Genomic DNA, 72,089 nt, shown 5'->3' with positions numbered 1-72,089 from the left:
CCGTAGACGGTTCTGCTGTAGCCGTGAAATGGGTTACCGGAGCTCCGAAGTCGTCGGAGAGTCAGCCGGCTCCACCGGCTTTCTCCCTCACTCCCGATCTTGCTCGATTTTCCGCAGCGCCGCCGTACACCACCGTCATAGGTGCCGCCACCGCCGCCGCCGGTGGTCCTCTGCCGTTTCATCTCTCTCTCCCATCGCTCCTCTCTCTCTCTATCTCGCCTCTCTCTCTCTCCCCGTCTCTCTCTCTCTTCTGTGTTAAACCGCCGCACACCACCACCGGTTGGTGGTGGCCGGCCGGTGACCTCCGGTTGTCGGTAGTCATGAGGATCGGAGGGGGGTGTCTCGCCAGAAATGGAGATCGAGAGGGGAAAATGGAGGTGTTGGGGGTTTGCTGTGATGAACTCGAGAGAGGGGGGGGGGTATTTGAGTTGTGAGCTTGAGAGAGGAGATGAGGGAGTGGATTTCCTGCTTCTCCAATTTGTTTTGTGTGTTTTGGTTGCAGACAAACAAAAGGGAGGGTTCCTTATATAGAGATTTGAGGACCAAGGGTTCTTATGTGCATTTATCTTACATTCAGGTCGGAACTTTTATCCTTGGAGTCAAGATTTTATGTAGAGATTTTGTGTTCAAAATCTTTGAGGCAAATCTTTTGTATAGATTTGATGAGATTTTAGTAGATTGTGTAAATCTTCTATAGATTTTATAAATCTGTTATAGATTCTAATATATTATGTGTAGCTTTAGGCTTGGGCCCAAGGCCCACAAGCCCATCTCATGTGCAAGTGGCCCGTAATCCCTACGAGACCCGTTGTCAAAACCCGAACTCCGTTTTAACGTCAAGTGATAAAATTTTAGTATTAAAAATACATAAAATACGGTCGGTAATCGCGTAACATCCATATTTGTCGGCGTTGTCAGCATTTTGCACGGTATCACTCCGTTGTCATTTGGTGTTCCGCAGATTCCACGCGAATCTTCATACGCGTACTGTAGAGTCGGATAAGCGTTCCTAGGCACTCCAAAGGCCTAATTAAGTTAATTTGCGTCGTAAACACTATTTATTATTGCGTAATCACCTGTTAATCACATGATTAAGCGCGTAAATTACCGGTTGTCACAAGCTAAGGAACTTCTGATGAGGAATAAAGGTCCAGAATAATGAAGGGTTTTGGCATTATCTGTTCCAGGGGGAGATTGTTGGGATTGAACCCTACCAGAGGAACAGATAATGAAAGCCAAAACCAGATCACAACAGTGGATTCAGAATAAGCAGTTGTTTACACTTTGCTTTCCCCTTCACACTGGTAATCTAACAGCTGATGGATCTTAAGTACTGCTCACTATAACAACTGATGAACCAAACACTGATGAAACTCTAAAGACTGCTGAAGACAAACACTGTTGCTCTATCTACTGTCGTTTCCTAAGTACTGCTGAAGACACAAGCACTGCTCATTCAAGGACTGATCACCTTTGAAGAAAGCACTGATGCTCAACATCAGTGCTCAGGCTACAACAACGGAACGTGAAGCAGTAGTTGTCTCTTGTTTTGTATTGTACTTATAATCAGTTGTTAAACATCAGTAGTTTGTATAGAACAGTGTTTATAGGTTGTTAGGTTGTTAGATGTCACTATCATGGTGATGTCAGCTGAGATGCCTCAGTGGTTTGGTTTGCCTATAAATGGAGCAATACCCTGTACTGTTACATTTGATTGACTGAGTGGTTTCTTCTCCTCCAGTCTAATCCTTTCATCTTGTGCAACCAACCTTAGAGTATCAGGCTGAGGGAGAGTTTAGTATTGTAAGCATGCTTGTAATCTTTTGATTTTCATTGTAATCATTCGACTTAATGTGAAGCAATTGTTTATCATACTATTTTCTTCTTTGGATTGTGTTTACAAAGTTTGTATTCATTTCCGCTGCACTTTTCACTGTTTCATATTCTCTGAACGTTCAATTTATACAAACAAACACAATCATGAGAGCCTACGATCCTAATAGTGTTGCGTTTTCAAAATAGATTATGCGTTTTCAAAATAGATTTTGCGTTTTCAAAACTGCGTTTTGAAAAAGCATGTAGGTACATGCTTCTCCAAAGCTGCGTTTTGGAGGCAGATAATCACTTTTTCATCCAAACACTTTTTTAGATTATTTATGTTTTACAAACGCAATAATCAAATAATCATTTCAAAATTTAATCCCCAACACCCTCTATGACCATTGGAAATAATCATTCCAAAATGTAATCCCAAACACCCTCTGCGACCATTGGAAAATAGTTATGGTCTCCCTCACCTTTACTAAAAAAGTAACTATAAATTTAAACCTATAAATAACTCCAAACCTTTCTACTTTCAATAAAAATTGACACCCACATTTTACTATAAGATCTCTACAAACTCTCTTCAATTTCTTTTACAAAAATAGATATTTCATCAACATTTCTAAGGATGCTTGGTGACATTGATTTTCGAATAAGAGTTATAGAAAACAAATTAAGCTAACTATGACCTTGTGCCTGCCTTTTGCACGTACATAGTACTGTTATTAGTATATATTTTTATGATCCATACTATATCACAACATGTGTGATTTATGTACTTTCCCTTAACATTGCTATTATTGGTGAAATAATTAATTCACAAAGAATGAGTTGTTTATTTAACAAATCCTTAAACCCTTAATTTACCAAAAGTGTGAAAACTCATGTTTTGCGTTTATTGACTCTTCTCTAAATTCACTTTTTTGAACCGTCAAATATCTATATTTAAAATAAGAAATCAACCCCCGACAGTTACAATATCACATCACGGATATTAAACTCACACCACAAATCCTAATTAATATTGTCATACTTAGATCTACTTTTAATCCAAAAACAAATTCTCTTAGATTAGATTTGTCGGTCATGTGAAATAAATGTGATGATTATTGAAGATCTTCTCGTTCTTGCAACCAAAAGAACCGTTCCGATAATCTTCTTCTAATCCTTAGAAGCTTTCACTCCAACGCCGAACAAAGAATATGTTGAATTTGGAGCTCCCAATCTAGATATAGAATTTTAAGCTAATTGACCACCAAATGGATCTAGCTATCCAATAATCCCATAAAATACGATAAGTGGTCTCCTCCCTCAAACATATGGAGGGCAGTTTTGAATGCCCACATCCACGCCCTGACAAGCTAGGTTCAACTTAGATGGTATGCGGTTAATGGAGGCTTGAATCGGATTTAGCGGCATCAAGAAGCTAGAATCTCAATCTAGCAACCAACAAGATCTCGTGATCGACACCACTCCAACTGTTGGTTGACCTTCCACCCTATTAGTAGGGTCTCTAACCCAGTTCCAAGTCGATTGAACAGAAGTCTACAACCAGGGCCGGCTCAACCTTTTTGGGGACCTAAAGCGGATTTTAAATTCGGGGCCCTTTTTGAAAAAAAAAATGCATACGCTCTTAACACATGGGAAAATGATGCACGTTTTTTATACGATTAAGGAAATTATAATGAAATTATGACAAATTAGTTAGATTATACATTCGCGTAATAATACTTTCTAACTCATCGAGTAACCTACTTTCTTCCCAAATTGAAGGCGTTAACTTAATTTCCCAAATAGCGTTGAAGCAAATTTCTAAATATATAAAATTCAATGAATGTCGCCACCCCTTTCGCATTTCCAAAAACCTTAATGGGGATTTAGTCATTAGTTATAACCTTAACTAAATCAACTGATGCTTAACTATGACATGATAAATCTATTAAAATACCGTTTAGATGGAAAAAACTCAGGTACCATTGTTTAGGTGCTCTGGAGATGGTAACACTAACACAATTATAAATCCAAAACCATAGCAACAACACACTAACACAATTATAAATCCAAAAAGATAGCAACATCACATATGGAAAATTTTTACTTTTTAATTGATCATATGGAATAGAATTATTTTATATGTTTAATGAAAAGAAAAGAGAGAAATTAAGAATATCAACGAAAGGCTTTTCCACCCTTATATATATATAGTTAACGAGGGACGATGAATAGTAATTTTATTTTTAAAATAATATATAGATTTTTTTTATTATTTTTATTTAATATGTTATAATTGTTTTATTGTTATATTTACTTTTAATAACATATTTTATTTTATTTTTCCTTTTTAAAATCATATATTTCCTTTATCATTTTTTAATAATTCTTTTTTTTGGAACATATATTAATTTATAAAATAATTAGATATTTTTTAATAATTTACGTTTATAAGTTTTTTCTAAAACTTAAGTATGTAGTTGTGCTTGATTTTTCACTCGACATTCCGTTATAAGTTTTGTTAAAAACGAAGTTGTATTCAAAATAAAATGATTTTTTATATCATAAAAATAAAACAGTACATGTACAATGATAAACTAAACCGTTCTAATGGTTTGTCTTTTCTAAACATCAAGCTTATTTTCAAATCACGTTTGTTTTGCATTATCATTAGAACAGTTTCGCCGCAATGCGCGACGTCAAAAAAAAGCTAGTCTTATATAAATTCACGTAGTATATAAAAGATGTTAGGTGAGAAAAACTTGCACTTAAAATTACCACTTTAAGATATGAACGGTTAAATATAGAAATGGGATTAAGTGGAGGGGTTGGAATGCAAAAAAAAATTGGGTTAGATATGTAATTATTGTAGGGTAAACACCATTATAAAATCTACTCTCTTTGGTTATTCGTTTGTCAGACTACCACCGCAGCCGTCAGACATGGCTACTGCTTGTTCCTGCAACTTCAATAAATCTGGCCTCCCGATTTGGTTAAATCATCGGTGAGTTTGATCAGAAACTAGTTATGGTCTTATTTCAGTTTTTTGTTTTTGTTTTCATAACATAGAATCGGTATCATCATGTAGGGTGTTGAAGAACGATCGTTGACTGCTCATCGGATTTCGGAAGACCCAACTCGTTTCAGGTAGCTGTTAATCGTATAAATTCTGTATAATTCATTGAACTTTAACAAGCTATCCTTTAAAAGGTTTAACGCTCACCGTGTAAAATGAATATTGACCAATATAAAAGGTTTAACGCTCTTGTGTTGGGATTCAGTCGAATCTGAAAAATTTGGATATTTTTTTGGTAAAGTTAATCAGGATTCATATGTTCTCTATATTTTACATTGGTATTCTTTCTGTAGGTGTTTTAATAAAAGTTTTTTCAATTACACACAAATCTTCAAGTAGTTTAGTTCATATACATACAACTTGTTGTCCAAAGTTTATACTTATAAAATTTTGTAGGGGCTATCCCCTTGTCATCGAATTAAACACAAGCAACTTCTAAGAATCAAATCAGAAAACTTGAATCAAATTGGCAATGATTTTAATTAAGGGCTTAACAACTTAACATTCTATGTTGTTTCATTTTTAGGGCAATGGTCATAAGCCATCTCCGTGTGGAGAACCTGAAGGCTGATGATCGTAACCATAAAGATGATGGTTAGGGTCAGGTGGCACTACAAGAAAACATAGCATTAGGGGCGGCATCTTTAGGGTTAATTGCTGCATTTTTTGATAAATAGGTTTAGAGAGTAGTTGAAGTTAGAGGTACACAAATCGGGTTAGGGTTTGACCCCGAATCGGCTTCAAAATGCTTTGAAGTGAAGCTTAAAAAAGTCATGGGTTAATACAGGTTTAGGATGCTAAAACGGGCACCAACTTATTCTTTGAAGGACATGATGCACCTGTTAGTTCTATATGCCCGCATAGCAAAGATAACATTCAGGTATGTGATAGTGTATGCTCTTCTTCAACATCAAACTTGTTGAACTCAGTTTTATCTTTGAGTACTTAAATGGAGAATTCTTTTTTTTTTCTTTCTTTCTAATTTGAAGTGTTTGTCTTGATAGTATATATCTTTTCAACGGCTACCAATAGAAAGATCAAGGCGTGGTTACATGTTGATCAAGTTTCAAAAATTGATAATGAAACCCCTGGTTACATCTGGACGAAATGGCATACAATACTGATGGGTCATGTAACGCTTAGCATTTCTCTATAATCCATATTTAGACGAAATGGCATACAATACTGAAGCTTAAAAACGTCATGGGTTAATACAGGTTTAGAATGCTAAAACAGGCACTAACTTATTCATCTTTGAAGGACATGACGCACCTATTAGTTCTATATGCCGCATAGCAAAGATAACATTCAGGTATGTGATATTCTTCAACATCAAACTTGTTGAACTCAGTTTTATCGTTGAGTACTTAATTGGAAAATTCTTTTTCTTCTTTCTAATTTGAAGTGTTTGTCTTGATAGTATATATCTTTTCAACGGCTATCAATAGAAAGATCAAGGCATGGTTACATGTTGATCGAGTTTCAAAAATTGATTATGAAACCGATGGTTATGTCTGGACGAGGACCAAAGGGCATACAATACCGATGGGTCATGTAACGTTTCGCATTTCTGTATAATCCATATTTAGAAAATTGTATTCACATTTATATATATAGAAACTTGTATTTGTATTTCATTTCCAATCTTGTAATACGAGACTTCGATCATAATAAGAAAATCATATTTATATCAATCATACTTGTGTTATATGCAATCAATCGTTAAACAAGTGTTTATACGTAAAACTGAGACTTGTTATACATACATATACATACATACTATCAGTCATACACGCACAATACGTAACACATTCATGGAGTTTTTTTTCCCATATTAGTGTACTTACAAAAAGTATTTACCATTTTGGGTATTTTGAAAAGTATTTAGATAAATGGGTATTTTTCTAATTGGTTTGTCTCTCCTCTAATCTAATTGGTTAAAGCCTAAATTAATTATTCCTAAATAAAACATAGTGATTTTGTTTAATAAACTTATTTTTCTAAATTATTATACTTTTTAGCTATCAATGCGGTGGTGGTCTATTGGCAAAGACAAAACCTTTAAACACTTTGGGAGAGGGAGGTCTTGGGTTCAAGTCACATAGACAGTAGAGAATAAGAAATTTGCCATTCAAAAAAGAAAATTATATGTTTTAGCTTACGTTTTTTTAGTTAATATATGTATGTTTTCAATTTGTAATAAAAATACTTCAAGTTTGAAAGTAAAAATTTATGTGTTTAGCTGTTACTCTAAGAAAACAACAAACTTATTTAATTATTTACTTAATTAAGGAAACCTAAAAAAATTATGTATTTAACTTGTTATAAGTTTTTTATCATACGTTTTTGTAAATTGATGTTCAACGTAATTGTGCTTTTCAATTAATATATCTCGGTTTTTTAATTTTTAATTTGTAATAAAAATACCCTTAAGTTAAATATATGTAGTTTGGCTTTTATCTTAGTAATAAAAAAAACTAATTTAATCATTCACTCAATTTATTAAGAGAGTAATCTTGTTCTCTTTACTATTTTCTGTATTTTGTTCTCAATTGTTGTTCAACTCTGTTAATAAGTAATGACTAAATAAGTTTTTATTCTTACATAACATTCAGGTATGTGATAGTGTATGCTCTTCTTCAACATCAAACTTGTTGAACTCGGTTTTATCTTTGAGTACTTAATTGGAAAATTCTTTTTCTTCTTTCTAATTTGAATTGTTTGTCTTGATAGTATATGTCTTTTCAACGGCTATCAATAGAAAGATCAAGGCATGGTTACATGTTGATCCAGTTTCAGAAATTGATTACGAAACCCCTGGTACATCTGGACGAAATGGCATACAATACCGATGGGTCATGTAACGGTTAACATTTACGTATAATCCATATTAAGAAAGTTGTATTCACATTTATATTTATATTTATACAATACCAATGGGTCATGTAACGCTTAACATTTAGGCTTAACTTTCGATTATAAACCGAATTAGACTAGTATGCTACTGCTTTAAAGTTCCGTTATGATTGTATTATAATATAGTATAACCTATAAGGTTATATTACATGATCGGACTAGTAATCTGAGTTTATGCGCATGTTCTGTTATTATGCTGTACTTTGACTAAGTAAACATGTTTAGAATATTTTGATGTTTATAATATGGTCATAAACTGAGTTTACGCATATAAGCGTAAACTATGCTTTTAAAAGGACTAAAATGCCGTTTTACACCCAAAATGAGTTTTAAACATAATTTTAGCATAAAACTCGTTACCTACTTACCTACTGATATGATATTATAGTTAGGGTTATTTGGGATGCTAAGTTGATTGTAAACTGAGTTTAACTTCAAGTTCTCGTACAATGCCGATAAATGACCATAATGCCCTTATGGCACATAAAATCGGTTTTAAGCATAATATTCAAACCAAACCTTTTGCTTACTGATATGTTATGACAAATAAAATGTTTTCATTTTTCAAAGGTGGTCATAACATGAGGTTTCATGAACCATCACAAAAATCGTCATTTAACGACTTTAACGCCGTTTAGGCGCATAGTATGGTTTTAAACCATATTTATGAACCAAGACTCATTACCTAATGATTTTATAAACCATATTAAATATTTTTACAGTAGGTATAAGTCTTAAACTCAGAATCCCAAATAAATTTTCAAAACTATGTGTGAAATGACCGAAATGCCCCTACGGCGCATAGTTTGGTCTTCGAGCGTAAACCACACATATATTTGATATCCTACTGATATGATGTCATAACCTAACCATTTTTATAGAATTTTTATAACCATAACATCAGGTTACTTGCAAGCTCCTTTTATAAGTTGTAAAATTACCAAAATGTCCTTATGAGGCATAGTTTGATTTTAAAACCTTAACGGGCATACAAGTTGATATCCTACTGATATTATAACTTGTTTAAAGTGTATTGGCATATGGAATTTGTTCATGACTCATCCAGTTACCTGTTATCGCTTATACGCGTATGGATAGACTTACGTAACTAGTTTACATAAGTTTACCGAATAGGGTTTAACCTTATCGTTTTGATCTCAAAATCTAGAATGTACATTGTTTACCCATATTATACAAGTCCTAGTATTTGTTGGGTTTAAACCACATTCTATTCTGTATACGCTTAATCCAGCGAACATATTCTTAAGTATCGGGTCATATCTAAAGGAACTACCATTGGCCCGTATACATTCTAACAGATAATAAATCTATTCATTCCAGACTATAGTACCCCCCCCCCCCCCCAAGATAATCGGACTTGGGTCAATAATACTTAGATTTGCGGCTCTTTGCCAAATATAGTCTTATTGAATGGAAGCTAGCAAAAAGGTAAATACTCTTGACTTATTTTAGTGGAAACTTGGGATGACAAATCTGCCTCTTGGGGCGGTCATTACATAAGTAAGTCGCCTATGATTGCGCAAAAGTGTAAGAATATGGTTTAATCCGTTTACTTGATAATTGATGTAATTGGGGGTTAATGATACCATGTCCGGACAACCCAATGGGTAAATCAAGTATATAATCTTGTAACAAGAATAATCCCAAGATATATTTAAAGGATCACCTACGGGTGTTCCATATGTATAAACTCTTTTCGAAAAACTGTTTTCCAAAGAGTCAGTTAATTGTATATACCAGCTTTGGCTGACGTATTTTCAAAAGATTGAACAGCAGTTACCAAACCTTATTATAGGCTGGGAATACCGGTCACCTAGAATGAAGGATAAGGAATTTGCAACTCCTAATGCTTAAGGCCTATGATGTCTAAAGCTCTGTTTATTCAGATCCTGCCTGTGGGCTTGTATCGAATGCTTGTAATACTTTTATACATTCAAGCTTTATTTTAATAAAATTTTAATCCAATACTTCCGCTGCATATTATTATATTGTGATAACTGTTAACCAACCGTCACGATTGTACCCTTCCGGGCCCACCGGAAATCGGGTGTGACATAACAAGGTAGCAAGTGTATATGGAGTACCTTTATCTGCTCTAAACAGTGTGAACACTAGAAAGCTCCATACATTTTAGCTCCAACAGAAGGTAAGTGTGATGCCAGTTTGAGAGCTAAAGGACTTGATGGTGCCATGATTTCAGTTGGAGAGTATGGCAGAAATTTCTCCCCGAAGCTGCAGAAAAAAGGTTAAAGAAAATTTGAGCATAAAGATTATTTTACATAAATTCTTTAAAACTACTAATGTAATAACAACACATTGGGATGTCACTCGTCATAAGGCTGGTATAGAGACATAGTCGTCTATATCTGCAATGAACTTACCGTGTCGGGGGAGGAAGGGCTGAAGCACTATATGAGTTGATTAAAGCAACAAAAACGAGACCAGCTATGCATAACTGCAGACCACTTCTTCTCATATCTTTTGCCACCCCAAACTCTTTATAAATAATCAAAATACAAATATTTCCATAACTGCAACGATAATAAACAGTGATTCCATTTTACCTTTTTCATCAACAACTTTAACAAAAGAAAATAACATTTACTGATTTACATGTACCTTGGCAGTTCGGAAGAAAAATGAGAATGATAAAAGGACTGATGCTAAACAGTAAGAACATGTAGCTTCTGCAAATTGTGTGTTTAAAGTGTACAAAATGTGACAACTGGTACAAAACCAGTAATTTCCGTACAGTCTAATTATTATTAAATATCTACAATTATGTGCTTAAATGTCAACATAGTCTGATTTCATGCTATACATGTGAATTCTTGCACGTTTTATACTTCAAACATTGCTTTATACATTACTTTAGCGTTGCTTCAGAAAGACTAGTAAACTCACCGGTAAGACACACTGTGTCAGCAGTTTTGCAGAAAAAAATCAGACAATAGAATTGGGGCCTAGGAGTAGGTCCAACATCTAAAATACAATAAAACCCAAGTGTGGATACAAGGGTTAACATATAAACTTTCCGGAAGCTAAGCTATGCACTAAAAAGCACCCGAAATGCACTTTAAACGCAGAAATCAGCATAATTCACCTATAAATCAGCTATAATCAGCTTTTAAGCACATTAATATCGTATAGAATTTATGTTTTTATACCCAAAATAACTTACAAAGTGTCGGGAATTAAAACTGACACAAAAAGTGCTTCAAACTTAGTGAAACTGCGCAATTCAGCACTTTAACGAACCGAACAACCTGACAATAATTGGGACATCAAAATTTGACTAGAAATAATGTTTTTATGATATTAAACTAGTATTGATGCTAGAACACCTTAAAAATTATAAAAACACCCAAACACACTTAAACTTACTTAAGCCTTATCATTTGCACTTTAAACCATCAACTTCCAAATTTTTACATTTTACCCCCCATTCCACCAAATCCGGCCCTATGGGTCCCACATGAGGATTTTATTAGATTTTACTTGATTTTATTAGATTATATTAGATTTTGTGTAAGGAATATTCTAGTATTATACCCTAAAGGAGATTTGGAAGATCTTTATAAGTACTAAACAAATCATACTCTATCATTCATCTCCTTCTTCCTTGCTTCTCCTTCATACCCACGGCTCATCACACACACATAAACACATTCATTTTCAAGCTTCAATCATTCAATCCAAGGTGATCTAGAGGTGTATGGAGGCCATTTAGGAAGGTGTATGGTGCTAGAACTTGAAGGACCACCTTGTGGAGCTTTTAACCACTCACTCTCTTCCTTGTTCATCATCCTCATTTTTGTGCCACTTCCCTAGCCATTAGAGCTATTAGTAAGTTTCTTGATCACTAATTTATGTCATGTTTATGTTATGTACAAGTTTCACCATCTAAACAACTTAACTTCTAATATTTAAAATAAGAAGATCTAACATATTCATGAAGAAAATAAGTGATTGCATGAAATTTTAGTGTATGTAATGAAGTTGTTGATGTGGTATCTTGTGTTTATGATTAGATCAGGTATGTTAAAGCTAGGATCTACCAAGTTTAAGCATGGATCTTGAAGGATCCATGGTTAACTTGAAGGTTAACATATGAAGCATAATGTGAACTTGAAATATGAATTTTGTGCATAAACTTGTAATTTTGAGGGGATTAATTATGTGTAGAACTAATTTTTGAAACTAAAACTCATGGAAAGTTTGTTAAAAATATAACATAAAGGTTGTTTTTGAAAGATCTAAAAATATTAAGCATGGATCTTGAAAGATCCATGGTTAAACATGATGTTAAAAATAATGATCCTTCTAATAAACATAAAAGTGTTTTTAGAACATGATTTACAAACTTTAAAGACCATTAAACTCATGGATGAGTTGGTTAATAAAATAAAGTTTCACATATGTTTGTTTAAAATATTCAAGAACACTTATTTTTGAAAAGATCATAACATATTAAGTGTAGATCTAGAAGACTACACATTTTTTTTACAAGAATCAAGTTCACCATGATGTTTCGTATGGAAGAATTAGTGTTTGTTGTCGATAATTATTGTTGGAAAATTGTTTTGAAGTTGAAAAGAAAATAAACACATGTTTTGAAAACATGGGAAACCTCCATTTTTTAGGGGGAACAATTAGAAAAATATAAGTTTTGGTGAAACTTATTCCCTAAAAGTTCACCTAAAAATATTACCAAGGTTTTCCTAATTTTTTGTGTAAATTTCAAGTTAAGAAATGGTGATTTCTTCAAGTTAAAATCAATATTAAGAATGTATATTTTTGGGGAAAATATATATATTTAGTGATCACCAAATTTTGTGCTAAGTGTATATTGTGTGTATTATATCTAATAGTGTATTAAGGACTTGAAAATATACAAAATACTCCCAAGGAGTATGAATACAAAAATACACGTACAACTACATGAGAATACATAAGTATACAAGTATACAAAAATCGGGTGAATAACGAGAATGATTATATATATATATTTTATAGCATGACAATATATATATATATATATATATATATATATATATTTCTTACAAGTCTTAAAAATATATTATTTTTAAGAAATCTAATTCCGAAAAGAAATAGAAATCAAAGTATTGATTTTTGGTGAAAAATACACTAGTATTTACATAAAATACAAGTATACTTTCCTAAGAATACTTGTACCAAAATAATATTGAGGATATTATTTTTCGAAATACTTATATTTATTTTTGGGAAGATAATATAAGTAACATACATGAAAAGTTAAAAATATAAATTATTTTTAACATCTATTATCTTAAAAAGGGACTACATGAATGAATATATATTTGAGAAGTAAAATATATATTTACAAAAATACATTACATACATAAAGTGCAAAGGCATGACAAACGGGCGAGACCCGACAAACAAGGGCACGACCCTCACAAAGATTGAACATACAAAGAACATATACATAAACAAAAGATGGTGACTTGTACTTGTGTGATACAAGTCTAGTGACTAACATACATAGAATACGTATAGGTCACGACGTTACAAAACCAACCGGTGAAGTTTACGGCGCAGGATACGCAAAGTTGTGAGTTCATGTCCCCACTTTTAAACTTTTACTTGTTTTCTAAACTTGGGGAAAATACATATGTTATGGTATGTTGAACACTAAAACTAAGGAATGATACTTTTGATCATGTCACGAATAGGGTGCCATAAGCACTATTAATCAGTTACATACCAAGACCGCGGAACAAAAGGTTAGATCTAATGGGTTTCAGGCAACCTCACTCTTGGCCACTCTTTTACCAAGTAGTGCTTTTGTGTATCTAGTCGTGAATCGACAGTCGTGGAATCGACAACTAAAAATGCCTATGGTTTGGATGCTTCCTATGTCGTGTCACATGTTAATGGCCTTGCAAACCATTAGCGATCTCGATTTCCTTACATTTACAGAAGTACATATTTCAGTACCATTACATACCATGTTTTCTACAACGAATGCTTAAATGTTTATATAAAAACTTCATGAACTCACACCAACATTATGTTGACGATTTTCCAAAACTTACATGTATTTCAGGAAACAAGTTGGATCTTGGGCGCTGGTGTTATTTTCAAGACGTAAATTTCAAGTTTAGATGTCATGCACTTTTGTTTGTATCATAACTTGAGGGTTTTGGTTGAAACTTAAATGACTTGTGTTTTAATATTTCAAACCTTTGAATGGATGAACATGATTTTGATCATATAGTTGTTCATTATAATCGAATGCAATGAGAACCGATTAAGTCACACGCATACGCTTCTGCAAAAGTCAGGGTGTGACAGCTTGGTATCAGAGCTTCGGTTGTAGTGAACTAGGATTCCTTCTCGAGTCTAGACTACAATCATTAGGACTCTCTCACGAAAACATTTTTACGAAAGGTTTTTCATTGCATTTACAAAAAGGGCCAAGATCCATGAATCCAACGTTGTTCAAAGGAAAGAACAAACGAGAGTTATATGAGACATGTAGCAATTATCTGCTTGAGTATATTAAGTAACGTTATTATATATGCATATATGTGTACGGAATGATTATTGGCGAGATACCTTCGACTTCGAATCCTATTATTGCTCTTGACTTGCGCAATGAGATTATCGACCTTGCGTACACTGCGGAGCTTATGGTTGATTGCCAAATGAGGCCCGAACTTGATTCTGTAGAAAATGGTTGTTCTTCTCCCTTGAATGCGAAGGTGCCTGACTACGACAGTGACGGCGAGGCGGAGGAGGCAACCTTGGACAACGACCTTATCAGTAAGACGAAACCCCGATGGCTTTTACGAAGCGAGATTAACGACACTCCCATCCAATCAAGGAAGATGAAGTACTCATCTTGAAGGTGCCCCTCCAGACTTCCAGGAATTCCCCTTATTCCTGTTACATCTAAAGCATTGTGCCTATACGCGCGTAGCGATAACAAATGATGGCGCGTGGACCACCATAATGGTCCTTTCCATGTCAGAGGTATAAGGACAGTAGTGTCCCCTCTATGGTTGATCATCTACTTTGAACGAGGGAAAGCTGGGGTGACCGTGCAAGACAATTTATTATTACGGGGGCCCACGTAATAACGACTTGTAGTGCATGGAAATCCTGGTGGACTCTGCGGGTCAAGCTAATGATCACCACCCATCCAAAACTATCTAAGTGTTCACACCTTCATAAAGTAGGGCAATACCTAGATAATTGCTATAGCACCTTACAAGCAGGAAACCTGTCTTCGCCTACTTCATGTCAGACACTTCTACCCATAATACAACACCGACGCACCCATCAGTACTTCCACCCTCATTATCCCGTGGTGCACCCCATCGTTTGGGTAGTGCATTCACACCCTGGAAACCACTTTACGATTGCTGCAAGGCACAATTCGGTCCCGAGGAAGAAGTCATGTACCCTCACGACCTTATCTATGTGTTTTCACTATCACTTACCTCTATACGTGGTAGAAGTGCACAACCCCCTCATCTCCTATGAAGCATACCCGTTTATGTAAAACTAAAGACTATGAAAGAGTAAGAGACTTGAGGAATAAACAAGGAACAAGGTGAAGGGAAGACCTCACCTTATTTTTATAGCCCTGGATGACTTGCATCAATCGGAGTAAGGTGACTCCGAGGAGGTTGCTACGCAAGACAACGACATTTATTCCAAAATAAATGTTTAATCTTGTCAATATGTTTCATACAAGAGAAGCACATGGAACCACAGCAAAGGAAACGCTGGCCGAGTCTAATCAGAACCTTTACCTGCAACAAGAGCTGAGCCTGAATTTCTGTGGAACCAACAAGTTGCTGAAGCAATCGTCAAATACGAAGCAAACAACAAGCATGAGGAAACCGCTGCGACTAGGAAAGTCAAGGCATTCGTTGTCACGACTAAGATAGGTGATAAAAACCTACCAAGGAGAACTACCAAAGTGTGATAGAGGTGGTTATTATCACACAGGTCCGTGCAGGACTCGTAGGTATGAAATTGGGGAAGACCGGGCATAGCAAGGAGGCATGCTGGTCTGGTTTGATAAATGTGAATGGAATTTAGGACAGTAATAGAAATGGAAAAGGCTGAGAATTGCTACGGATGTGGCGACAAAGGACACTATCTGAAGACTACTCGAAGAAAAGTTCAAGCTCTAGGGAGCATTTTCATGAAGGGAATACGCAAGGCACGCTAGGACCCGAACGTAGTGACGAGTACGTTCCTTATAAACTGACACATTGCATCCGTTCTATTTGATACCGGCGCCGACTTTGGTATTAAGTCTATGGAACTTAAGGATATACTTAGCTTAGGAACAAGTAAGCTAGACTCCCCACATGCTATGGAGTTGGCAAATGGGGAATTAGTCGAAATGGATAAAGTACTAAGGGTTGTATACTTAGACTTGGGGAAATGAAACTTCTCTATCAACCCTCTACTAGTTGGTTTAGGTAGTTATGATGTGGTAGTCGTCATGGATTGGATATCCAAGAATAAGGCTGAAGTTGTTTGTCACGAGAAAATCATTCGCATCCCTCTTGCGAATGATGAGACACTCATCGTGCATGGAGAGAAATGAGACATGCCTCTGCAAATCATCAACTGTACGAAGGCGCATAAATGCCTACACAAAGGATGCATTGCACTCCTGGCGCACGTAGTAGATAAGAAGGCTGAGGAGCCGAAACTCGAAGACAGTCCTATGGTGAAGGAATTTCCTGATGTTTTTCCCGAAGATCTGCCAGGACTACCTCGTAAAGACAAGTCGAATTCCATGTTGACTTGGTTCCAGGCGCCGCTCATGTAGCCAAGGCACCCTACCGACTTGCGCCATCCGAGATGCAAGAATTATCTACACAACTCCAGGAGTCGTTTGATAAAGGATTTATAAGGCCGAGCCTCTCGCCTTAGGGAGCTCCAGTTTTGTTCGTAAAAAAAGGATGGAACCCTGCGGATGTGTTTCGATTATAGAGAACTGAATAAGATCACTTTTAAGAATCGGTATCCGCTACCGAGGATTGACGACTTATTCGATCAGTTGCAAGGATCGAGTTACTACTCCAAGATCGACCTTCGATCTGGATATCACCAGCAAAGTTCTAAAAATGCGAATTTTGGATTCGTGAAGTACAGTTCCTTGGCCATGTCCTGAACAAGAAGGATGTAGATCCAGCAAAGTTGAAAGCGATAAAGAATTGGGAAGCCCCCAAAACTCCAACCGAAGTTCGACAATTTTTGGGATTAGCAGGCTACTACCGCCGATTTATCAGGAACTTCCCCATGATAGCTCGACCATTGACTTCCCTCATGCAGAAGGATTAGAAGTACTATAGGGGTGATAAGCAGGAAGAAGCCTTCCAACTTCTCAAAAACAAGCCATGCGATACACCCATACTATCCTTACCTGAAGGCACTAAAGACTTCGTGGTGTACTGTGATGCTTCGCGTCAAGGATTGGGTTGCGTGCTCATGCAACGCCAAAAGGTCGCCGCTTACGCTTCTAGACAGTTGAAGATGCATGAGAAGAATTACACCACACACGATCTGGAGCTAGGCGCGGTGGTATTTGCCTTGAAGATCTGGCGACATTATTTATACGGCACTCGATGTACTATCTCCACTGATCACAAAAGCTTACAGCATATATTTGATCAGAAGGAATTAAATATGCGTCAACGACGCTGGGTTGAGTTGCTAAACGATTATGATTGTGAGATTAAGTACCACCCCAGAAAGGCAAACGTAGTAGCAGGCGCGTTAAGACGAAAGGAAAGGGTTGAGACCCTAAGGGTTCGAGCATTGGAAATGACTATTCGAACAAATCTTACTGCACGCATTCATGACGCACAGCAAGAAGCCCTTAAGAAGGGAATCTTAGAGCCGAGTATCTCCAAGGTATGGATAAGAAATTGGTGTCAAACGAAGAGGGAACCTTATGCTTTATGGGGCGCATTTGGGTTTCGCTCTATGGCGGTATTCAAGGAGTCATCTTTGATAAAGCTCATAAGTCAAGATACTCAATCCACCCAGGATCGGACAAAATGTATCAAGACTTGAAAGAATATTATTGATGGCCAAGACTTAAGAGCGACGTAGCTGTTTACGTTGGAAAGTGCCTAACCTGTGCTAATATCAAGGCCGAATATCAGAAACCGTCTGGCCTACTGCAACAACCCGAGATACCCATGTGGAAGTGGGAGCAAATCTCGATGGACTTCATAACTAAATTACACAGGACCCCTAGAGGGCATGATGTGATATGGGTGGAAGTTGATCGATTGACGAAGTCTGCATATTTCTACCCATCCGAGAGAAGGATAGCACCGGAAAGCTTGCTGAGCTGTATCTTAAGGAAATTCTAGCACGACATGGAATGCCTGTTTCGATTATTTCAGACAGAGATTGACGTTTTGTCTCAAGGATCTGGCAATCCTTCCAAGAGGCCTTTGGATCTCAAATAGATCTAAGCACAGCCTTCCATCCGCAAACAGATGGTCAGGGCGAACGGACCATACAAACACTGGAAGATATGCTTTGCACATGTGTTATGGCTCTAGGCGGTAGCTGGGATACTCATCTGCCTTTAGTTGAGTTTTCCTATAATAACAGCTACCATACGAACATAAAAGCCGCACCGTTCAAAGCTCTGTATGGCCGTAAGTGCCGCTCGCCGTTATGTTGGGCAGACGCTGGAGACAAACGTATGGTTGGTCCTGAATTTGTTCAAGAGACAACCGACAAGATCGTGCAGATCCGAGAGCGCATTAAGGCGGCTCGTGATTGACAAAAGAGCTATGCTGATCAAAGACAAAAACCCTTAGAATTCAAGGTATGAGACAAAGTCTTGTTGAAAGCCTCACATTGGAAAGGTGTAGCAAGATTCAGAAAACGTGGAAAGTCGAATCCATGGTGAGTGGTCCAATGTATCCAGCAAAATTTGCGTCATCAAACGTTCAGAATCAAGCCGAGCATAAAATTTCCATTCAAGATCTTGGAAAAGATTGGTATCATGGCGTACAAATTGGATTTACCGGATGAACTTAACTGAGTACATGATACGTTTCATGTGTCCAACCTCAAGAAGAGTCCAACCCAAGAAGCAGTGATCATCCCGGCGGATGAGGTGTATATCGACGACACACTCCACTTTACTGAAGAACCCGTTGAGGTTACAGACTGGAAGGTCAACAAGACTCGAAGGAGTAGTGTTAAGCTTGTCAAAGTACGTTGGAACTCTAAGCACGGACCCGAGTACACGTGGGAACGTGAAGACCAGTTTAAAGCCAAGTACCCCCATTTGTTCGAGAATGCTCCTGCGGGAGATGACTCAGCCTGAATTTCGGGACGAAATTCTTTTAATGGGGGGAGACTGTGACAACTGGTACAAAACCGGTAATTTCCGTATAGTCTAATTATTATTAAATATCTGCAATTATGTGCTTAAATGTCAACATAGTCTAATTTCATGCTATACATGTGAATTCAAGCACGTTTTATACTTCAAATATTGTTTTATGCATTACTTTAGCGTTGCGTCAGAAAGACTAGTAAACTCACCGGTAAGACACACTGTGTCAGCAGTTTTGCAGAAAACAATCAGACAATAGAATTGGGGCCTAGGAGTAGGTCCAACGTCTAAAATACAATAAAACCCAAGTGTGGATACAAGGGTTAACATATAAACTTTCCGGAAGCTAAGCTATGCACTAAAAAGCACCCGAAATGCACTTTAAATGCAGAAATCAGCATAATTCAGCTATAAATCAGCTATAATCAGCTTTTAAGCACATTAATATCATATAGAACTTATGTTTTAATACCCAAAATAACTTACAAAGTGTTGGGAATTAAACTGCCACAAAAAGTGCTTCATACTTAGTGAAACTGCGCAATTCAGCACTTTAACGAACCGTAATGAACCGGACAATAACTGGGACATCAAAATTTGACTAGAAATAATGTTTTTATGATATTAAACTAGTATTGACGCTAGAACACCTTAAAAATCATAAAAACACCTAAACACACTTAAACTTACTTAAGCCTTATCATTTGCACTTTAAACCTTCAACTTCCAAAATTTTACAATTTACCCCCCCCCCCTCCACCAAATCCGGCCCTATGGGTCCCACATGGGGATTTTATTAGATTTTACTTGATTTTAATAGATTATATTAGATTTTGTGTAAGGAATATTCTAGTATTATACCCTAAAGGAGATTTGGAAGATCTTTCTAAGTACAAAACAAATCATACACTATCATTCATCTCCTTCTTCCTTGCTTCTCCTTCATACTCACAGCTCATCATACACACATACACACATTAATTTTCAAGCTTCAATCATTCAATCCAAGGTGATCTAGAGGTGTATGGAGGCCAGTTAGGAAGGTGTATGGTGCTAGAACTTGAAGGACCACCTTGTGGAGCTTTTAACCACTCACTCTCTTCCTTGTTCATCATCCTCATTTTTGTGCCACTTCCCTAGCCATTAGAGCTAGTAGTAAGCTTCTTGATCACTAATTTATGTCATGTTTATGTTATGTACAAGTTTCACCATCTAAACAACTTAACTTCTAATATTTAAAATAAGAAGATCTAACATATTCATGAAGAAAATAAGTGATTGCATGAAATTTTAGTGTATGTAATGAAGTTGTTGATGTGGTATCTTGTGTTTATGATTAGATCAAGTATGTTAAAGCTAGGATCTACTAAGTTTAAGCATGGATCTTGAAGGATCCATGGTTAACCTTGAAGGTGAACATATGAAGCATAATGTGAACTTGAAATAAGAATTTTGTGCATAAACTTGTAATTTTTAGGAGATTAAGTATGTGTAGAACTAATTTTTGAAAATAAAACTCATGGAAAGTTTGTTAAAAATATAACATAAAGGTTGTTTTTGAAAGATCTAAAAATATTAAGCATGGATCTTGAAAGATCCATGGTTAAACATGATGTTAAAAATAATGATCCTTCTAATAAACATAAAAGTGTTTTTAGAACATGATTTACGAACTTTAAAGAACATTAAACTCATGGATGAGTTGGTTAATAAAATAAAGTTTCACATAAGTTTGTTTAAAATATTCAAGAACACTTATTTTTGAAAAGATCATAACATATTAAGTGTAGATCTAAAAGACTACACATTTGTTTTACAAGAATCAAGTTCACCATGATGTTTCGTATGGAAGAATTAGTGTTTGTTGTTGATAATTATTGTTGGAAAATTGTTTTGAAGTTGAAAAGAAAATAAACACATGTTTTGTAAACATGGGAAACCTCCATTTTTTCGGGGAAACTATGTCAAAATTTTTATAAAATTTTGACACTTAAAAAAATATAAGTTTTGGTGAAACTTATTCCCTAAAAATTCACCTAAAAATATTACCAAGGTTTCCCTAATTTTTTTTTGTAAATTTCAAGTCAAGAAATGGTGATTTCTTCAAGTTAAAATCAATATTAAGAATGTATATTTTTGGGGAAAATATATATATTTAGTGATCACCAAATTTTGTGCTAAGTGTATATTGTGTGTATTATATGTAATAGTGTATTAAGGACTTGAAAATACACTAAATACTCCCAAGGAGTATGAATACAAAAATACACGTACAACTACATGAGAATACATAAGTATACAAGTATACAAAAATCGGGTGAATAACGAGAATGATTATATATATTTTATAGCATGACAAAATATATATATTTCTTACAAGTCTTAAAAATATATTATTTTTAACAAATCTAATTCTGGAAAGAAATAGAAATCAAAGTATTGAATTTTGGTGAAAAATACACAAGTATTTACATAAAATACAAGTATACTTTCTTAAGAATACTTGTATCAAAATAATATTGAGGATATTATTTTTCGAAATACTTATATTTATTTTTGGGAAGATAATGTAAGTAACATACATGAAAAGTTAAAAATATAAATTATTTTTAACATCTATTATCTTAAAAAGGGACTACATGAATGAATATATATTTGAGAAGTAAAATATATATTTACAAAAATACATTACATACATAAAGTGCAAAGGCATGACAAACGGGCGAGACCCGACAAACAAGGGCACGACCCTCACAAAGATTGAACATACAAAGAACATATACATAAACAAAAGATGGTGACCTGTACTTATGTGATACAAGTCTAGTGACTAACATACATAGAATACGTATAGGTCACGACGTTACAAAACCAACCGGTGAAATTTACGGCGCAGGATACGCAAAGTTGTGAGTTCATGTCCCCACTTTTAAACTTTTACTTGTTTTCTAAACTTGGGGAAAATACATGTGTTATGGTATGTTGAACACTAAAACTAAGGAATGATACTTTAGATCATGTCATGAATAGGGTGCCATAAGTAGCATTAATCAGTTACATACCAAGACCGCAGAACAAAAGGTTAGATCTAATGGGTTTCAGGCAACCACACTCTTGGCCACTCTTTTACCAAGCAGTGCTTTTGTGTCTCTAGTCGTGAATCGACAGTCGTGGAATCGACAACTAAAAATGCCTATGGTTTGGATGCTTCCTATGTCGTGTCACATGTTAATGGCCTTGCAAACCATTAGCGATCTCGATTTCCTTACATTTACAGAAGTACATATTTCAGTACAATTACATACCATGTTTTCTACAACAAATGCTTAAATGTTTATACAAAAACTGCATGAACTCACACCAACACTATGTTAACAATTTTCTAAAACTTACATGTATTTCAGGAAACAAGTTGGATCTTGGGCGCTGGTGTTATTTTCAAGACGTAAATTTCAAGTTTAGATGTCATCCACTTTTGTTTGTATCATAACTTGAGGGTTTTGGTTGAAACTTAAATGACTTGTGTTGTAATATTTCAAACCTTTGAATGGATGAACATCATTTTGATCATATAGTTGTTCATTATAATCGAATGCAATGAGAACCGATTAAGTCACACGCATACGCTTCCGCAAAAGTTAGGGTGTGACACAAAAAGTATGCACTTGCAGTGGCCATTGAGGTAGTTGTCCCAAGTAAAATCAATCCACCATTACTTTCATCAATCCAGAAAGACAAGTCCTTTGCAGCCAACTTTAGTGCAAGGAATGCTACAGCCCTATATGCTGAGCCGGCCCAATGGGCTTGTGGATCTAGGCAAAGGCCTAAGGCCTCCAAATTTTAAGGGCCTCAAGATTTTGTATTTTGGGCCTCTTTCTTCAATAATATTAGCTTCCAAGCCCAAATGCTGTTGATGCAATTTTTGTGTGGATGTGGCTCGGTTCGGCTTGGCTCAGTTTGGCTTGGCTCAGTTTGGCTCGGTTGGAGACCGAAGTTGACGACATTCCTCTGTCGTGCGCCCCAGAGATCGACACACGAAGCACGAAGAGCCGCAAGCTGACATCACCATGATGATCTTATGACCTTTAAACAACATGCATGCAACAATGAAGATTTGTAGAACCTGCAATGCATTTCAATGAATAAGTCATGCTTATTGGGACAGTAATCTCTTGAAGATTATTTGTTCTATTGGGCCTGAACTTTGCCGAAGAAGCCAAGTATTTCGTGGGTTTAGAATATGATAAATAGTCCCACGAAGAACATTATTCATTAATGGCTGTTCGCTGAAATTGTTTCTCAAAAAACATCTTAATGTTTCGTGGACCTTCATCTTTCGTGGGCTTTTGTTTGGGCTCAATTCCTTCTTCGTAAGGTTGCTGGAATATTGGTTATAAAAGCAGACTTGTATCCTCAGAATGTTCGAGAACACATTAGAGAGTTTTGTGAGATTTTCTTGTTCAAACTTTGTACTAAAACTCTGCTGAATCAAATACATTTGAATCTTTAAACATTGAATCTCTTCGTGTATTTGTGTTCTTTGGCTTGGTTGCATATCCACTTGGATTCCGCACTTACGGGTGTGTTTCGATAACAAGGAAGTAGGTAAACTTAATCCTCCGAGTGGACCTACAAGTGGTATCAGAGCTTTGGCTCTCTTCCATGTTAAAACCATGCTCTATCTAGTGTTTTTGAAGAATTTCTTGAAGGTTTTTCTGAAAGTTTATGTGTTTTTGAAAGAAAAATGGGTTAAAAGCTTTGGAAAACTTGTTGTTTGCGAAAACTTTTCATAAAAACCTTGTTATAACACAGGGAGACATGTTAAAATCTGGGTTTTAATAAAATTTCTTGCAAAATCTTGTTTCGCCAACATTTCCGGTGAGGTGTTTGGCCGGAAAAGTGACCGGAATATTCTTGCCTACAAGATAACTTTCAAATCTTGCTGTAAAGTTTGTTTTTCGTGTGTCTGCAACTTATCTAAATTAGGTATTCTACCAACTTTCTTTATATATTCAGAGATAAGATTCTGTATAAAGTGGAAACATCTCACCAACTTTTGCGTATCTCAATACTCAAGAAAGATTGCACTCAACGAAACATCCGTTTTGAAATACCCAGTCTCACGAAAAACCATTTTATTTTTGTCTTATCTCAAGAAACATAACATTCAACGAAATACTACAATTTATGACTGGGTTGTTCTTTAACGAAAAACCATTCACGAAAGTTACGGTGGGCTTGTTCTGATTAGGCTTGTATTGTTTGTAATTTAAAGGCTTTGAGTGGGAATTAAATACTTGTGGGCTCATCTGATTTTTCATTGGGAGTTTATCTCATTCTCACGAAATACTTGTGGGTTTTACAATCATACATTTAACAATCATATATCTCACAAAATACTTATAGTTCTTGTGTTGTTTTTTTCGTTAGGGCTATTTTTTCGTGGACTTGGGATTTTAAAATTGGGCCTCACGAAACACTTATAGGCCCACAATTATTCTTTTGGTTTTTCGTTCAAACCGTACAGAAATCAAATTCACAAAACTTTAGTGGAATTTTATTGGGCCTAGACATATTATTTGTCCATCAAGTTGGACTTATTCCTTGTGGATTATCTCTCTTGAGCTTTCCTTCGTGGACTTGGTTTCACCTAAAATCCATTAATTTATTATTGGGCCTAATTTTTTTTCCGTCTGGTGTTAGTTTTTCGTGGGCCTTTTCACGAAATCGTATTTCGTGGACATCTACCAGTGCACATCTTTCGTTGATTGGGCTCAAATTATTTTTGTTTGGGTCTATTTTCCGTGGGCTTGGCTGAACAATCACCTTTCACGAAATATCAAAGATTTTTCGTGGACAATCCAGTAGGCCCAATATTCACTTGGTAATCCGTGGACAGTTTTTCATGGTCTAGTGTTTTGTGGTTTTGGCATTTAGTGTTTTCACAGAAGCTTCACAGTGGGTTCATATTTGTGTCTCAAGTTGATCCATTGCAATCATAATGAGTACAAATCCTTGGGTTTGGAGTGATAGCTCGAGTACAAGTGAAGATCCTTCACAATGGATAAAATCTTTAATGCCTCAAAAATCGATTACCACTAGTCAATGGGCATGTTGCTAATCAAAATCAGAGTATTCAAAACCTTCTCATAAGAGAGAGTGAAACTGGAAGCAACAATCGTCCACCAAAGTTAAATCACTTGAACGATTATCCATCATGGAAAAGTCGCTTTCATACGTATGTTCCAGGTCAAAATACCGAGTTGTGGACATGCTTTACTACACCATACAATGAAGCTCTCGAAGAAGCAGGTTCCAATCCACTTACTTTGGCAGGAATGGGCGAAAGTGATAATAAGGCTTATGATCTTGAGAAGAAGGCCTTTGCTATCCTTACTCAAGCATTTCATAAGGATAGTTATCATCAATTCGCGTATTGTACCACTACAAAGAATTTGTGGGATGTCTTAGAAGCTAGAAGGGAAGGAAATGCAGCAACAAGAAAGATCCGTCATGATCTTTTAAAGAAGGAGTTTGAAGGATTCTTGTTCATGGAAAATGAAACACTAAATGACATGGCTACTCGGTTCTATCATTTGCTTAGTGAGATGCACTCATTCAGGGTTAACGCATCACAACAGGAGATTGCCATGCGTTTTGCTGATGCTTTACCACCTAAGTGGAGTCAATTCATTGAGTTGCTAAAGCATGCCAGTGTTTTAGATGGGCTTAGTATTTATGAATTCGTTCAAAAACTTGAGAACAAGTATGAAGAAAAAATTCGAAAGGAAAAACGAATTCTAGTTCCACAAAACCCTGAGATGTACTTTGGAGGTATTAACACCACTGTTAGTACCAATCAACAACCGAAGCTTCAAACAACGTTTGTGTCAAATACAAACCCTTTTCTACCACCACCAAAACCACAAACCCAACAATAAGCCTCTTAACAAGCTTGTTATAGTAACAACAACACCACTCAATCTTCAAACCCTAACACCGTCAGACTTGATACCTCAAACTTTACTAAGGTCAGTGTGGAAGTTGCCAGGGAACATATGGAACTTCTAAACACAATGGTAAGTGCCTATTGTGGATTAGTTGCTGGTCAAATTGGAAACATTAATTTGACAGATGTAGACTAACAACAAATAGACAAGGATGAGATGGAGCTGATGGATATAAAATGGGCGTTTGCAAGTGCGGTGAGAAGAGCAAAGGATTACACGAGAAGAACTGGGAGAACAAGTTTGGAGAGTAAACGGGATACTAAGTATGGTTTTGATAAGGATGTCGTTAAAAGCTTCAACTGTGGTGAGAAAGGTCATTTCAAACGTGAATGCACTCGACCTAGCAAACAAGGAAACCAAAATCCTTTCTGAAATCAATCAAGCTCATCCAACACAAATCATGTCAACAATGAAAGGAGTATTGTAGCAGTTAACAACCCAAGCAACTCAAACCAGTCTGGGCCTTCAAACTTAAACAGAGCCTTAGTAGTTCATGCAGATGATGGATGTGATTGGTCAGTTCAACTGGGAAATGGAGGATATGGAGGAACTGCTTGTTATGCTAAGATCATCAATCACATCAAACATGTCCACAGAGAGGAATTTTCTGAAGATGATGATAGTTCTGGGTATAGCGGTAGTTCTGATGAGGAAAGCTCAAGTGCGGGTGATTATGGTTCGAATTCGGATGTAAAGAAAGGAATTGATGTTGAGGTTGGCAGTTTGCTAAAAGAAGCTGAGGAGCTAAAAAGCCAAAAATTTATGTTGATAAGGAAAGCTGAAGTTGCATCCAAGGAAATGGAAAAGTTTTTCATCGAGGATGGATCTTCTTCTTATCAAGCCGCCTTTATGGATATTGTTGGGGCTCCGACAAGTCAGGTACAAACCGACACTCCTAGTATATGTAATGATTGTGCAGATTTAAAACATAAGCTTCAAACAGTTATGAGTCACAATAAGGGTTGGTAGTTGATCTTTCAAAATGCAAGGAGGCAAATATGGCTATAACTCGGAATGAAAAAGAATTCAAATCTGTAATTGAAACTCTTAAGAAAAGTGTGTCTAAGTTAACAAAAACAGTTTTGAACAAACAAACGGGTATTAATATCTACATTAATATCATTGAGGAAACGAAAAAAGGAGTTAGCCATTGCCAAATGCGAGCATGATGCCATCAAGCTCAAATTGGAGAGTTATTCTAACTCCTGATATGTGCTAGATCACATCAAGTTCAAAAACTAAAAGGGGATGTCAAGTGCATTGGTTATAAATTGTGTCCACCTCCTTTGAGACACAATTATACCAAATTGCCTGACGAGGAGGAAATGCCACGCTTTGAACCATCGGTACCTCTTAATCCCGAAGAGTTTGCAGCAGGATTAGGGTTCAAACCAGACATTTCCTCAGAGGAATCTGAAAAGACAAAAAATTCGACATTTGTTACTGATCAAAGTCCTCCCATTATTGAGGATTATAATAGTTCGGACGACGAGTCGGATGAGGACAAACCTGAACAGTCAGAAACGGTAACAAAAGAAGAAAACATACCTCTCGAAAACCACATATTTTGTGATCCATCTGCAAAACCGTTTGTGACTGCTACAATCAAACCAATTGAATCTTCTGCTAAGAGTTATGAAAGCGTGAACTTTCTTTACACATTGATCGGTTTTGATAAAATATATTCAGATAAAGATTTCCCAATCAAAAATGTCAATCACTCCTTGATTAATAAAGTTTTCGAGGATTCTACTAGTAAGTTTTTGGGAAAGTCGAGCCCATGAGTTGTAGTAACTCAGTGTGCTCCTACCCAAAAATCCGAAGTTAGAAATAAATACAGGAATAAAAAATTACATCCACAAAACAATCAACGAAAGCAAAATCACGTTACACAAGGAAAGGGAAAAGGCAAGCAAAGCCAAAACAAGAAGAAGGTTCAGAAGGTGAACTTCGTGAAATCCCAAGGGACTGATAAAATTGAATCTTTTGAAAACAAATCCAACACAGATTTTGTTATACAAAGTCAAATTTTGAAAAGAAACAGTAAAAACAACTACACACAAACTGTTGTGATGTAGAACCAAGTACCTCAAGATCACGAAGTTCATCATCAAGCTCTTACAATTATGATACTCTGAGGTTTGTTGAGCGGAGATTATGTTTTGAATGTGGTGTGTGGCACTTGAGCAAAATCCGCAACAATATTGATTATCACTTTATTCATCTGTGCTTACTTGTCAAATTTCGGGACGAAATTTCTTTCAAGTTGGGGATGATGTGACAAACCAAACTTTCAAGGTCAGCGTCTTTTAATCAGGTGATTTTGTTTTCTTATTATTCCTCTTTTACGTTCTTTACGATGATAAAGATTATTAAACACTCTGTATGGAATATACTTACTAAACTAAAAATGTGATTAAGTATGGCTTCATGTGTGTTCGATTAGAGAACTAACCCAAGTGTCATTAAACACACATTAAACACACACCTTAGTTACTTACATGATCTCGGCCCATATGTGAATTCGGTCCAGGTTGCATGAGCCCAACTTGGGTTACAAGGCAATACGTGTGCATCTAATCCCCGTAACATCCGCGTTATGTACTTTAAAATGGGCTTGGCCCAGATCGGCTAAGATACCCACCGCCCAAACTTTGGCTATTTACTTCCTTGGTTAACAAGTATAAGTAATACACGTCCTTATAAATAGATCGGTTAAGAACAAAAACAAACCCTATTGCTCCATAAATTACGATCGGCGATCGAAGGAAACCCCCCGCCCCCTGAACAAGAATCTCGTTTCATCTAGTCACGGGTTAGTAAATTTTGCTTGTTAGAGTTATTATTAGTTGTTAATGAATCCCATGCTCATGATGATCTCTGTTTAATGATCTTGTATGCGAAACTGTACATATATTTGAATGTGTAGATATCGGATAAGGGTTACCTCTTTGCTTGTCGGCCATTGTAATTATGTTGCATGTGATTATCAAATGACAATGGTTTATGATTGGACCAAAGGTGTGTGTGATATTGACATGTGCATGTAACAAATATATGATTTTGATGTAATCAGTTCTTTAAATTAAATGAGGTGAGATATCCATATTCCATGAATATAATTGGACCACAAGATCCACTTAACTGTTGTTGAAATTCTCAATAGTGGATTGCAAGTTGATTGTTAGAGTATGATTGGGCCACACTTTAGGATAAATACAAGGTTAATAGGCTGCTAGATAGTAATGTAAATCGTATCAGGAGTCTTGGGTGAGTGGGCCGGTGGGAGAATGATTGTTTGGAATGGGCCGAGGGCTGAAGGGGCTGCATAGCCCATTTAACTCATGGCTGGGTTGCGTGACCTTGAGTCACCAGTCAAGTCTATGTCCGTGTAATCGGATCTGTAGTATGGGCCTGGACAAGCGGGCTGGGTAAGTTAGTTGGGCCCAGGTTGTCTTTTATAGTGTAATACCAATAGCTGAATAATCTGAATATTTTCTATGTGTGTTTTATATGGATAATTTTATTGGAAAATGCTTGTCAGGATGTTAACGGGTACACCTATATGGAAAGGGCATTATGTGTGTTGGGCCACAAATAGTCACACCAATGCACTCACATTTTAGTTAAGGGTCGTGCACTTATAATAGGTCATGTTGATTTGGACCACATACATAAACTGCTGGTGATTGAACTCGTACTGTGAACTTCTATGAACTGTGATGCCATATGTGTTACGTGATGATCAATATGTGTTTTCAAAATTGATGGAAAAAGTAAAAATTCGTGCATAAGTCTGATTGATAATAATAACCATGTTAGGATTGGTTTGAGCAACTTGAACACGTAGCTAATCTAACCGAGCAAACCAAGGTGAGTTCACAGCTCTTTTCCAAGCATGCATCCCGGGAAGGGATATTGGGTAACGTTCCAGGGGGAATGCAGGTTATTGGGATGTTGGTTATTACTCAGTTTCTATCATATAAGACCCCTTACATCTACTGACAGTTGCCGGGAAGGCAACGAGGTTATTAGTTGATAGCGCTATTAGGTTTGGCACCCTCACACCGTCTCAGGGAGGTCAGGCGTGAACTAATTTCCTTAAAGCATGACCAATGTTTTGATAGAGACATTGGGATTGGGCAAACACATCTTGTAGCCATTTCTGTAATCGAGTTAATAACAACATCAAATCAACTTGGTAAACTGTTTTGTATATACATCTGGTAAACTAAACTCGGTAACAAAACTTTGAACTCACCAGCGTCGTCTGACACACTTATTTGCATGCTTGTAGGTCGTTAGCTGTTTGCATTGGAACTTGCTGTCTGGAGTAGCTGGAGTCTCATGGGTCGATTGGAGGGTTTTGTGTTCTGATTTGTTGATACTTTATATTGGGTTTAAACTATTTAACTTCGTTTGGTTTTGCTTCCGCTGAATACTTTGGTTTTCTTTTGAACCTAGCGTCGTCTGACACACTTATTTGCATGCTTGTAGGTCGTTAGCTGTTTGCATTGGAACTTGCTATCTGGAGTAGCTGGAGTCTCATGGGTCGATTGGAGGGTTTTGTGTTCTGATTTGTTGATACTTTATATTGGGTTTAAACTATTTAACTTCGTTTGGTTTTGCTTCCGCTGAATACTTTGGTTTTCTTTTGAACTTGGATGATGTTTTATTAATAATTAAGAACTTTATTTTTGAAACATGTATGTGTTCTATGTAATTAGTGGCTCATTGCTGGTACGTCACACGCCTATCAGGGACACTCCCTAGGTGGTATTTTGGTGGTGTGACAGTTTGGTATCAGAGCCACTGGTTATAGTGAACTTGGTTTTAAAACGTTTTTGTAAAACCAGACTATAACCGAACAACTTCAAAAATCGACCATGACGCTCAGCTCCAGATTGCAAGGTTCGTCTTCTAATTACTTCATGCATTACTTGTTTAGTAGTCATACACTTACAATTTGAACGAAACGATATATTAGCTACTATGGTGACTTGATAGTGCGACACTACTCTTTGAATTTTGTGAATCATAATCCTATACTACCCACTGTTGGCTATTTGAATGCGGGGGAAACTTTTAGCGCAAGTTAAGAGGCACTGAGATGAGCATGCAAATTACCTTATTACTATGGGTGCACACATAATAATAATGTGGGGTGCATGTAAGTCCCAGTGAGGCTTAACGAACGTGAGAAGGATTCTGCCCTATTATGTGTAAACTTGATAGTTGTAGATTTTAATGTGAAACTTGACTTTTACCTCGTTTCGACCCTTAAGATAGTTCCCTACTCTTATTTAGAACCATGAGTGGACGTGGAGGAGGCCGAGGTCGCGGACGTGGCCACATTGCTATGACGCAGGCCGAATTAACCAACCTGATCAACACTCGTGTAGCTGAAGCCCTAGCGGCTTACCAGGCTGGTACGATATGTGCCAATTATTTTCTACCCTTGTGTCGTGTACTCGAATCTTACTTGTGCGTTGTACGTTCTTCCGTTTTAGGTCAACCTGCGAATCAAAACCATCCACCTGCTCCACCTGTGTGTACGTTTAAGATGTTCATGGATTGCAAGCCACAGACTTTCAGTGGGACTGAAGGGGCTGTAGGACTCCTGCGATGGTTTGAGAAGGCAGAGGTGGTATTCGCGATGTGTAATTGTTCTGCTGGGGACAGAGTGAAGTATGCTACGGGCACGCTTGAGGATGGTGCCCTGACGTGGTGGAATGCCCAGGTGCAGATGTTGGGTATCGAAATGGCGAATGCCACCACTTGGGATGACTTTAAGGAGTTGATGAGGGAGGAGTATTGTCCTCGTGATGAGATTCAGAAACTGGAGAACGAGTATTATAATCTGAAAATGGAGGGATCTGAGATTGAAGCATACACGAGGAGGTCCAATGATTTAGCATCCTTGTGCCCTAACCTGTCTCGACCTCCACCCCGGCGAATCAAGTTGTATCTCAAGGGTTTAGCACCAGCTGTTAAGGGGTACGTTACTGCTGCAAACTTAGACAATCTGCCCCGTATCGTCCGTTTAGCACATAAGATTACTGACCAAGAGGTCGAACGTAACAATTTGCCGCCACGTGTTTCTGCTACTACTTCGACTGCTACAGCCACCACACCTGCTAGTGATAATAAACGCAAGTGGAACGATACCGATAAAGCAACCAGTGCAGGTCAATCCCAGAAAAGGTCCGATAACAACCACAACCGCAGTTTCAGTGAGTCTTCTTCAGTTAATCAAGGCCAGGGCAGCAATCAGAATCAGGGTTCTTATGTGGGAAAGAAGCCACAGTGCAGCAAGTGTGGCTATCATCACTATGGGCAGTGTGTCCGAACTTGTCGTAGATGTGAGAAAGTGGGCCATGAGGCCAAAGACTATAGAGCCCCACAGCCAAAGCAGCAGCAGCAGCAACGCCAGCAGCACCAGCGACAACAAAAGCAACAACCACAGCAGAATCAGGGTGTTAAGAAAGTGTGTTTTCAGTGTGGGGACGAGGGTCACTTCAAGCGGGATTGCCCTCAGCCGAATCAAAATGCCAATAACAACAACAATGCTGGGAACAATAACAACAGGAACAACAACAATGGGGGCAATGGAGGAAATGGTGCACACGGGAGGGTGTTCATTATTGGAGCTGGGGAAGCTAGGAATGATGGCAACGTAGTGACTGGTACGTTTTCGATAAACGACATATTTGCTTCTATTTTATTCGACTCGGGTGCCGATTTCAGTTACGTATCGTTGGAGTTCAGTAGTCGTTTAGGATTGAGTCCTACACCTCTTGTCACTAACCATATAGTAGAACTAGCTAATGGTAAATCGATAGAGGCTTCTCATGTTCTGTTTGGTTGTAAACTCGATCTCATGGGTCAAGTGTTCGACGTTGACCTACTCCCTGTTATTATGGAAGTTTTGACGTAGTCGTGGGCATGGATTGGCTGTCCAAGCACCAGGCAGAAATTCTTTGCAAGGAGAAAATCGTGCGTATTCCTCTCCCTAGTGGAGAATCCTTATCAGTTTAGGGCCATCATAGTGGTGCCATGGTAGGTATTATCTCGGCAATGAAGGCTTAGAAGTGTTTAAGCAAGGGCTACCCTGCTCTTTTAGCTCTTGTTACTGACTCGCAGTCTGATGAGAGAAAGATCGAGGATCTTCCAGTGGTTCGTGAATTTCCCGATGTATTTCCTGAAGAACTCCATGGTTTACCTCCACACCGTGAGGTGGAATTTCAGATCGACCTTGCGCCAGGAGCAGCCCCGATTACTCGTGCTCCTTATCGTCTTGCGCCAGGAGAGTTACAGGAGTTGTCGAATCAACTCCAAGAGCTGTTGGATAGGGGTTTTATCTGACCCAGCTCTTCGCCTTGGGGAGCCCCAGTACTGTTTGTGAAGAAGAAGGATGGGTCCTTTCGAATGTGCATAGATTATCGTGAGCTCAACAAGGTGACAATAAAAAATCGCTACCCTTTACCACGCATTGACGACTTGTTTGACCAGCTGCAAGGGTCGAGTTTTTATTCCAAGATTGACTTAAGGTCGGGCTATCATCAAGTACGAGTCAGGGAGGAGGATGTTCCAAAGACGGCTTTTCGAACACGGTATGGCCATTACGAGTTTTTGGTTATGCCGTTTGGGATGACTAATGCACCAGCGGTCTTCATGGATCTCATGAACCGCGTGTGCAAACCGTATCTCGACGACTTCGTTATTGTTTTCATCGACGACATCTTGATCTACTCCAAGAGCGAGGAGGACCATGAGCGACATCTACGTCTTATCTTGGAGCTCCTGAGGAAGGAGCAGCTTTACGCGAAGTTTTCTAAGTGTGACTTCTGGATTCGAGAAGTACACTTTCTTGGGCATATTGTTAACGAAAAGGGGATACACGTGGATCCTGCTAAGATCGATGCTATTAGGAATTGGGCGGCACCGAAGAATCCTTCGGAGGTGCGATAATTTCTTGGTCTTGCAGGGTACTATCGTCGGTTCATTCAGGATTTCTCAAAGATCGCTCAACCTCTTACCTCCTTGACGCAGAAGAACGTAGTTTATTCTTGGGGAGCGAAGCAGGAGGACGCTTTCCAACTTTTGAAGCAGAAATTGTGCAACGCACCGATCTTGTCTCTACCAGAGGGTACGGAAGATTTTGTGGTTTACTGTGATGCTTCGATTCAGGGTCTCGGTTGTGTGTTGATGCAGCGCGACAAGGTGATAGCATATGCTTCTCGACAGTTGAAGGTGCACGAGAAGAATTATACGACTCACGACTTGGAGTTAGGAGCTGTGGTATTTGCGTTGAAGATCTGGAGGCACTATCTGTACGGTACCAAATGCACCATCTACACCGATCACAGAAGTCTCCGGCATATCTTCGACCAGAAGGAATTAAATATGGGGCAGCATCGTTGGATAGAGCTTTTGAACGATTATGAGTGTGCTATCAAGTATCATATGGGTAAAGCTAATGTGGTAGCTGATGCGCTTAGCCGAAAAGAGACAAAGCCTAAACGTGTTCGCGCATTACAACTCACTATTCATTCAAACCTTGCTGATAAGATTCGTACGGCTCATGCTGAGGCATTAAAGGAAGAAAACATTGAAGCTGAGGGTTTGCGGGGTATGAAAAAGCAGCTCGAGCAGAGGTCTGATGGCATCTACTATATTATGGAAAGAGTGTGGATTCCTTTGTTTGGTGATCTCAGAGAACTTGTGATGGATGAAGCGCACAAGTCACGATACTCTATTCATCCGGGGTCTTATAAGATGTATCAGGACCTCAAAGTCTTGTATTGGTGGCCGAATATGAAAGCTATCATAGCGACATACGTGAGTAAGTGTTTGACTTGTGCCAAAGTCAAGGTGGAATATCAGAAACCCTCGGGTCTACTTCAGCAGCCGAAGATACCCATGTGGAAATGGGAGCAGATTGCTATGGATTTCGTCACTGGTTTACCAAGGACTCAGACTGGAAACGATACTATTTGGGTGATTGTTGACCGTCTCACAAAGTCAGCGCATTTTCTGGCAATCAAGGAAACAGATAAGTTCTCGCAGCTTGCAGCAGTTTATCTTAAGGAGGTAGTTTCAAGGCACGGGGTGCCAACTTCTATCATCTCGGATCGGGATCCGCGTTTCACTTCGGAATTGTGGCAGTTAATGCATAAATCGTTCGGTTCACAACTCGATATGAGTACCGCTTATCACCCACAGACGGATGGTCAGAGTGAGCACACCATTCAGACGCTTGAGGACATGCTGCGGGCATGTGTTATTGACTTTGGTAAGAGTTGGGAGAAACATCTGCCGTTGATAGAGTTCTCCTACAACAACAGCTACCACACTAGTATTCAGGCAGCTCTGTTCGAAGCATTGTACGGACGGAAATGTCGTTCTCCTCTCTATTGGGCTGAGGTGGGTGATAGCCAGATCACAGGCCCTGAGCTTGTTCTTGAAACTTCAGAAATGATTGTTCAGATCAGGAATCGTATGGCAGCAGCGCGTGATCGACAGAAAAGCTACGCAGACAAGCATAGAAAACCGTTGGAGTTCGAAGTTAATGACCGTGTTATGTTGAAAGTGTCACCGTGGAAGGGTGTTGTACGCTTCGGGAAGTGTGGCAAGCTTAATCCGCGTTACGTCGGGACTTTTAGAATTTTGGAACGTATCGGTAAAGTTGCTTACAAGCTCGAGTTACCTGCTGAGTTGGGTAATGTGCACGATGTCTTCCACGTCTCACGGTTGAAGAAGTGTCTGTCTGATGAGACACTGGTTGTGCCGTTCCAAGAGTTAAAGATCGACGATAAGTTGCAGTTTGTCGAAGAGCCGATAGAGATCATGGATCGGGAGGTCAAGGTGCGTAAACATAGCCGCATTCCAATCGTGAGAGTTCGTTGGAACTCAAGGCGTGGACCGGAGTTCACGTGGGAGCGCGAGGATCAGATGAAGCTCAACTATCCACATTTATTCCCAAAGGATAAGTCCAAGCCTGGTGAACCTGAGTCTAATGCAGCTGGTGAATTTCGGGACGAAATTCCTCTTCAAGTTGGGGATGATGTGGCACCTGAGCAAAATCCGCAACAATCTTGATTATCACTTTATTCATCTGTGCTTACTTGTCAAATTTCGGGACGAAATTTCTTTCAAGTTGGGGATGATGTGACAACCCAAACTTTCAAGGTCAGCGTCTTTTGGTCACGTGATTTTGTTTTCTTATTATTCCTCTTTTACGTTCTTTACGATGATAAAGATTATTAAACACTCTGTATGGAATATACTTACTAAACTAAAAATGTGATTAAGTATGGCTTCATGTGTGTTCGATTAGAGAACTAACCCAAGTGTCATTAAACACACATTAAACACACACCTTAGTTACTTACATGATCTCGGCCCATATGTGAATTCGGTCCAGGTTGCATGAGCCCAACTTGGGTTACAAGGCAATACGTGTGCATCTAATCCCCGTAACATCCGCGTTATGTACTTTAAAATGGGCTTGGCCCAGATCGGCTAAGATACCCACCGCCCAAACTTTGGCTATTTACTTCCTTGGTTAACAAGTATAAGTAATACACGTCCTTATAAATAGATCGGTTAAGAACAAAAACAAACCCTACTGCTCCATAAATTACGATCGGCGATCGAAGGAACCCCCCCCTGAACAAGAATCTCGTTTCATCTAGTCACAGGTTAGTAAATTTTGCTTGTTAGAGTTATTATTAGTTGTTAATAAATCCCATGCTCATGATGATCTCTGTTTAATGATCTTGTATGCGAAACTGTACATATATTTGAATGTGTAGATATCGGATAAGGGTTACCTCTTTGCTTGTCGGCCATTGTAATTATGTTGCATGTGATTATCAAATGACAATGGTTTATGATTGGACCAAAGGTGTGTGTGATATTGACATGTGCATGTAACAAATATATGATTTTGATGTAATCAGTTCTTTAAATTAAATGAGGTGAGATATCCATATTCCATGAATATAATTGGACCACAAGATCCACTTAACTGTTGTTGAAATTCTCAATAGTGGATTGCAAGTTGATTGTTAGAGTATGATTGGGCCACACTTTAGGATAAATACAAGGTTAATAGGCTGCTAGATAGTAATGTAAATCGTATCAGTAGTCTTGGGTGAGTGGGCCGGTGGGAGAATGATTGTTTGGAATGGGCCGAGGGCTGAAGGGGCTGCATAGCCCATTTAACTCATGGCTGGGTTGCGTGACCTTGAGTCACCAGTCAAGTCTATGTCCGTGTAATCGGATCTGTAGTATGGGCCTGGACAAGCGGGCTGGGTAAGTTAGTTGGGCCCAGGTTGTCTTTTATAGTGTAATACCAATAGCTGAATAATCTGAATATTTTCTATCTGTGTTTTATATGGATAATTTTTTTTGGAAAATGCTTGTTGGGATGTTAACGGGTACACCTATATGGAAAGGGCATTATGTGTGTTGGGCCACAAATAGTCACACCAATGCACGCACATTTTAGTTAAGGGTCGTGCACTTATAATAGGTCATGTTGATTTGGACCACATACATAAACTGCCTGTGATTGAACTCGTACTGTGAACTTCTATGAACTGTGATGCCATATGTGTTACGTGATGATCAATATGTGTTTTCAAACTTGATGGAAGAAGTAAAAATTCGTGCATAAGTCTGATTAATATTAATAACCATGTTAGGATTGGTTTGAGCAACTTGAACACGTAGCTAATCTAACCGAGCAAACCAAGGTGAGTTCACTGCTCTTTTCCAAGCATGCATCCCGGAAAGGGATATTGGGTAACGTTCCAGGGGGAATGCAGGTTATTGGGATGTTGGTTATTACTCAGTTTCTATCATATAAGACCCCTTACATCTACCGACAGTTGCCGGGAAGGCAACGAGGTTATTAGTTGATAGCGCTATTAGGTTTGGCACCCTCACACCGTCTCAGGGAGGTCGGGCGTGAACTAATTTCCTTAAAGCATGACCAATGTTTTGATAGAGACATTGGGGTTGGGCAAACACATCTTGTAGCCATTTCGGTAATCGAGTTAATAACAACATCAAATCAACTTGGTAAACTGTTCTGTATATACATCTGGTAAACTAAACTCGGTAACAAAACTTTGAACTCACCAGCGTCGTCTGACACACTTGTTTGCATGCTTGTAGGTCGTTAGCTGTTTGCATTGGAACTTGCTGTCTGGAGTAGCTGGAGTCTCATGGGTCGATTGGAGGGTTTTGTGTTCTGATTTGTTGATACTTTATATTGGGTTTAAACTATTTAACTTCGTTTGGTTTTGCTTCCGCTGAATACTTTGGTTTTCTTTTGAACTTGGATGATGTTTTATTAATAATTAAGAACTTTATTTTTGAAACATGTATGTGTTCTATGTTTTTAGTGGCTCATTGCTAGTACGTCACACGCCTATCAGGGACACTCCCTAGGTGGTATTTTGGTGGTGTGACATGGTGAGTATGGGCACATTGTAAGAAACTGTCCATATCTCACGATAGGAAAGGAAAAAAGTTGATGCCCCCGTGGTAACAGTTACCATACAAGATCTGTTTCACCAAAACAGGACCCTCGTCTTGTAAAACAACGAGAAATGAAACAGAAAAAGAAACAAAGAAAAGAAGTTGAAAATGCTTTAAAACAAGAGGTTATCCAAACACAGTCTGTTAAATCAGATATTAAAAACAAAAAACAGAAACATATTTGGAAACCAAAATCGGTAACTGTTTCAGGGGGAGCTACATCAATTTCGAATTATCGGGAAATGGATGTCACAATCCTCGATGATGACGGACGACCCAAGTCTATGAAGGCTTGGGTCCCCCTCTCCAACTAATCTATGAATGAGTGTGCAGGATGTTCCAGGAGGAACTATTGATAGTCTTAGGATTGTTGATAGTGGAGCGTCCATGCACAAGATCGGTGACTTAAGGCTCATGTATACTTTGTGAATTTTGTTAAGCTTCGAACCTCGTGACTACCGTTAGGTTTGATTTAGGTTTTACACAAATACGTATTCCATTCTGTTAAACTATATGTTTAACTACCAGAATACTCCCAACTACACACTTACAATCAAACAAGCTGTTAAATCATCAGAAGATTCAGAACAATAAAGTATACGCTTAATTATTAGAAGGAATAGAATCAAGAAGCTTGCCAAATCATGCTTATACTGTGAGTCATTCTCTTTTTACAAAATTTGCTTTCAAAATCATGTTTGTTTTCAAAGTAATAATTACAGGGATTAAGTCTTTGTAATTTTCAATTACATCCGGTATGTGGGGTTTTGTATACTTTACTTGATAACCGTCACCATTGGACAACGGGTTAGCCAAGGGGTGATATGACCATAGTCACAGACACCATTGGACAACGAGATAGCCAATAGGTGGTCGAGTGACAAATACCGTTGGGTAGATGCTTGATATATATAAACATTGTAATCGCTCTTAATACTGTAAATTATAACAATGCGTCGTTTTAGAAAAAAAGAATGATTCACCAGTATTTCCTGCGGACAAAACCTTTTTAAAACGCGTTTCAGGTAATTACAGTAGATCGGAATAAGAGCTGGATACGGCACTAAAAAGGCTTACAGATGTGGCTTAATTTAGCACTCAGATTCCTGCCAACGCACGAAGAAGTTGCAGGATTACAGTTTTGAATTTCTAATTTCTCCTATCCTGGTCGATATTTAAGCTACTTTATGAATTACTAACATCTTGTACAGCACTCCTTGACCAGACACGTTGATGTCGAATATCACCTCACACGTGATTGTTTCCATATGAAACTCGTCAATGTTGTTTTACCAACGTGCCAACTCATTTTTCCAAAATCCGATAAGTCATTTCTGATTAAAATTAATTTTTGTAAACGGCATCGAGGTAAAACATGAGTTAATCCACATCGGGAAATCGTTTTTGTGAATATTTTTCTTGAGAAAATCCAAAAAGATGTTTTTAAAAGTTTAAATTTCTTTTTGAATTTTAGGGGGAGTAATTTCCAAATCAGAAAAATACAAAAACAATAGAAAAACAATAATGAGTTTCCTGGCCAGAAACAGAGAAAATGATAGTACATTAGTGGTCTGTCGAAATCTCTTTGAACTTAAAATGAAAAACAATAAGTAGCTCTATATAAGATGTGTCCGTAGGCTCACAATCATTTTAGAGTGTGAAGGTTGATATAAACTTAATCCGACTGAAGACCGTGTGGGAACCGCTCATTGGCATATGGTCTTGGTACCCAAATTTCGTTTGATAGATTGTCGAGGTTCTGAGATACGTGATCTTTATGCTGTTTATCCTCTGGGTATCATGGTTGATTTTTTTACCGAAAATAAATAACGGGGACACAAGTCAAGAACTTCCATGATACCATACATATGTATACATATCAAATTTACATGTATATAATACATGATGCATTCGACCATCAATAAGTGATACAAATATCACATCCACCCCCGAATAAGTGATTCTAAATCACATTTATCATCCGAGATCAAGTTCGTCCCTTTTTCGGTACGATGGTACTAACCTGTTCATGAACTTGCTCTTGTGCCCTGCATGCATCGAATATCAAGTTCCTCATTAATAAGTGATTTAATCACATAGGGCTTGTATTCATCCTTGAATAAGTGAGTATCTCACATCATATACATTGAAAACAGATGATAAATGATATACTCACCAGTAAGATGAACTCTCGTGCATACCTTGATACGGGAATGTGTCGTGTATGGATGAACACCGGTCGGTAAGTATAAATCATACCTTAATCGTATCCCCTAACCGCGAGTACATCTGATAAGTTGACCTTATGTGGACAATAATACCGATAATCGTTATAGGATGCTTATCTTAATGTTAACTAATTGAACAACAAGAGTTTTTGGCGTGACCGTACACTAATATGATTCTCTTACCCTCGAAACTCGAATAAAGAATGTCTGTAAATATTTATTTACTACTTTCCGTCTTTACATTTGAAATATTCAAAAATATCAAAATGATTTGAAGTGTGTTTTAATATAAATTTTATAAAAGCCAAAAAGACTTTACTTCTATTTTATTTTGGATTGCCCAATGTTGGAACTCGAGTCTGTCCCACCTAAAATCCTAAAATCCTGATTGTAAGCCGAAAAACAATTGCATCTTCAAAAACAGTTGAAGTTAACAATTTTTGTAAGTGAAAACGAAATGAGTCTAAGTTTCAAAGAAAAATGCCACCGCAAGGTGTCGTGATTTAACAAATGATTCATTGGAGTTGAAGACTTTAAACAAGTTTACTATGATTCAGAAAAATGAGATTATTTCGAATATGATGATCTCAATTCATCATATGGAATTTCGAATTGAATGTTTATTGTGAACAAGTTCAAACAATTGAGCTTGGTTTGGACATATTCCAACAATGGATATATGTATTAACAAGAAATGAAATCCGGCAAGTAACTTTGAAAAAGGAAAAAGGAGTTTTCCAAGAAATCTGTTGACTTGACATCAAAAGTCAACGTTTTCACAATCATAGGGATTGTCAGAATGAGTATAACGAAATAAGATCCAAACTTGTGAATAAAAGATCTTTTGAATTGAAATCACATGCGTAACAAGCAATGCATGTGTGACATAGGAATTTGCCAAGATATGAGATAGATGAGTGTTGGCTTTATGAAAGAAAAACAAAGACCTTTTTATTTATAAAACTTTGATTGGAATCAAAAGTCAACTAATACTTTAGGCAAAACGTACGGATGCTTATGTTAGAATTTGCTATGGCTTCCTGTGTCGTTTATGCGTCCTTCCTAGCTTTATCTAGGTTTCTAGCCTTGTTGTTGGGTGTCGTAGATAGTTCTGGGTAGTAGGGACGAATATGACTTGGTTCTCCGCAGTTGAAACATATGTTAGTTTTCCTTCTACATTCTTCCTCGGCATGTCCAGCTTTCTTGCAGAAGTTACAGTGGTGCGTCTTCTTATAATGGTGTCTTCCTTATAATGGTGTCTTCCTGAACGCTTCTTGTTGTAATTTCTGCAGGTAGGTTGCGCGATTTCTGGTTTCTTTCCTTTGTTCTTATTGGAGCAGAATTCCTTAAAAGAGCAACTATAGGTTGTGGTTTTCTTTCGTTTGGAAGATGGAGTTTTGATACGAATATCATGACCTCCGTTGATTCTAGGGTTAGGTTTGAAGTGATGAGTATGCCTACAGCGGGTAGTAGGATTCTCGTTTATAGGCACAGAAATCTTAATAGCTTCAATGATCGAAGGTATGGCATTCGATATTCCTTGAGCTATTATGTTTTTCTATAGTGTTCCTATCCAAGGAATTTTCATTACTAGCCTGAATTTCCTGATTACATGCTATTTCCCATGACATATGAATTATAAACAAGTTCAGATAAAATTATCACAGAACTAAACAATCATACAGGCATATTTTGTTGCTCATTTTTCATTTAGCACAAATATAGTCATACCTATCCGTATCATGCGTTGATATATATATATATATATATATATATATATATATATATATATATATATATATATATATATATACATACATACATATTATATCTTAACATTTTCTTTCACTATATATTTTATCAAAATATAAGGAAAGTATATATATTATATTATGTGATGTTTCTTCCTTTTGTGGTAATAACTTTTCTTCTATATTGCCTTAATTCAACCATATTTTCAAAGCTCATGACTGGATAGGTATTCAGAAAATAAAGGTAAGGTTTTATATGAAATTCTGAGATTCTCCGTCATTGACCCACTATTGTTCTTCAAGAGGTGGTGGTAGTACAGATATCCTTAAGGTATCTTTTGAATTAATTGTGGGTATTAAAATAGATCTTGAGTAAACATGTAGGTTTGTTTCTTCCGTTACATAAAAATTTGTTTTTCTACAGAAGATATTTGTTTATTATATTGTATATACTATCAAGAAATTTGTGTCTTGTATATCCATACGTATAAATATAAAGTTTTAAGGTTTCCTGAAATATATACATATAATACAAAATTATAAGAATCCAATGACATAATTAATTGTATTAACTATCCAGTTTATTTTCATAACTTTGTTTATTCCTTTATAATAAATAACAAAATAAATTTCTATTAAATTTATTAAACATAATATTTTTAGAATAGAAAAGGGTAATTCATCGAAAGGAATTTTAATTAAAAATATAAATTTTCTGGATTCTTTTAGAACAATTTAACCTTTAACTGACAGGTGGACTCATTTTGATTATAACATATTTAGGACTTTATTCTTAATTTATCATATTTATTTATTAAAGAATCATAATAGATAATAAAAAGTTTAGCGTTTCTAAATTTGATCCTTAATATATTAAGTAGTAAAGTGTTATTCCTATATCAGAATATATCTATCTATTATACTAAAGAAAAATAATGGTTGACATTTTGACTTTGATGTGGCTATTCTCTTTGGCCAGAGAATTGAGATTTTGGGCGGCATTCTCATCTTCTCTCTATTTCCTTCAATTTTCATTCAATGCTCTTCAATACACCAAAAATTTCCACCGCCTTCTCTCTTCAATTCTCTCGAATACCAAAAGCTTTCCATATTTCAATGGATTTTCTAAATCAACCTACATATACTTCGTCCTTTTCTTCATCTTCTTCATCTTCTTCAATCGATTTCTGATTTTCTTCGTTGATCCATATCGAAATCTGTAAGTGTAGATTGTTAATTTCTTAGTTTAATCATTCTTTTTTTTGTTCGGAATTTGATTTACTTTTTGAAAAACTATCTTTCTGTTTAAGAAACCCTAGCTCCGATTGTCATTCTAGATCTGTTGTTTATGTTTATTATCTTTATGTTTTTTGGTATAGATTTTGATGTTTACTCATAGCCCTAAACCGACTGTAATGTATAATAACTTTTATTTCATATGTTAATGTTATCTATCCAGATCTGTGTGTATAATAACTTTTGTTTTGTTTTTGATTAATTTTTTGAAGAAATATTGTTCTGTTGTAGAAACCCTAAGTCCGATTGTAATTCCAGATCTGTATTTTATGTTTATTAACATTATGTTATTGCTATTGAATTTGATGTTTACTCATACTCCTAAATCCGATTGTAATGTTTAATTTAACATTCTGTTATTGTTATTGAATTTGATGTTTACCTTAAGTCCGATTGTAATTCCAGATCTGTATGTTATTGTTATTGAATTTGATGTTATTTTTATGCAAATCCCTAAATCTGATTTTCATTAAAAAAATGTTTAATTTTGATTGAATCTGTATTCTATGAACCCTATTTGTTTATGTATTTTTTTTGGATTATACTAAATTATTCGAATGTATTCTTTTTAAAAGTGTTTGATTGGTTGGTTTATTGATCATTGTTATTTTATATTAAGCATGTATCTGATTTTCATTCAAGATCTGTTGATTTTTGAGTATTAACATTACGGATGATTTTCATTATTAATCCTGAATTCTTTTTCTTTTATCTTTGAATTTTACAATATATTATCTGATTTTTTTTTGTCATTCAAACCTGTTTTTGTAGGTTTCCAATATGCCTTAATCTTCTTCATTAAGGTATCTTTTCTTTTTATTATTCACTAACTTATTGTATTATATCTTACTTATACATGATGTTGTTTTTATTTTGTTTTTTAACATAATTCATCTTCATAATATGAAACAACATCATGTTCATATGACGGATCCGTATAAATCTAAGTCGGTTAGGATCCCTGCTTTATTTGCCATTTTTCTTTTGTTAGATGTTATGATGTTTTAATTTGGTTGTATGATTTCTTATGTTGTTGTTGTTGATTAGGCCGTTAATTGTTTTTTGTATGCGGTTTTATGTTGGTCATGGTGATTTTGTGTTGTCAGGAGGATGGTCGTCACTGGACGGTCGTTGATAGTTGGGTATCAACGTTAACGCTGGCTTAGAATACCTAGCCACCGCCTCCGGGCATGGCGGCTAGGGTTTTGTTGGACTTATGGCGATGCCGGTTCATTGGTATATTCATTTATGTACTATAAATTGCTACAACATCAACCAGTAACATTTTATAGCTGTTTGGTGTTGTACCGTGTGGTGAAATGGTTGTACCGTTCTTAGAAATAGTAATTTAACGACCGTTAAATAGGAATTGTAGCTGTGTTTGGTTTAAATGGATCGTTGTTACACAGAGGCTGTGATGAGTTATAACAAAATAAAGGCAATATGTCGCCATGGTGTGGCAGCTATGGAGGATGGCAGCTTAGTACCTGTAACCCCTATTGCAGCCATGGTGGCTTGGTCCTTTTGCTTACCCTGAGCCTCATGAATCTGTTAATTGTTGCCTATTTGTTTAGAAGATCATGTACACTATAATGTAATTAGCAAATATTGTTGTAATGGTAACAAGCTTGGATTTATGATGGTGGAGCAAATGAGTAATGGTTTGTATGAAATCATTTGGTTGTTTTAAATTTTCACTCGCTGGTTTGTTTTCGACACGCCCGATACTTTGAGTGAGCATTATGATATGCCGGCAGGTAACTACCGATACTCTGTTTTATAAATGTGGCAAAATGGGTTGGTGGGGGATAATGGGTCAAACTGGGTTTGGTGATGCAGAGTAAGCATCTTTCTTTTAAGAGTAAATTACCTTTATTCCCAGACCAAGTCCAGCCAACAAACCATTTTCATTCATTTTATTTTATTTGTTATGAAATATATATATTATGCTAATCATGATTGCAAAACAAAGGTGTATGAGTACTTTTGCAGCATTTTGGAACTACTTGAAAGCAATCACATCTGATCGGGATGCAATATACAGTAAGAGCTTGAAATAGGCCAGTCAGTACATATGGGCATTATCCTTGCTGGTGATTTTATGGTAAGTTCGCTTTTGTTCGTTTGTTTTCAATTTAAATTTTAGTTTTTGCTATATTTTGGTAAAGTTGCTAAGCATTATATTTTTACAAATCTGAAATCATTAGAGGCATCTTTGTTCAAGTCTTGGTATAACCAGTCAGATGGTTAAGCTGCTAAAAAATGCATTCAAAAGCCTAAAAGACTTTAATATAAGGTAATTAGACAAAAAAAAACTTATTTTTTTGGTGACTGCGCTTTTCGGTAGCGGTGACAAAAGAGGAACACCATAACATAGTTAATTCTTCATTTTTTTGTTCCACTTGACTGCATTGTTTCTAATTTTTCCAGTTGACCTTTATCTATTAATGTTATTTGAATAATTTTTTAATTTTGTAAACTGTTATGTGTAGGTGGCATTTTGGCTCACCAGATTGACTTCTACTGATTGTTGCGGGTGCTCATCGGGACAGAACCAGACAGTACCAACATCGGAAGATTAAAATATCAAATCTAGGAGAACCAAACCTATCTAAACGAGTTCCATTTAAGACTGTAATGATTATCGTTTTGGATTTCCTAATTCTCACAAGGAGTGTAATAGTTTTTTAGCGTTATCAGGGAATGACCACCATACCTACCTAATATAGTTTTTTTTTTTGTTTTGCTACTTATCTTTACTTTACTTTCATAATTAAATTGGTGTCGAATTTTGGGTGCAGGCCATGGATACCGAAGACAAGGAGAGCAAATAACTAATTGGACATAGAGTTTTTGTTATTACTGGTATGCTAAGATTGAGACAAAGTTAAACTTTTATGGTAAATGAACTAATACATATATTTGGAAAAGTATTCGAGTTATGTGTTTTTTTAATTGTTGTTTTATAGAGAGGCATGAGTGTAGCAGGTGGTTTGAGTGCGAAAATCTGGTGGCAGATGAGTTGTTAGTGGTTGTGGGCGGTGGTGATTGTTAGCCATACCATTGTGGTGATTAAGGAAAAGAGGGATGGTTTTCAACAACCGGTGAGCCATTTGTAGTAAAGGAGGATGATTGCCAGTTTCATTCCAAGGTAAGTGTTTACTTTTTTTTAAATACAGGTGTAAGTAAACTGGCAACTCACATGTTCTACTGTTTTTTTTGTTATGTGCATTCAAAGGAAATTGGCATCAATATAGATTTCGCAACTTCGACCAGTTAATAATGGGTCGATTCTGTTTTATCTTTAATGGGTCGATTTAACAATTAAAAAAGCTAACTCGGATAAAATTACTTTGAGATGGCAGTGGTCATACTCAGATAAATGGTCATCGGTCACCATCTTAACACCATCTTTATCGAAAACGTATTGTGAAACGATACAGATGTGGAATACTGAAATCATTACCTGGTCGAAATTAAGAGGCTTGATGTTGTATATTTGATATATTCACCTTTCAGGAGATGTGACTGGGGAGTGCCCTCCAGAAGACAACTACAACTCCAGGTTTGTTTATAATACTTATACATGATGTTGTTTCATATTATGAAGATGAATTTGGTCTATAACGATAATGTATAGGTGAGGGATATCCTGCAAAATTGATGGGCCTAGCCCATGTTATATTATTTTTGCATTTTAATTCGGTCCAAACGGTTTCGCTTGGGTTTATTCGAATGCAGCTGATATCTCATAACCGAACAAATACCCAACATGCTCCATTTGGGTCGGGTTCGGTTTTATAATGGGTCGGTTGTTCGGTTTTTTCGGACCGACCCTAATAGTGCTCACCCCTACATATAGTGATAAGAACACTTTATTTTACAATTTGTTCACAGTAGGGGATCTTTTTATAAAATGCATTATAAGTTGACTTTCTTGTAGTTGACTCCATGATTATCTAATTTAGTGATAGTATTGACGTTATCTTCAACTGGGATAATCTTATTATAACCACCCAACAAAAGAATTTTGTCATATATACTCATTTGCATACATATAAAGCTTAAGGAAAATGAGAAGGGTGAAATTATCATATTATAAATTTTATTAGTTGCCCCGTTTTTATTATCAAGGTAATATCGATTAATGTTATGAATGTATATTGTGGAAACAGTTTACAGGTTAAGGGATGAAAAGAAGCTCCATATTTTCAAGGCTACACATCTGCTCTTAGGGGATTCTTTGGCTGCAATTTTTTTTTCTTTTTTATAAAACCATTTGATGTAACATAATTACTATTAATTATACCTAAATATGCAATTTGTTGCTTTTATATAAAAGTGGGAAAAGCGGGGTTGTGATTTAATGTGGACATTTTTTATTAGGTAAGAGTTAACTACTTTTATATAAAAGTGGGAAAAGCGGGTTTGTGATTTAAATCCAATTTTTTTTATAGATTTAATACAACATTTCTTTCATTTCAAAAAATTATTTATAGACGTATACATGATAATTAATATGAAATGTAATCGTTAATTACTTTTTATAAGATCTTATTTATCTTAATATTCGAACAAACCTGTAATAAAGTATTTACGTATTAAAGTATTAATTTTTTGTTGTTTAGCCACCCGTGTATTACACGGGGACTTAGACTAGTGTGTGTGTATATATATATATATATATATATATATATATATATATATATATATATATATATATATATATATATATATACATATATGGAGAGGTTCATTTGAGAAGAAAATTTAATTGAGAATAAAAAGAACAAAGGGTACAATTGTAAAATACTAAGTAGTTATTCTTACATCTTATTTATTACAATCTTTAAGTAATTAATTACTCATAAAGACTATTATTCTCTACACTAATTTCATTGCCTACACACATAAAAAGTTATCCAACATATTTCGAAAATTATCCTACACATACTTAAATTTATCCTACAGAACTCGTAATTTATCCTACACACCTAGTAATTTGTCCTACACTCTAAATTAATTTATTTTTTAATTTTTGAAAAAAAATATATATTTTGAAAGTAAGTTACAAATTTAATTTAGTTAGTTATTAAAAAGGAAGACTAGATATTAATGATCTATGTAAGTTTACAAATATACCCTTACATTAAAATTAAATGTAAATATTAAATGAAGTAAAATAAAACATTCTTATTGGTTGAAACTTATTCTTTTTTCTTCTTACAAAAAATTTGATCCTTAATATATTAAGTAGTAAAGTGTTATTCCTATATCAGAATATATATATATATATACATATATATATATATATACATATATATATATATATATATATATATATATATATATATATTTTAAGGACTAAGTTAAACTATTAGATAAAATCTTTAAGTCATTTCCTGTTAATATGTAGGTGTTATATACAGATATTTTAAATCATTTAGTTATACAATACCACATGTTTTTGGTACTTAGTTTTATCTATGTATAAAATTTATTCCAATAATACATGTTATAAAATATATGTTAATATATATATATATATATATATATATATATATGATTAGGATCATTAGTGAACAACTTCTTGAGAGTGAACTGAGTGAACTAATCTTGGCCCTTGATCCTTTTTTAGATTAAAATGGTAAGATTGACATTAGCCAAATAGTTTTAATTAATATCCCTTAATTTTCTCCTCTTTTAACTCTCTCTCTCTCTCTCATTTTTAATTATTTCTCAATTATTTTAATTATAAGAGATTGAAGGGCTAATGTTTTTTTTTTAAATAAACTGTTATGTTCCTTTTAAAATTAAATATTAAACCTAACTAAATTATGATTTTTAACATATGTGTATACAGGTCATTATATACAAGACTTATACACTTGTGTATTATTACATCTTGTTTCCACGGGTCGGTATAAACCAGATTTATACACTTGTGTATTATTCAAGTACATATGTGTATACGGGTCGGTATATACCAGACGTATACACCTGTGTATTATTCAAGTACATAGTGTATGCATGTCGATATATACCATAGTTATACAGTTGTGTATTACTACATATTGTTTCCACTATACATCTTTTCATCAAAACATTGATCTAATACATATATGTATAGAGAATGTAATTAAATATTTTTAATTGTGTTCTAGATGGAACAATATTTGATAGTGTTTGTATTTTTTTTAAATTATAAAATATTAAATTAGGTAATATGTGAGAGAAAAAAAAATATAGAGAATGTAATTAAATATTCTTTTAATTGTAAAAAGAAATCAGGAGAGAGAAAAAACAATTAATTAAATGAAGATGGAAATATACAATTATACCCTTGTGTCTATTAAAATACATGTAAGTTACAAAAGATAATTACAATCTTGCCACTAAAGAAAAAATCTAGATCTACAAAATCAATGGTCAGGATAAGTTCATTTTATTCACAAATAAATCATTGTCCACTCATGAACCCTACCCTATATATATATATATATATATATATATATATATATATATATATATATATATATATATATATATATATATATATATATATATATATTTGCACACTTTTTATATAGATGAAAATGTACAGGTGCTTATATGAATATAATGTAATCATATGAATAATATTTTCATAGAGTTATCATGAAAATCATGTTCTTAATTATTATAATAAATATATTTTAAATATGCTAAAATGTTATATTTTAACAAAGTTAATATAATTATATGTTTTGTCATAACTTTGACAAAAATATAGATTTTAAGTCGAGTAAAATTTTGGGATTTATATCATAAATTATAAAACATACTACTTGCATCGAATAATATTTTATATTATGATATTTCAGTGATATCATATCTAAAGGGTGTTATCTTATATCTTTAGTTAAAATATTAATGCCAATATTATAATATTATTATAATTTACTTGGAATTGCATTCACATGAATATATGGGTATGATATATATCACAAATTTTTTAATATTAATATATATTATCAATATATCTCCTTTATATATTTATAGCATAACATACTGTAAGACACAAATAGATGTTACACATACTGAGAATTTAAATGTCATGAAATCATTTAGGTATAATACATATTATCTTAATATTTATATTATGATATTTTTCGAAGTAATACCTGAATTGTGTTATATTAATATAGAGATATTAACTTTACTTTCATAATATTAATATAATGTTGTAAAATTCATATAGCATTATACTCATACACATATATATGGATATGATGTATATGATGTATATATATAATATATATCAAAAAATTTAATAAGACATAATATTATTAATATATTACTTATATATATGCAATATTAAGCCTAGCATAACTGTAAGATACAGAGATGTGTAACACATATTAGGAATTTAATATTCGTTAAATGACAAAAAAAATCATAATAAACATATTAAGATTTTATGTTCACAGGATAACACATAGGGTATTTTAATTTTCCTAACATAAATGGTTAAGGTAGGTATTAGAAGAACACCTAAAGGACTTAAACTGGTGGCATAGCTCTGATAACACCTTCTGTCACAGCCCCCTACCCCACCCTGGGAGCGGGAGCCGCGAGCCAGTCAGATGGTATCGGTGCTTATTAATTTGGCAGCGGAAATTTTCATCGGGACCGTAGTTATGAAATATTTTTATCAGAGTTAAACACCAAAATGTTTAATATAAATAAATGGGATAAAACCCAAGTTTTTCTGATAATATATTTATAACAAACAAGTGGGATAAAACCCGATTTTCATTTGTAATATATTCATAGGGATAAACCCAAATTATTGAAAACAATTCATCTTTTTATTTAGGTAACTTTTATAGCCACTTTTCTAAGCCTTCAGTGCTCTCCAGCTGGCTTTTATTGGTTTCACATTAAGTTACCTGAAACGCGTTTTAAAAACATTTTATTAGCAACAAATATTGGTGAGTGCATCCCAGTTTAAACAAAATATTTTTATCACTTTTACATAATTGAGGGCAACCCGCAATTACATTTGTTTATATCTAATCAATTACTCAATCAGTACTGTCAAACCCTGACTTGTGGGTCATATTATCCATTGGCTAACTCTTTGTCCAATGATAATGTTTTTCCACATTTTGTATACAAAACCCCAATATACCGGCAATTACTGTTAAGTATAAGTTAAAACATTTGAGGTTTTGGTAAAACATTTTGACTTTTATAAAAAGATGGCAAAAAGCAGATGTACTCACATTTGTAGGCTTAGGTATTTCTAAAGGCTTCCTAGTAATATTATAGCATCCTGTTGTTTCTCTTGGTTATTATTTATATAAGCAATGCACATGTGTTAGTAAAATAACCCAAATTGCATTAACCGTACACTCGAGACAGAACTCCAATGACCGAGTCAGGCAAGGCCTTAACATGCATTACAGAGTCCTAAATCAATCAGGTGTACACACGAGACAGAATTCCAATGACTGAGTCAGGCAGAGCCGACATGCATTACGAAATCCTAGATCAATCGTGTAGGATAATAGTAGGGTTATGATACTTACAACGAGGCAGAGCTTCGGTTGTTAGGGGGTATTAGGCTAGAGCTTTAGCCTATAGACGTTGAGAGAGAATTTTAGAATTTAAATGATTTGCAAATGCCGATTCCTGCCCCTTTTATAGCTGGTCGACCAGTCTGTCGCGCCCCGCGACAAATTCCTCTTCATCTTTCGCGCCCCGCAAGAGCCCCAAAGGCGGCGATAGGGTTGTTGAGTCAGCATATAGGGTTGACACGTGTCCTGACACGTGGCGATCTGGGTATCCGCTAAGCAACAGGCTGTCGCGCCCCATGACGGCTTTGTCTTCGTTCGTCGCGGCCCGCGAGCGACGAGCTAATCTTGTTTTCCTTGATTCTCCCAAATATGAAGGTATTTCGGGTCCGTTTTTCATATACGGGGTACGTAAGGAACGTTTTAGGGTCACGTTAAGGGTTCTAGGAGGGTTGTTACATCCTCCCCACCTTGTTTTAAATCTCGTCCTCGAGATTTGGGCTACGATATCCCCTCGGAGTTATGTTATGTCTCTAAGTTAGTAGGGACATTATCTCAAGGTGTCTGAGATAGAATTCAGACACGAATAAAAGTGTTTTTGATTTTTTTTGTTGTTAATGATTGTAATGAACAAAAGTTTTTTTGGTTGGAAATTGTTCATACAGTCTTCGAAGTAAATATTACGTTTATTTACAATTTGATTTTAAGGATTTTCACATCCTATGTAAAGGGTTTTTTATAGTTAGTAAAGTTGAATAGCAAATGTCTTTAGGATTTAAAGGTGTCACTTGATTCTTGTAAAATAATACTTACTTGTTACCCACATGAAATTTTCCAACTAAGAAAACTATATATTTTAAACAAATTTTTAATCGAAAAGGTTGCATGCTGGTTTTGTTTTGTTCATACAGATAATTATGATGAACAAATATGGTTTTGTTTTTAGTGGTTTTGGGTTTTAATAATGTTAGATGGTTTGTTACATTTGTGTTTGACTGATAAATTTGTAACAATCTCCGAGTATAGTCAATCAGATACTCTACTCAAGCGAAGGAATTGAAGAAAAAGAAAAAAAAACGTATGGTTTAAGATTTAAAGTATATAAAGTTAATTGAATGTTATGACTTAATGATAAGTTTTTAAAAGTTTTTAATTTTATGTGTTTTAACATATGCCGAATATTATATAACGAATGATATTGGTATGGTGGAGAGTTCAGAGAGTAAAAAATATGAAGATGTTGAAGAAAAGGGTATAAAAGATAGAGGTTCATTAGAAAAAAATAGTAAATATCAAGTGCTATTATAAGAAGTTCGAGTTGAAGAATATGTAACATATTTTGTTACAAAAATATTGTATTACACATGTGTTACAATATTATATTTATCACAATATCATATGTGTAACAAAATAAGGTCTTATATTCATGTTTCTTTATCATATACATTACAATATTCATATTGGTTACACAATTGTCTTACATGTGTGTAACAGGATCATATATGTTACAATAACATATGTGTTACAAAATAATAATAATAATAATAATAATAATAATAATAATAATAATAATAATACATTACATCTAATATGTTTTCCAGAAACTAATTAATAAATATAATTGTCAAAAGAAAAATTGATATATTCAAAATATCTTGAAGGTACATTGATTATTATATGTGGTTTGTGTACTTGAAAAACAAATAGAGCTAAAATAAAGTCAAACTACCTATAAAATAGAAAGTAAACTTACAACATCATAAGATGGATTTGAAATTATCAGCTTACAAAAAATGGTGGTTGAAGAAATTCGGCCTATTGCCATGTGGAGTATTTGGTGAAGGTTGGTTTCCAAGGTGGTGATGAAGAAGGTCGGGAAAGATATGGCCTAGTACGTGGGGGACTTCCAATTCGGAGTAGGGACGCCAAATGGGGTAGAGGTAGTGCTCCACAGTGCGAACATGTATCTCAACTTCTTTCATGCAGATGGTTCCTTAGCCTTGCTCACTAGGGGTGTTCAAAACCGGATATCCGAAAATTTCGGATACTAGATTTCACTATTTGAATCCGTATCCGAAATTTCGGATATCCGATCGGATAGTGAATCGGATATCAGAATATCCGATTTTTATTTAATTTATATCTTTTTATTATTATTTTTACATTCAGAACCGGATATTTCAGATATCCGAATATATGTTTTCGGATATTTTTCGGATACTTTTCGGATATTTTCGGATACTTTGGATATTTTCGGATATTTTGATATCCGAAAAAAATAAAAATTAAATTTTCGGATATTTCGGATATCCGAATTATCCGAAAATTTTTTAAATCACTATCCGAATCCGAATCGAAAAATTCAGATATCCGAAATTTCGGATATCTGAATTTTAAGATATTTCGGATTCGGATATCGGATAATTCGGATCGGATTTTCGATGCGGATAGTTTTGAACACCCCTATTGCTCACTGTGGACTTCTCCAATGCTTTCAACCACGGTTGACCACACAGCCTTCCTCAGATGGGTTCATCAGCGTTGCCTGTCAATCTATCGGTGGGTCCAATTCCTTTACGCCCAGCCTGCTAGGTTGTATGTTGGTAACGAGTGTATTGGGGCTACTATCGAAGTGCAACAAGGGGATCCCTTGGGGCCCCTTCTTTTTGCCCTTTCCTTACAACCCTTTATCTTTCGGGTACAGGATCATTGTAACCTCCTGTTCCACGCTTGGTACTTGGATGATGAGAAGATTATCGGCAACGCGTCTGAGGTTGCTATGGCCTTAGAAATCATCAACGAGAAGGGCCCATCACTGGGGCTTTATCTCAACATTAAGAAAATAGAGGTTTTCTGGCTGACATGTGATGGGCAGAGAGTTCAGGACGGGGTTTTCCCGAGAGGGGTTGGTGGAGCTGTTAGCCATGATCCTATCTTTATTCGGGAGCTAGCAGGGCGACGGGCCTCGGGGGCAGTTGACCTCAGGAAACTCTTGCCATGCCTTAGGGACCCCTAATGTGAACTCCATCTGCTAAGGTCATGCATGGGGGTCGTTAAGTTACTTTTTAGGCTGGAGACTGACGGGTGGTCCATAGGACAACCCTTAATCATGTTAAAAGAGAAATTAATCCTTCACTTAACCGCGTAATTATCTTGAATTAGATAACTAAGGTTGCTTATGTGTCAGGTGCAGTTTGGGAGCTAAAAAGGGATAAAACGCAGCTTTGGACGGTTTGGAGATGAACGGGTCGTGCGTGGGAGGAATGAAGAAACAAAACACACAAGTCAGGGCTCCACCGTAAATTACGGTGGCCACCGTAATTTACGATGGCCCTGAAACTCATAATCTCCTGCCGTAACTCAGCAGAGGTCTACCGTAACATCATGAAGTCCACCGTAATTTACGGTGGATACCGTAAATTATGGTGAAGGCTGCGAGGAAAAGTGTAACTCCCATTTTTAAGGTGTTTTATGGTGGCTTTTGATTGGCATTCATGATTGGACGTTTTCTTATCATCTTAGGGGCGATTTTTGCTGGTTCTACCTAGTTCTAAACAATTCTAAACATTTAGTTTTGTTTTTGATGCTTATGAACTTGAATTTGGATGTTATGATGATCAACCAAACTATGTCCGGCTAATTTTATGGTGATCATCCTAGGTTGAAGGTTTGTTTGAGACGGTTGTGTTTTGATTCCATATTTCTAGAATGGTAAACGTTATTTATGTTTTGTTTATTATGGTGTGTGATTACTTGCTTGTAAATTGTCGATTCTTATGATATTCTAGTTTGAAACCATACGTTCTTGGTGCCGTTGGCAATCGAGATATCATGGGTAGAATTAGGATTGGGTAAGGGTTAATTGGTCATCGGGTAACAACCTCACATTTTAGGAATCTGAGTACTTTTTTCCCTTTTATAACAACAAGTATTTACACATGAACTATGTCTATGTAGTTCTTTCTAGTGGATGATAACATAAACGTTGAAGCAAACCGGACACTTAGGATGGTCATTTGTCTCTAAAGTGTTTACAAAATCAATTTTCATTTTGCAATTTAATTGGTAATCTTAGTTTTAACAATCAAACCAACAATCTAACTCTTGAATTTACTTTTTAGTGCAATTAGTTTAATTTTAGTTAACTTAGATACGCTTCTAAATAACACATATTCCACAAACTCCCTGTGTTCGATACCCACTTACCGCTAGCTATCAGTAGTAATTTGGATTAAATTTGAGTGTGACCACGACATCACGTCAAATTTTGGCGCCGTTGCCGGGGAGTAGTGCGCAACGTGTGTTATTTTTGCTTTTCTTAAGTTTGTTATTTTTCTGGTTTACGCGGGGTGTGTTAGTGTGCAGCTATTTACAGGTGCATGCATACTAGAAGCTCTCACAAGCTTTCACCATTAGCATTTGATCCGGAAATCGAACGAACTTTGCGAGCAAACAAAATTTTGTTAAGGGAAAATACAATTAGCGGTTCACCAACTACACCAATTACACCGATTACACCACTGAGATACATGGATCGAGATCTACCACCACCACCCACTACGGGTGAACCTGCTCCACCGTTTATACCAACATCCACTCAACCTTCACCAAATACCACCATTCCAATAAATACCACCAAACCTACCTTGAATCAAAATGTTACGCCAACCAACACCAAACAACCCATTACCACTCAAAAAGAACCAACCATTACTTTTAACCCTGCTACTACTATTCCACCATTGTCCCATTTCTTTCCGGGTGCGGGTCAATCATATTCGAACTATACCATAGCACCAAACTCGACCATTGTCCATGCTTCATCGTTTCGACCATCAAACCAGTCGGGTTTTCAATACTCGACTCTTCCATTTGGGCAGTCTTCGGGAATTCAAGGAGATGGTTATGATGAGGGATATGAGGAATTTGAGGGTTATGATGAAGATGGGTATGCTTATGGGGGTGATGGAGATCAAGGAGACTTTGGTTATGTGCAAGGTCAATTTTAGGGAATGCCAAGTGTTGGTGGAGTGCAACAACAACAACTCATACCACAACACATTAGGCCGAGGCCACAAGGGCCACAAATGCAACGTCCTATACCATTGCAACAAGTTCGTCCACAGAATGTACAACCTCAACTTCAAAGGCCAATTCAACAACCACCGATGCCACAGCAACAATTTCAACAACCTTTGGCACCACAAGGGCATATACCAAGACCAATGGGACCAGTTCGGCCAAGGGGAAGGTTTGGTGTACCAAGGAGGCATCTTAGAGAGCATGCGAGGGGTATTGAAGCGCATTTTAGGCCGGTGATTACTCATAATCCTTCACCGGTGGTTTTTCCTCACAACAACCAAGGATACCAAAGGCAATATCAAACGGGTCAAGAACAAGGGGGATCTTCGGGTGGAAATGAAATGATAGATATGTTGAAGAGCATGCAAGCGGAGATGCAAAAGAGGAATCAAATGGATGACGCTCGCATACAAAAGGATGAGGCCCGAGACAAAGCGATTCAAACTTTGACCACCCAAATGGGTCAACTTGCAACCGAAGTGTCAGAATTGAAGAAAAGCAAAGGTCAATTACCAAGCGACACTAAGGTAAACCCGTCTCATAGTACTTCAAGAGGTAATAATGTTAATCTTCACCATGTAAGTGTTTTGAGAAGTGGGAAAGAGTATACAACCAATCCTTCACCGGATTTGGTTAATGGGGTGGTTGAAGCTATCACGGGTCAAGATAGTGAGGAAGAAAATGAACCACCTATTGTTTCTTCTAAAAAAACCCAATTTTGAAAAACCTGAAATTAATAAAGAAAAAGAAAAGATAAATGAGGGTAAGGGATCTAGTGAAGTACCATTTCCCTCGGCTTTATTAGATCCGGGTAGAAAGAATTTTATTTCAAAACGGGGTCCTCAAAAAGAGGAAACGTGGGAGGTTTTTAAACAGGTTAAAATTAATCTTCCTTTACTTGAAGCTATGAAACAAGTACCCGCTTATGCCAAGTTTTTAAAAGAATTGTGTACCCAAAAGAGGCAACAAAAAGTGCCTAAATTGGTAGACTTGACGGAGCGGGTAAGTGCGGTCTTGAAAGGAGATCTTCCTCCAAAGCTACAAGATTCGGGAACGCCTCTAATTAACATCCAAGTTGGAAATTTTCAAACCGCGAGGGCGTTATTGGATCTTGGAGCCGGAGTAAGTATCCTACCGGGGGGTTATATGACCAATACGATTTTGGTCCATTGAAGCGGGTTGAGACAACGGTTGTACTAGCCGATTTGTCTCACAAACTTCCCCGGGGTATCGTACGGGATGTGATAGTTAAGGTTGATGAGTTTTATTATCCCGTGGATTTTCTTGTGCTAGATTACTCATCCGCGGACCCAATTCAACGACAAAATGTCATTTTGGGTCGGCCGTTTTTTAATACCGCACATGTCGTTATTGATTGTCGATAGGGTACGGTCGACATGACATTCGGTAATAGAAAGATGAGATTAAACGTTTTTACTAACGGTACTAACGTTTATGGTGATGAGTGTTTCTTAGCAGATTTCATAGATGGATACGACCCGAAGGAGTTCGAAGAGGAAATTTTGGGGTCTTGTGTTTGTGATTTGTCTTTGCAGGTGCATGCATGCGAGTTGGAAAATGAGGAGAAGGAGCAAGAGGCTCTTGCGGTAAAAGAAGGACGACCACCATGGAACCACCAAACGGATTCTTTACCGGTGGAAATCGATTCGGGTACAAAGCCTTCTTTGGAATGTCCACCAAGTGTGGAATTGAAAGAGCTACCAAAGCACCTAAAGTATACATTTTTGGGGGGAGAATGACACTTTACCAGCGATCATTGCTTCCAATTTGGCTGTAGCTCAAGAAGAGGAGTTGATACGGGTGTTGAAGGCTCACAAGGCGGCAATTGGATGGACGATAGCCGATTTAAATGGTATTAGTCAATCCATTGTAATGCACAAAATTATTACAAGTGAGGATGCAAAGCCGGCCCGTGAAACACAAAGAAGGTTGAATCCAAACTTGAGAGAGGTGGTCAAGAAAGAAGTTATCAAGTGGTTGGATGCAGGGATCATTTATCCCATCTCGGACAGTGCGTGGGTAAGTCCGACTCAAGTAGTGCCTAAAAATCCGGCATCCAGATAATAAAAGACGAGCAAGGTGAGCAAATTGCCACCCGCCCGGTAACCGGGTGGTGAGTTTGCATTGATTATAGAAAATTAAACGCCGCTACTTCCAAAGACCATTTCCTGTTACCCTTCATTGACCAAATAATTGAAAAACTTTCCGGTCAAAAATATTATTGTTTTTTGGATGGGTACTCGGGATATAACCAAATTGCTATTCACTCGGACGACCAACATAAAACCACGTTTACATGTCCATATGGTACATTTGCTTTTCGGCGAATGCCATTTGGACTATGTAACGCCCCGGCCACATTCCAAAGATGTATGATGAGTATATTTTCGGATATGGTTGGGGAATCTCTTGAAGTGTTTATGGATGATTTTTCCAACTTTGGCCCAAGTTTCGATTCTTGTCTTAACGAATTGGAAAAAGTTTTAAAAAGATGTGTTGAGACGAACTTGGTCCTAAGTTGGGAAAAGAGCCATTTTATGGTTCAAGAGGGTATTGTGTTGGGGCACGTGATATCGGACCGGGGAATGGAGATAGACAAAGCAAAGATTCGGGTAATTTCATCTCTACCTCCACCAAAGAATGTTAAGGGGGTGAGATCATTTTTGGGACACGCGGGGTTCTATAGAAGGTTTATTAAGGGTTTTAGTGTAATTTCAAAACCTTTATGTAACTTATTATTGAAAGATGTTCCATTTGATTTTATTGACGAATGTTTGCAAGCGTTTCATGTGTTGAAGAAACAGTTGGTGAAGGCTCCTATCTTGCAACCACCGGATTGGTCAAAGCCGTTTGAAATTATGTGTGATGCTAGCAACACGACTATTGGAGCGGTTTTGGGTCAAAGGGTCGATAAGAAACCGGTGGTAATATATTATGCAAGCAAAACTTTGTCCAAGGCGCAACTCAATTACACCACGACTGAGAAAGAATTATTAGCGGTGGTGTATGCCTTGGACAAGTTTAGATCTTACATTTGGGGGAGCAAGGTGATAGCGTATTCGGATCATAGTGCGGTCCGATATTTGATGGAAAAGAAGGATGCAAAACCCCGGTTGATTCGTTGGGTGCTCTTGTTGCAAGAATTCGATCTTGAGATTCGGGACAAAAAGGGATGTGAAAATGTTGTTGCGGATCATTTGTCCCGGATCCCATTGGAAGGTGTTGACGACCCAAGTGAGATTAATGAACGGTTTCCCGACGAGCAATTGTTAGCCGTATCTACTTTTGTTGCACCTTGGTATGCCCACTACGTGAACTATTTGGCCAAGGGTGCAATTCCGAATCATTGGACGAAGAAGAGACGACAACAATTTCTTAGTCAAGTGAAGCAATATATATGGGATGAACCGGACTTGTTCAAAATCGGACCCGATCAAGTGATACGAAGATGTGTTCCCGAAACTGAAGTTTTAGAGATTTTGACCCATGCTCATTCATCGGCATGTGGAGGGCATTTTAGTGGGAACAAGACGGGTTATCGGGTGTTATCTAGTGGGTTTTATTGGCCCACGATTTTCAAGGATTCCTGCGAGTATGCCCGAAATTGTATCAATTGTCAACGAGTGGGAAGCATTTCGAAGCGGGATGAAATGCCGTTACAACCAATTTTGATAGTGGAAGTGTTTGATGTTTGGGGAATAGACTTCATGGGTCCTTTTCCAAATTCAAATGGGTTTTTGTACATATTGGTTGCGGTTGATTACGTTTCCAAATGGATTGAAGCTATCGCTACAAGGACTAAAGATCATTCTGTTGTATGTAAGTTTGTGCAATCCAATATTTTTGCTCGATTCGGTGTGCCTAGGGTGATAATAAGTGATGGCGGTTCACATTTTAAGAACTTCAATTTTGGGAAATTGCTAAAGATATAATGTGAACCATCGCGTTGCTATACCGTACCATCCATAAACAAGTGGTCAAGTGGAAGTGTCTAACCGGCAAATTAAAGAGATTTTAATGAAGACGGTAAGAACGGATCGGAAAGATTGGTCAAGCAAACTTGATGATGCATGGTGGGCTTATCGAAGGGCCTACAAAACTCCACTTGATACAACTCCGTATCGAATGGTGTATGGAAAAGGGTGTCATTTGCCTATGGAGTTAGCACATCGGGCATATTAGGCGATTAAAACGGTGAATGCAAACTATAACGAAGCGGGTCGGGCGAGAAAGTTACAATTGAATGAGATTGAGGAAATACGGGATCAAGCCTATGAGTGTGCATCCGCATACAAAGACAAAATGAAGAAAGTTCATGATGCAAAAATAAAGAAAAAGAACTTCGAAGTGGGTCAAAAGGTGTGGTTGTACAATTCGAGGTTGAAGATGTTCGCGGGAAAACTTAAAAGTAAATGGATGGGTCCTTATGTTGTCCGAAGAGTTGGGAGGTTTGGTGATGTAGACATCCAAGACGAGCAAACGAATAAACAACAAACGGTGAACGGTCATCGGTTGAAGCCGTACTTGGAAGGGAATGACATAAACAACTTGGAGCTTGACAAAGTGGGCTACATTCTACGCCCGGTCGATGAGGAACAACCATGAGAGGCCCAGGTTTGGTAGTGTAAATAGTAGCATTTCATTTTGTTTTATTTTGTATAGTTTGCACAATTACCGTATTTCCTTGAAATCCATGTTTGAAACAAGTGTGGGGATATTTGGGTCACGAATTACTCTAACATTGTGTTGAGGACAACACGGGACTTTCGAGGGGGTAGGGTGATTTTTACATGTTTTTGAAAAAATTTAAAAACACAAAAAAATCGAAAAAACTGAAAAAATATAAAAAATGACACTTAAAATAACAATTTTCAGCAAACCAGAGATGCCCAGCATCCACCGTAATTTACGGTGGCACCATAAATTACGGTGGCCAGTGAAAAATTTTGTCCTTTACGGTATTTCGCTACTGAGTTACGGTGGTATTTGTTGGCCAGCATCCACCGTAATTTACGGTGGACCTGGCGAGACTCTGGGTTGTTTTGGTTCCTGCGTTATATAAAAAAAATAATAATAAACAATAACCGGTCACGTGAATACTCCCTAGCCACTCCGTTTCTTTCATTCTTCCCTCACCACAAACATTACCCATCACTTTCATCTAAACCCCACAAGATCCATAGCCTTCTTCAACCTTCAATCCGTCATATCTTCTTCAATTCTCAGTCAAATCACGTGAAATCTAGGTCTATCTTGACTAATTTTTCACGTACTCTCTGATTTTGCTAAGAAATTTGCGAAAAAACGAAGTTTTCGGGTTTGAATCATAAACCCTAGGTCCAAAAATTTTGGGGGTTTTTGAAGTTCTTGCTCCATTTGTGTTTCTTACATCTTCAAACAAAGGTATGAAGTTTATTTACTATATTTTGTTGATGCATTGTGGGAAAGAAGGTTATTTTTGTTTATTGTTCATACCCACTTGCAAGAGCTTAGATGTTGTCATGAAAATGTTTATTTGAACATGGTTATGGGTTGTAGATGTAGGATTTGTGATTAAAGTAGTGAACTTTTGGGAATCTCTACATGTAGAGACACCATGCCCAAATTTTTTTGAAAAGGATTTATAAAATTGTGGGCTCACTAACATCTACAACCATAGTAACAAGCAAGAGTGGGGATGTTTTTGGGGAGAAAGGACTAATTTTTGGTGTTTGGTTGTGTTGTTTATTTCAATGTGTGCAGGAAAATGAACTACAGGGGAAAACGTAGGGTATACTCGTGTAAAGAAGAAGCACATAACTGCCGGATGTCGGTTCGTTTGGCTGTACGATTGCGTTGTTAATTTAACAAAACTAAAAGCAAGGGGTCAAAATGTATTTTACTCAAAGTATAGTTGAAAAAAGAAAATGTCAAAATGGACTCAAAACGCAATTTAAAAAAACTAAAAGCAAGGGGCCAAAATGTATGTTACTCAAAGTATTGTGTGAAAAAGGAAAATGGCATATGCATGAGGTTTAACTTGAAAAGGAAAAAGACTCAAAACGCAATTTAATAAAACTAAAAGCAAGGGGTCAAAATGTATTTTACTCAAAGTATGGTTGAAAAGAGAAAATGTCAAAATGAACTCAAAACGTAATTTAAAAAAAAACTAAAAGCAAGGGGCCTAGATGTATTTTACTCAAACTATTGTATGAAAAAGGAAAATAGCATATGGATGTTTAAATCTGTTGAACAATATTTCTTTTTATTCTGATCCGCCTGTGGATCTTTTTACAACCCGTTGACGAAAGTAACAAGTAGGCACATGTGTTTCACCCCAAAATGTTTGAAAAACAGTAAAAGAGGGGACTATGTACTCACTTGAGATTGCTTAATAGTCTTTAGATAATCACCAAGCAAAGCAATAAAGATCGTGGAATCAAACTGCACCTAATATAGGTAACTATGTTAATAAACGGACCTAAATCGGAGGATCGGATAAAATGTGGTTTCGTAAACCAAATGAGTGTAAGAACTCATGTAATATGGTTTAACAAAGTTCACATTCTAAAACGGAACCTATCCTAAGTGCTTATGACCCATTATGACTTGTTTAGGTAGCTTACGCTACTTTAACGCGTCGTTCGCGTAAAACGCGTTCGGACCGCCTATCTAGTCCTATGACAAGTAAAATATGCCTTAACATGTCGAATTATATTGCCTAATCAGTTTAGATGTCAAAAATTATGTTACATATGCTTAAAATGAATTTTGGCGCAAAAAGGGCATTTTGGTCATTTACCTAAGGCATATAAACTACCTATCATATACCTACTTAAACGAAGTGACCATAAGGTATAACCTCGGAAGGTTATTCCCTATATAACTATGGTCACCTAATGTGTTTGGTCGGATCCTAAAGATCGACCAAATGGGTCGGGTTCGAAAGTATAAGCGATTGTTTAGATCGCTTACCTTACGACCCTATATAAGCACAAATCTAAAAAGTGACGAGCTAAACATGTTAAAACATGTTTAACGAGGTTAGAAAACAGGTTTGGTATCAAGACAAAGGGTCTTGATACCCAAGAGTAGTGTGGTTACAAAATACGCAAGAATACGCATTTTGGCCGAAACTACGACTCGTCACTATGCCTAAATAACGTGGTAATCACTAGGCATAGTCACAAGAGACTAAAACCATCGTGATTATGCTCACATTATGAAGTTCAAACGAACTTCATGTTGACCATAAACTGGTCAATGCAGAAAGTCAAACTGTTTGACTTTAAGCTAAAAACGCATAAAAGAACGAAAGAGGACTTACAAAAGGTCCAAGAAGGTTTGATTTTCCAAGTATTCTCAGGTATGAAGTGATAAACACCTCAACTTAGAGAAATCTCAGAAATCAAATGTGGGTTTGAAGCAAAGGGGGTGGGGTTTATATAGTTTTCATACAACCGTTAGGATCATTCATCGAAAACCGAGCTTTAATCTCAGTCGTACACATGCACCCATGGTTTTGCAAAACCATGGGCCCCTAAAAATGGCCCATAGATTGTTAGAAGACCATTTGCAAGAGTGCCCAACAGCTGGAACAGCTGGGAAATTGATTTTTGCATGTCTGCAGCTAGTACGCAGCCCGCGTAAGACCCAAGAGAAGTCTACGCGGCCCGCCTGGGCTTCAGATCAGCAAACTAAGTTTTCATTTTAACAGTTTCAGTCCCTGCAGTGTTTTAAGCTCATTTTCGACACGTGTAAGGCCCGTTAAGCCAACTTTAAGGGCCTACAATGATGCCTAAACATAGTGGACATGAAACATGCTCAAAAATATGCCGGATGTCGGTTCGTTTGGTCGTACGAACGCGTTATTTGCTAAATTACGACGAAATGCGCACGAACGCGAAAAAACGATCCAAATTATGCGACGAATGGATTTTTCTCATGCCAAACACTAAAATAAAATATTTTAATGCTTACATAAATTTTTGGATGTCCGGATGTATTCAGAACATAAGATATGCGCGAAAATGCAAACTTATGCACTTTTTGACGCTTTTAGTCCCTGAATGAGCATAAAGTTTATTTTAGCACACCGAACTCCTCAAAGCCTATTTCTAAGCTATGTAAAGGATATTTGGGGTGTGTTTAACTTATGATCATGTTCCAGAATGTCCGTTACAGTACAAATTGGCATACTTTCGCAGTTTGTTGAATTTAGTCCCTGTAAGCGCATAAACTTGATTTTGCCATACCAAAGCCTTCAAACCTTATTTCTAAGTTATGTAAAGGTTATTTAAGGTATGTTAAGCATAAATTGATGTTCCGGAGTATTTGTTGCGTTAAACTGATTACGTTTACGCACCAGTTTGCGTATAACTCTCCAGAAAGCGATATAGAGTTTGAAATTGAACAAAAACCAAAACATGAAAAATATCAAACATAAACAAACAAATATTGGGGTCAAATAACATTGTTTTATTGATAACTTGAACTGTTTACAATGATTACAGACACAGGTGTCACATTAAACCTTTGTTTTATAAATCTTTGTTCACTATACATAAAGGTCTCAAATATATTGTTAGTGCATACATCTGTCGATTTCGTCTTCTATCGAGTCTTAGATTAGATTGTATAGATCAGGGCTCGTAGATCGAGAAAATGGGTGTTTATATAGCTAATTTCGTTTGAATGAACATATGCAAGTGATTCCGCTCGAAACGGTTTCAAGCGAAATCAACATCTTGTTATTCCGCCCTAACTGGTTCTGGTGTCTTTCGAGCGGAATCAAGGCTAGTATAAATAGTCATTAGGAGCGAAATCATAGTAACTTTTTGCTGATTTCCATACTAAAGTGCTGCCGGTGTGAGGACTGATTGTATTTGCTATCAAATCAATATAATCAGTGTTTAAAGTAAATTGCTTGATGTATCTACGTCTATTTCTTGTTTTCCGCACCTGAAATAGATCAGAACCTCTCTGAACGTCTCGTTCGGGTCAGATACATGATCCTACAACTGGTATCAGAGCTCAGGAGGAGGAGTTCTGCAGTTTACAGCCGAATTTGATTACATTTTCTTGCTTCTACACCTTCTTTCTTCATCAGAACAAAATTTAATAGTCAAAATCAGTTCAAATTTTCACAGATTGTATAAAATTGAACATTAACAAACCCTTGAAAGTTTCCCAGCTAAAATCAGTTTAAAATGGCAAAAATTGAACCCCGAAGTGATTCCGCTCGAAAAGATCATTTCTGATTTCGCTCGAAAGTGTACTAGTGATTGACTGATTCTGCTCCAAATACTTGCTGATTCCGCTCAAAGACGACCTAATCTTAGATTTCGCTCCAAACTGTTTACTGGTGATTCCGCTCAAGAGAATTAAATTGGTGATTCCGCTCCAGACAACCAAACTTCTGATTCCGCTCCATTGTGTGTTGTGATTTCGCTCCAAATTACATCTTGGTGATTCCGCTTCAGAAGGGTTGTTTGCTATTTCGCTTGAAAGTGACTGTTTTTGAAATACGTGCTACCAAATCATGGATAACGATTTCTACAACGCGTTTGCTACTCCAACTACTCCGGCTATCATTGCTCAAGCCATGAATTTGGAAAACGAGACAGGAACTATACAAAACCCCCGAAACTAATGAGCATTGAGGAGTATTACGGTTGGAAAGACAGATTCGAGAACTGGGTGCAGGCAAATCATTTGAGATCATGGGAATGTATTCTGAAGAAGTATGTCTTGCCACGGACTGATCTACAAGTTGAGAAAGCTATATCTGAGTTTACAGTTCAGGAACGGGATATGTACAAAGCTGAGAAGATGATGATCAGTTTGCTTCAGCAAGCCATCAAAGAAGACATCTTCATACTGCTTCAACATGACAAAATGTCAAAATCAATTTGGGATGCACTTAAAGTCAAGTTTGAGGGTAGTGAGAATATGATTAAAAGCAAGAAGGCACTACTCAAGAAAGAGTTTGATCTATTCAGCAGTCTACCGGGAGAAGATACAAAGAAGTTAATTGAACGTTACTGTCAATAAGTTAGATCCATGTCGATGCTGAGCATTACAAAAGATCGAGAAGAGTGGGTAGACAAATTAGCAGACGCTCTACCTCAGAAAGAGTGGGGTACATATTTGATGATCCTGAAGAACACCCGGGTTGGGTTTATGATGGGTTGACCATTTCTCAGTTTATTGAGAAGATTGAGAGTCAGGATCTGGAACAGCAAAAGATCGCGAGGATGAATAGTCCAAGTGGTCAACAAGATGTAAAGATGTATTACAAAGGCAGTGTTCCAGAGGTCGAGAGAAGTCCGAAAATACAAACTGCATTTAGTGTTGGAGATTCTTCGGAAAAGGTTGATCAAAGTCCTAAAAGTAGCGGTGGTTTCTCTTCATACCCGAGTGTTGATCCAAAGAGCCCAACTTCAAGTTTCAGTTCTCAGAGCACGAAAAGTGGAAGTGGTTATGTGATTCAGTGCAACATAGCATTGAATCTTCCAGATGGTCAAAGTTTTTCTGAGGAAACTGCTAAAGATCACATGGCTTTACTTGGTTCAGTTCTTCTATCTTATGAAGGTTTGGTTGCAGGAAGGATCGGGAATCCTATGCTCACAAAGGAGGATTACGATCAGATAGACACTGAAGAAATAGAACTAATGGATATCAAATGATGTCTAGCTAGTGTTCTTAGACGAGCTGAAAAATTCAAGCTGATTACTGGGAGAAATGACTTTCTTGATGCACATGTTTCCACTTTAGGTTTTGATAAATCTAAAGTTACTTGTTTTCGATGCAGGGAGAAAGGTCATTTCAAGAGAGAATGCAAGAACAAGGAAGCTAGTGGAGCTCAGAATCCATTCAGAAAAGATGACTACTACCGGAAAGCTATATACCAACAAGTGGGTCAGCAACAACAGCAAGAACCACAAGTGGGTCATGGTAGAAAAGTGATTGAGGATTCAAAGAGAGCATGTCTGGTGGATTTTAACTAGAACAAATACATATCACCCGAAAGCAAAGCCTATTTAATCAATCAGGATGACGAAAGGCTTCCTGAAGGTTTCAGCTGGGATATGTTTACTGATGAAAAAGGAGAATTCAAAGCTTTTATTGCTAAGATTGTGAAAGAACCAGATATGTTTGCCACATGGATGAAATCTATTGGTGAGACTGTGAAGAATGTGAAGGAAGAGTCTGTTGAGTCAGATGAAAGCTCACAAAGTGATGAAAGCTCACAAAGTGATGAAAGCTCAGAAAAGGAAATTGTATTTGATCAAACACCATCTGATACTAGTCTATCAGATGATAGTTCTGAAATATCTGTAGAGTTTGATCAGTCGCCAACAGATGACAGTAGTGATGAAGAAGAAGAAAAACATATTAACATTGCAAAATCTCATCTTTCTCCTGAAAGTTTTCACTTCTATTTTGCAGATCGATTGGAGAAGCTGAAGGAAAAACGAGCTGCAAAAGAACAAAAAGAAATGAAGATTGAAAGTGATGCTGAAAAGGATGAGATTGTTCAACATGAAGAAGTTAAAGTTGCTGCTGAAAAGACTGATCAAGTGAAAGAAGAACAAAAGGTGACTGAAGCTGAGAAAGTTGTTGAAGTAGAGAAGATTATAGAAGTTGAAAAGATAGTGGAAGTTATCAAGCCATGTTCAAAGTGTCTTGAACCTTGCAAAGAATGTGCAGTCAAAGATGAGATAATAGCTGAGTATGAAAAGAAGAAGGAGCAGTTGCTGTTCAATCTCAATTATGTGAAAGAATCTTATGATGTTTTGAACAGAACAGTGACTGGTCTTTAAAAGACTAACTCTGAAAGAGGGGATGCTTTGACAATGTTGAATGCTACAATGATGTTGAAACAGCAAGCTATAAATTTCTACATCGAACAAAGTGCTAAATGGAAGCAAGAGTTGGAAACTGAGAAGATCGAGAATGAGAGAATCAGACGTTTATTGCAGAGTTACTCTAGTTCTGATTATCTTATTGATAGAATTTATCTAACTGTTGCAGGTATGGAAGCTTTCCAAGACGACAAGCCAAAGAAGAAGGATACTGGTAAGAAACCGACTGTTAGCTATAACAAGTGTCCGCCTCCGATATGGGAAGGGTATTCTCCTAGAAAACCAAATGAGGAGCAACTTGAAAAGGCAGTCAATATAAAGCTAAAAACCGACACAACTGATGATTTACCAGAAAACATTGACGTTACTTTCACATCGTCTGACACTGATCATGAGTCTGAATTAATCAAAAAGGTGGTCGATCAGGTGTTAGATACTGATGAGGAGTTTGAGTCAAAGTCTGAGTCTAGAGGTTCAAGTTTGTCAGTCAACAGTCCGAAGTCGTCGGTTAAACGGTCTTATAGTAAAGATTTTTTGTTATCGAAGAAAAGTTTGAATGATGAAACATTTGAAGTTGCATACACTTTAAATGATTCTGACAAATTATACTCTGACAAAGAGTTTCCAATAAGAAGTGTTCGTTTTGAAATGATCAAAAAGGTTTTCAAAATGAAAGAAATTAATATTTTTGAAATAAAAGATTTAAATCTTACTGGAAAACCTAAAAAATACACTTCAAGAGTTCAACAACGGTTAAACAAGAAAAAGGGTTACAATTCTGGTGCTGGTTTTCAAAAGAAATCAAATCATAATGGTAGCTACAAAAGAAAGGTTTAGGTTTTATTTCACCAGAAAACTATAAAAATGAGAAAAATTCTAAAACAAAAACAGAATTTGTTTCAGGTGGAAGTGCAGAAGATGAACAGAAGAAACCGTTCTGGAAACAATCTAACCAGGAGTTTCTTGCTGAAAATAAAAGGAATGGAACTGGAGTTTTTCACCCAAAAGAAACTCGAACCTTTTTCAAGTGTAATGAAGCTGGTCATATTGCACCGAATTGTCCGAAGAATATCAAGACAAAACAGAGAGTTTCTGAAAAAACTAAAAGAAAAAGTTGTTGATGTTAAACCACTAACCGAAAACTTCAAAATTTTTGAAAATTCTACTTATGAAGTTGGTGAATGTTCGAAGAAGAATCTTTATAAAAAGAAAGCAAAAGACAACCAAGTGTGGGTTGTTAAGAAAATTGTTGAAAAAGTTGGCGATGAATCTGGTTCCACAAAGCCAGAAGAGCCACAGGTTGAGGTAAAAGATTCAGTGAATGATGATGAATTTCCATCACTGAAATTTGAAGAAATTAAACAGAAAGTTGGTAAAGTTGAAATCTCAGATCAGTTTTAGTTTTATTCTGAGAAAACTGAGTTTGATGTCGAGAAAACATTCAATGGGAATGTTAAGAAAATTTTTGGGAAAATGCTTGATGGGAAAGTAAAAGGGGTTAAAGATTTCTATGCAACTAAAAAGGAAACTTACAACCCTACTGAGCAAGAATTGAAAACACTTAAGTCTGAAAAGACTTGGGTGGAAATTCTCTTTCCCTGAACATCAGGACTATGCCGGAGATCCCAAGTTTGTAATCGTGGATCAGGAATCAGCATCATTCATGTTTAAATAGTTTATGTAAAAGAATTTTAAGTTGTTGAAATTTTACAGGTGCCGGAGCTTCCAGGTTGGTAAGTGAGAAGCAGGAATCGGCATCTTGATTGGTAAAATGGTTTGTGTAGAGGTTTATTCCTACATATGGTTAAATGTGGTGGTTGTTCTTACAAGTGGCACTACAAAAAAAATGCCATTTAGTAGCACACGCTTTTAATGACATTTAGTATTTGTGCCACTAATTTAGGTTTTTGATGGCACTTTGCGTGAGCCACTTTCATTAGCACACACTTTTAGTGGTATTTAACCTTTGTGCCACTAAGTTGGATTTTTAATGGCACTTTTCGTATGCCACTAAAATTTCAATAGGTTTTTAATAGCACTTTACATATGCCACTAAAGCTTTTAAGCATTTCTTTTGAAATTTTTTTATTTCCCTCCAAACCCTTTAATAAAATTTCTCTAAAAATTTGTTCCCTCCCAATATATTAGTTGTCTTTCTAAAGTCTTAAAAACACAAGTTAAAAACTCAACCAAAACCAATAAATCATCTTCACCAAAATCAATTTCCCTTCGTATTAGTTTTCATGTTGAAAATCTTTAATAACATTTTTTTATTTACTTTTTTAGAATTCTATAGTTATAAATGTTTTTTTTGTAATGTTACTAACCATTTAAAAGCAGCATCATTATTTATCTTATATAACATAATGACAAATTATTTATTAATTTATATAAAATATGTATGTTATATTTTTAATTAAAGCTAGATTTTGTTACAAGAATACGTACTTTCAAAATTTGTTTAAAAACTTTAAGCTTCCCTCCCACTTATCAATAGAAATCTAATTCCCTCCTCTCAAATAGCATTAATCTTC

General features: G+C 36.5%; 1 protein-coding gene and 2 long non-coding RNA genes across 6 annotated transcripts in view; all 3 read left to right on the top strand.

The window, feature by feature from the left end:
* The first annotated feature begins 4,732 nt into the window (after nucleotides 1–4,732).
* On the top strand, nucleotides 4,733–6,585 carry LOC110900067. Of its 2 annotated transcripts, none has more exons than XR_004861566.1 (5): nucleotides 4,733–4,819; nucleotides 4,904–4,962; nucleotides 5,679–5,771; nucleotides 5,896–6,203; nucleotides 6,312–6,585. It is a non-coding gene; the product is annotated as an uncharacterized LOC110900067 (long non-coding RNA). The 2 variants fall into 2 exon arrangements; XR_002570746.2 differs by having other exon boundaries at nucleotides 5,418–5,771.
* An 18,964-nt stretch (nucleotides 6,586–25,549) lies between these two features.
* Nucleotides 25,550–27,190, top strand: LOC110902177. Its single transcript, XM_022148895.1, has 3 exons — nucleotides 25,550–26,045; nucleotides 26,367–26,534; nucleotides 26,652–27,190. Exons 1-3 carry the CDS (start codon nucleotides 25,550–25,552, stop codon nucleotides 27,188–27,190), a joined length of 1,203 nt encoding a protein of 400 aa, XP_022004587.1.
* Nucleotides 27,191–72,045: 44,855 nt separating this feature from the next.
* Nucleotides 72,046–72,089, top strand: part of LOC110903492 — a 3,325-nt gene continuing 3,281 nt past the window's right edge. For all 3 annotated transcript variants that reach the window (XR_004861565.1, XR_002571997.2, XR_004861564.1), the window contains exon 1: nucleotides 72,046–72,089. This exon is cut by the window's right edge and continues 286 nt beyond it. This is a non-coding gene — a long non-coding RNA (uncharacterized LOC110903492).

Source organism: Helianthus annuus, chromosome 6, assembly GCF_002127325.2.
Source record: "Helianthus annuus cultivar XRQ/B chromosome 6, HanXRQr2.0-SUNRISE, whole genome shotgun sequence".
Taxonomy (NCBI): domain Eukaryota; kingdom Viridiplantae; phylum Streptophyta; class Magnoliopsida; order Asterales; family Asteraceae; genus Helianthus; species Helianthus annuus.
Note: the sequence above shows the minus strand (reverse complement) of the source record. Positions and strands in the feature narration are given on the sequence as shown.

Coding starts and splice junctions, on each gene's coding strand:
- LOC110902177 (XM_022148895.1), top strand. CDS start 25,550: ATGGGCGAAAGTGATAATAAGGCTTATGATCTTGAGAAGAAGGCCTTT. Junction 26,046..26,366: donor CCCTGAGATGTACTTTGGAG/GTATTAACACCA, acceptor AACAACAAATAG/ACAAGGATGAGATGGAGCTG. Junction 26,535..26,651: donor CTTCAACTGTGGTGAGAAAG/GTCATTTCAAAC, acceptor GTATTGTAGCAG/TTAACAACCCAAGCAACTCA.